We start from the raw sequence: 60948 nt of genomic DNA on the forward strand, positions 1-60948 counted from the left end.
TCGATAATTGACATTTATCTTCATCAGATTACGTTTGATATGTACAATCGCTGCATAAATTGCTGGAGAGTAAGAGATTGTAATTTGTTTTGACGGTCTATAATTATTCGCCGACAGCATAAACGATACTCATCATTTGAACAATAATTGGCGTTTAATTAAGGAATAGATTTTAATTTTGTTGAGGTTATGAGGGAATAATGGAGCACGTGTAAATTATGTAACCCCGGCGAAGGCATTTCATATTTTAAACAGATGACAACAACTTTTCGTCTTTTTGCCTCGAAATGACAACTTTTCGCCTGGAAGAGACGAAAAACGAGAATTGAGATATTTTGTTTTCATCTTTTCCGCACAAATCAATCTCCGTTTATATATACTGAAATAACTTAGACGATGGATGCTGTTTACAAATCTTGTCAGGACAACTCGTCCTAAACTACGTTCTAGATGCATGATATTAATAAAATAGTAATGTTGTGATTATGTGTAGATGTGAAAGTAGGCTTTGTATGTGACGAAGAAAATTGGTATCATGGTAACCAAGTTCCTTTAGATGTGGATTTTAAAAGTGCCAATAACTCGTTAGTCCATGGATTTATTTTGTTCAAATTTAAGTCAACTAATGTACCAAATGACGGTTACCATGAAAACATTCAGTGTAATTGAGGCTTCTGATCAGACAAACTTGAGATATTGTCCTATTTAGATAAAATAGTTGTACATGTATAAGGGTCTCATCATCCTCGATACTCAGGGAGTCCGATCACTTTTAAAAGATCTCTACCCTCCTGAACTATTTCATTCTAAAATTGTAGGCAACAGAACAGAACAGATAATTTAGTCATTTGATGTATATCAAAAGGGCCGTGTAACGGTACACTATGGTTGACAGTGTTGCTTTGAAAAAGGGCGTCACTCTCTCTGTAATCTTCAAAGAAATATTTTGTAGGCCTGTGATTTGTTCCCCTGAGCTGCCTTCAGTTTAACTATGAGATAGTCCAGGGGTGTAGAGATGGTAAGTGATCGGAACCCTTGGAGTATCGAAGATGGGTTCTCAATATACCGAATCACCTGTCTCTTAAAATGAGCTTAAAATGATCTTTTTGTTGAATGAGCGTATCAATAAACGACAACAAAAAGAAAGGAGCTCATTTTAAGAGACAGATGATTCGGTTATCATGGTTACAAACGAAACATCATGTTAAATTTATCGTTGGTGAGCATGTAATTAGTCCTATTTCTTTTTAAATTAACGTAGCAATCGGTTGCCATGGTCACCGATGAGGGGAGGCGAGGTATCAGTTATTGGATTACGGTTGCGGTTTCAACACGTGCAGATGACCACGATCTTGAAATTCAATTTTAAATCATAGCATTTTGACGATATTTTGTTTTAAATACAAATACGCTATAATCACTAGCCATGTCGATAGAATAACCTATGGAACATGACAAGAAGCAAGAGAATACAGCTACACGCTATGTGATAGAAATAATGATAGTTCTCAATTCTTTATTTTCCTTACCTGGACAGTGGTGAGCCTTCATTTCCATCCTATATTCCTTAATGTCCCTTTTCCTTATCGTTATTTCCATGGTAGGTGTCAAATAACGGCAGAGAAATTGACAAGTTTAAGGGAGAGATACATGTACAAGTATCCTAACACTCCTGGAAAGTTTTAAGGTCGACTTGAAGTTATTAAAAAATACTGTTTCTATTTTCTAAGAAAATGACTCTTGTTACTACAGCTGTAGTAGTTCCGTGACTGGTTACTGTTTTCCATCAAGAAGAAAAGAACGATCACTCATAGGAACTCTTTCTTAAAATTATATATATTAATATTTTATCAACGTTTGAGGTTATAGAAAACAGTAAGAAGTGTTTTATTACGTGCGATAAGACTTAGTTCCTGGAAACAGGATATTGCTTCTTAAAAGTTGATAAAAAGATAATTTATGTCAAGAGCACTTAATTCATTTTCTGAGATCTTATTTTTTCTTTTACGAATTAAAAGTGGAATATATGTACTAAAACATTTCTTGAATGAAAACCGATCTTTAATCAAATCTATTACAGGATTAAGATGTGTTAGTGTATACAGTGTATTTAAGGTAATATAGATTGTTAAACCAAGATGACACGATCCAAGAAAAATTGTTTCACATATCCAATACGTTGGTGTGACTTGATTAGTTTAACGTCCTATTAACAGCTAGGGTAATTTAAGGACGTGCCAGGTTCAGATAATGAAAACCGGGGTGACCCGAGAAAAGGCATCGACTAGCGATCAGTACCTGGCAACTGCCGAAATGGGATTCGAACTAAAGGTGGAAGGCTTGTGGTTATATGTCAGGACACCTTAACTACTGGCTCAAAAATCTAGGTAGTTATAATAATGAAATAAACGACGAAATAAAATCGACCCGCATTATTTATGTGAAAGTTATAACTATGCTACAGTATACGCTTATTCACGCTTAGTTGTCTTTATAGGGAATGTATTTGTATTGCCCGTCAACCACTGCCACCCCAAGTCGACGTTAATTCCTTATTATTGACTTCATGAATAACATATATACATACGTGTAATTATGTCTCATTCAAAGTGTCTAATGTGATGTTTGACGATATCTATACCTCCTGTACTCTCCTGCAATGTTTGACGATTTCTGTACCTCATTATCTCAGAGAAAGTATATCTATGAGTAAAACAAAACCATATCTTTACAATGGAGGGCATCTAAAAGTTTGAAATAATTCTTATCTTTAAAAACAAAGAAAGATCGCCTGTATTATTTGTTTTGTTAAATGTAAATTTTACATTTCGCGTTTCCCATACAACAATTATTTTCATATATTGTCATTTGTTCATTTGGACCATTTTAGTGGAAAGCATTTAAATAATTGTGTATTACTAGCTGCTAACACTTGGCAAGCTCAAAATGAAACACGACATGAAAGTGAATATACTAAAAGTAATTATATAGAGAAGGGAGGATCTACAATCATTGTCACCATTATACTTACACTGCACTACACAAAAACTATAATTACCAGGCCTGATTTTAATTACTTTCATTTCTGTCTTTAAAACGCTGAAATGCTTGGTTAAACGTATACAATCACATTATTCTCAAAGCTTTGTATATAATAATACAAAAGTACAAACATATCCCAGTGGAAAGAAAATGTGACATATTTTGTCGTTTTTAATGTTAATGCAAACCACTTTTTTCACGAGTTACAAGTATTTTTGCGAGAGAGTTCGATTGAAAGTGAATTCAATGTTTCGTAAATTATTGTATAAAATGTTCATATGAATGTACGATTTGTCACAAAGAACACTTAATCGCAAATATGTTCGAAAAAATGATGACGCGAAATATTGTATACGCGCAATAAAGTGTTTTACAGGTACAAAAATCAAGAACTCATACATGATGGGGTACAGATTGTATGTTCCATTATGAGGTCTAATCTACGTAATATTGCCATTGACGGCAGAGAGTTGTTAAAGATGCTACACAGCTGAAAATGGAATTTTTATCTCAATAAAAAAAACAGGAGCAGAAGCTTCTTATTTTGCTTCAAGATACAAATATTATTAATAATTAATTGCGTCCCGCAGAGATAGCCCTACGTCCTATATGGAATGAAGTACTGATTTTGTATTCACCAAAAGCAAATTAATTATTTAATATTATATTTTGTGTTAATTAAGACGTATTTATGCATACTTAAACACCAATTATTGTTCAAATGACGAGTATGGTCTATACTAAACCAGAGGTTCACAACAACGCTACATGTGCTGATCAACTCTTGTTTTGTCAAATTACCAAGGGACCGACAAAAACTCATAGATGGGATCTTATCACCATTCGGTATTGATACAAACAATAAAATAACTGCATCCTATTGTTGCACGGTTGTCCAAGAAAAACTAAATATTCGAAAAGATACCGTTAAGCCGGTCATTTTTGCGGGGATATTTTCGCGATTTCGTGAGTCATTGCTATGATCGCGAATATTTGATATCCTGAAATCCAAATTGCGAAAATACAAAATAGCGAAGAATCTAAAAAAAAACTTTTTTAGACCCGCATAAATAATTGACTAAACGGTAACTCACACTTGTGGCAAAATGAAGAGCAGCGTGGAATTTTGCTTGAAAGAAATTTATTTTTAAACACACTTTAATCACATTATAAGGACAGTCTGTATCGATCAATCGCTATGGATATCATATCACATGAACTTATCTTTATAACATGATACAAGTACGTTAATACAAGTGGCACCTAATTATATCAGGATGCCAGTTTTTTATATCAATCAGGATGAAATATAATAAAAGAAGGGTTCTGTTGTGGGGGACGGTCGGTGTGCAAGGTCACGTGGTCGGAAGGTCAAATATCAGATCGGTGCCAATCAATGCTTTTTTGCAAATGATCTCAGAAGGTTGAAAAGGCGTTTCCTATAAATCTGTAATAAATAAAAGACACTGTTATCAATAAAATCCTAATATCATCCTTCATTTTGTATTCTATTGAACGCACCGTGTTTTCAATTGCTTGATGAAAGTGAGTATTATATATTATTTATGCAAACTACTCTTGTCAATAAAAAAAAAGTTGATACGAACACCTTTGGCAATATGATTCTCAGAATAAGCAGAAAGACCTTTTGATGATTTTCCCGATTATTGATTGATTTGGACCCCTAAATATCTAAAATGGTCTATCAACACTATGGTGCGTCCAAAATATGTACCTGAACTGTAACATCATTTAATATGCAATTTCTATAGCAACACTTACATCATCGTCGGTCCGTTGAGCATCAAATGACTTTTTCTTGAACTACAATATCAAAATATGTACACTTAACAACTCAAATATACAGACTGAAGTAGCATGGAAATGTTAAAATTTTAATGTAAATTTTTACCATTATATCTTTTACAAAATTATTATATTTAATATTATGTCATGAACAATATTTTCTCTCATATCACATTGTTCGCTTAAACTATTGCGTTTTGCTGATTGTTTTGTGGAAAAAAAGAAACACAAACAAAATCACACACACATACATATATGTACTTACATATCCTTCTGTTGTTCCATCATATCCATCAGTCGCCCAGTCCTAAAATATGAACATAAATGCTTTGCAATATTTTCATTAAAAACTGATATGTACGCAGTTAATAGGTTTGAAATGCCTAACGGCATCAACAGAAAGACCCTTTATATATTTTATTTATTTCATTCTGAATGAAATGACACTTTTCATATACCATAAACGTCTTAGTGACGGCACTTTGTGTTGTTGTGTATAATGCTTTTGAAAGAAAACATTGTAGTAACCGTTTTATGAAGATCTATTAGCAATTTGATCGCTAGGTTTTCGTTTCGGCGAGCTTTCCACACTCCTCTAAATAAATAACATGAAGATTATGATTTTACCGATTTTTGATTTGGACCCATAAATATCTAAAATGGTCTATTGACACTCTGGTGTGTCCAAAAATATATATCTAAACTGTAACTTCATAAATAAATATGGAATTTCTATCCTTAAAAAAAGAAAAAATACTACAAAGAAATGCCAACAACACATACATCGGACCGTTCAGCATCAAATGGCTTTTTCTTGACGTACAAATGTACAATATCAAAATATGTACACTAAACAACTCAAATACAACAACAACAAAAAAGGGAAAATAAGCTTTAAAAACAATAAACTACAAATCGGTACAAAGAAGGCTACGTCTCAGCTCCCGAAAATGTCATTTTTGTTCACCGGTACATTCTTCAAAAATTGCGTTTAAAGTGCTTAATATATTGCGCGTTTTGATGGGTTTTTTCGAAAAAAAAGAGAAATAAGAATACTATCAAACAAACAAAAATATACTTACAGGCCAATCTGGTGTTCCATCATATCCATAGGTCGTCGTGTACTAAAGTATAAACAGTGAACGCTACGTAATATTTTCATTAAAACTGAAATGTCATTACGGCAGTTCATAGGTTTATTTATAAGTGAAATGCCAACCAATATACAATGTATCTGTGCGATATTATTAACAGCCAGAGCATGTAATTCCAGGTAAAAATCAATGCTGACGTTATAAAACTGATTTCTACAGTATCAAACAAATGATAACACTACTTTGTACATTGTTGCCACATTATGACATAATCATACATATACCTGATCTGAAACTGGAATTAGACTTCCATGTAAATGGTCAAAATATTTGATATGTTTTAATGAATCCCCCTTTGAAATTTGATGGAGTGTAACATCGAAATGAATAATCACTGTAAAATAAATGACATAGAAAATCTTAGGTAGAGGACTTTAGCGATTTTTTATTTTGACCACTAAAATATCTATGGCGAAAAAGAAAGGAAAATAACTACAATGTGATATTAACAATACTTACATCATCGTAGGTCCGTTTAGCTGCAAGTGACTTTTTCTTGCCCTACAATATCAACATATGTAAACTTAACTCAAATACAGAAAAGAAACAGGAAAATAAGCTTTCAAGATCATAATTTAGCAACCAGTAAAAGGAGGTTACGTCGCATCTCCCGAAACATGTCATATTTGTTCAATAGTACATTTTTTTTTAAAAATGAGTTCAAAACTTAAATGTAAATGTTTACCATGATATATAATACAAAATGATTATATTTAATATTTTGTCATGAACAATATCTTTTAGATATAGTCATTGTTTATATCCTGATATCAATGCCTGAGTTGCAGTGTGTCCCTAAATGACCTTAGTTTTCGATTGGCCGTAAAACTCAAACTAACAAACAAACAAAAATGTCATGAACAATATTTTCATGCATATCACATTGTTTGATTAAAATTTTGAGTTTTTGCTGATTTTGAATTTGTGGGGAAAAAAAAACAAACACACACGCACATATATATATATATCAATCAATGTTTATATGTATATGCGTTTTGATGTTATTTTTTCAAAAAAAAGAAAGAAATAATAACACTGATAATAAAACATCAAACAAACAAAATTATACTTACATATCCATCTGTTGTTCCATCATATCCACCAAAGGTCGTCGTGTACTAAAATATAAACAGTAAATGCTATATAATATTTTCATTAAAACTGAAATGTCATTACGGCAGTTGATAGGTTTATTTGTAAGTGAAATGCCAACCAATATACAATATATCTGTGAGATATTATTATCAGCCAGTGCATGTTATCCCAGGTTAAAAAATAAATGCTGATGTTATAAAAACGATTTCTACAGTATCAAACAAATGATAACACGACTTTGTACATTCTTGCCACATTATGACATAATCGTACATATACCTGATCTGAACATAGAATTAGACTTCCATGTAAATGGTCAAAATATTTGATATGTTTTAATGAATCCCCCTTTGAAATTTGATGGAGTGACACATCGAAATGAATAATCACTGTAAAATAAATTACGTAGAAAATCTTAGGTAGATGATATACCTTATCTGAACCTAAAAAAATTGGATTCCTATGCAAATGGACAAAGGGTTTAAAATTGTTTTATGATTCTTTTTTGTAATTTTGTTCTTCATAATTGACAAAAGTTGAATTTTTCATCTTTCATCTATTTCATTCTACCAGAATGTTTTTCCTATTACCTTTTTCGTATTACATAATATTATACATAGTATACATATCTAAACTGTTACTTATTCTTAAATAAATACGGAATTTAAATGGCTTATAAAAATGAAAAAAAATACAATGTTTTATTTACTACACTTACATCATCGTAGGTCCGTTTAGCGTCAAATGACTTTTTCTTGGCCTACAATATCAACATATGTACACTTTACAACTCAAATAAAAAAAGAGGGAAAAATAAAACAGGAAAATCAGCTTTAAAGATAATAAAACTACAAATCGGTAAAAGAAGACTACGTGTCAGCTCCCGAAAAATGTCATATTTGCTCACCGGTACATTCTTCAAAAATTGTGTTTAAAATGGTTAATATATTGCGCGTTTTGATTTTTTTTCTCAGAACAAAAAAAGATATAATAACACTGAAAATAAAACATCAAACAACCAAAATCATACTTACATATCCATCTGTTGTTCCATCATACTCATAGGGTGTCGTGTACTTAAATATAAACAGTAAACGCTATATAATATTTTCACTAAATCTAAACTGTCATTACGGCAGTTCATAGGCTCGTATGCAAGTGAATTGCCTATCAATATACAATTGATGTGTGTGATTACATCTAAACTGCAATTTCATTTAATATGCAATTTCTATGGCGAAAAAGGAAATAAAAACTACGATGTAATAATATTATTATAATTAACAACACTTACATCATCGTTGGTCCGTTTAGCGTCAAATGACTTTTTCTTGGCCTATAATATCAACATATGTACACTTTACAACTCAAATAAAAAAAGGAGGGAAAAATAAAACAAGGAAAATCAGCTTTAAAGATAATAAACTACAAATCGGTAAAAGAAGACTACGTGTCAGCTCCCAAAAAGTGTCATATTTGCTCACCGGTACATTCTTCAAAAATTATTGCGCGTTTTGATTTTTTTTTCTCAGAACCAAAAAAGAAATTAATAACACTGATAATAAAACATCAAACAAACAAAATCATACTTACATATCCATCTGTTGTTCCATCATACTCATAGGGTGTCGTGTACTAAAATATAAACAGTAAACGCTATATAATATTTTCATTAAAACTGAAATGTCATTACGGCAGTTGATAGGTTTATTTGTAAGTGAAATGCCAAACAATATACAATATATCTGTGAGATATTATTAACAGCCAGAGCATGTAATCCCAGGTAAAAATAAATGCTGACGTTATAAAAAAGATTTCTACAGTATCAAACAAATGATAACACTACTTTGTACATTGTTGCCACATTATGACATTATCTTTCGTACATCTGAACCAAGAATTGGATTACTATGTAAATGGGCAAAACATTTTAAATGGTTTTATGATCCATTTTTGTAATTTTGTTCTTCATAATTAACAGAAAGACGATTTTTTTTTATCTTTTATCTATTTCAATTCTAATAGAATGTTTTTCCTATTACCTTTTTCGTATTATGTAATATCATATATAGGATACATATTGTAACTAATTCTTAAATAAATATGGAATTTCTATGGCTAATAAAATATATATCAAAAGTGATATTTACAACACTTACATCATCGAAGGTCCGTTTAGCCGCCAATTGATGTTTTTCGACCTGCAATATCGATATATGTAAAATTAGCATAGCAAACACAAGAGAACCATGAAAATGAGCTCAAAGCATGGTAAATTACAAATAGGTTGAATGCTACGTCTCATCTTCCGAAACACGTTATTTTTGGTGACAGGTATATTCTTAATAATATGTTTTAAAAGAGTAAATAGTAAAATGGACATTTGCCACGATAATTATATAGAACAAATGCTTACATTTCCTTAGAGCATTAAATAGTATATTTTTAATATCATCTTATTACATGAATCGTTATTTTGTATATAACACAATTAATCAATTTCCATTATTATACGCGGTGGCTTTATTGCCCTAGAGTAGAGATTTACAAATATAACCGCTTAAGTGTTTACATATGTATAAATAAGTTAAATAAATTACAGATAACACTGTTCGGAATGATTTATACGTGGATGATATATATATATATATATATATATATAGAACAATTTCACTTAGTTCTTGATGATGGTGTCAACCACCAATTGATTTTGATTGGTAATTGTCCTACTGCAAATCTCGATAGTATAATTGCATAAGATACTAGAAGTTTCATGAAAATCACAAATTAATCTTTTTCAAAACACACAAATTTATATAAAATTCGAGTTCAGAAAAATAGGTGATGCCTTGAACCAATATCGATGTTTTGCAAGAAGTAATATAAACTTGGGAAAAGCAAAACGAGAGGAATTGACACTCTGAACGGACTTTTTCTTGTCCTACAGTATGAGAATATGGAAATATAAACCCACATACACGTCAGAAGCATGATTATTAGCATATAATGAAGTGACACATTGGCAGAATAAACATCACCGTTAGAAGATTACCATTGAGATATATTTAGAATACCAGATGTCAATTAGAAACTTAGTATTAATCCTGTCGGAAATTAATGTTAATACCATGTCATAAATACTGACCTTGATCTTAGGCGCTTTTCTTTCTACATGACCGCGTTCCTAAAAACAAAAAGAACAAAAAATATAACCTAACTTTTGTAGGTTGGTTAATTAATTTACCGTCCTATAAAAACAGCGGGGCTCATTCAATGGCTCCTCCTCTTCATGTATACAGTGCTATGGTATACTTAAATATGTCCTTGTTGTGACTGTTTGTAACGAGGAATTCATGCCCTTTTTATAGTGTTATCTCACTGAAGCATGCCACCAGGGACACAGAACATGCACGTCCACCTGATAACTCTCTATCGACAAACTAGAAAAATAACCAGTCGTCCCACTTCCATTAATCAGGGCGATATAAATATAAATCTATAAAGCTTAGAGTAAGAACAAAGGATCCAATAGAGAACTGACGCTCTGAACCAACATCGATGTTTTCCAAGAAGCATAATAAACCAAAACAAGATAGGAAATAACAGGTTCATAGCTCCGTTTAGCCGTGACGCATTTTTTCTTGTCCTACAGTATGGGCATATGGAAACATAAACACACATATACGTCAGAAGCATGATAATTAGCTTAAAATAAAGTAACAAATTGACAGAATTAACAACACTGTTGGTTATAAGATAATCACTGGAATATATATTACAAATATCTGAGGTCTATTAGAAACTCTGGAATATAAATCCTGTCGGCAATTAATGTAAATACATAAAAACTGACCTGTTGCACGCGTCTTTCGATGTGGTTGCGTGCCTCATGGTGCCGTTTATTGTCCTTCTAAAACATAAACAAAAAATAATACAGAATTTTTGTTGGTTGGTTGATTATGTTAACGTTCTATTTCAACAGCGGGGTTCATTCAATGATGCCCCCACCCTTCATGTATACAGTGCTTGTTGTGACTGTTTGTAATGAGGAACTCATGTCCTTTTTATCGTGCTACCTTATTGAAGCATGTCACCATGGACACAAAACCAGCACATCCGCCCGATCATACCATATTGAAAAAGAAACAACACAACCAGTCGTCCCACTTCATTTAAGGTTGGTGATAAAGATGGAAATTTGGAGTTAGAACAAAGGATAATTTAACCTGCGGACAACCAGAAAAGAATAAAACAAACCTATTATAAAATAGTGTATAGAAAAAAAAGAATTTAAAATACGCATATCCAGCATAATATCGGATACACACACAATTGTATAAATTAATAAAACATGAAGATAACTAAAATTGAAATTACATTTCAAACAATTCTCTGTGATATCGCGTATGTATTATTACATAGTGCAATGGTTCGAGACATTACCACAAAATGCGCTATATTGTAAAACAATAATTCAATCTAATGACACAAACTCATCAGTCTATAGCACAAATTAAAGCATTTTCTATCTAAGAACGAAATTCGAAACGGTATAAAAACAATGACATATGTTTGCATGCAACAACTTTTCCAAACTGCGTTGAGACATATCTTTTAACGCAAAATTAAACAAAAAATATTTTAACTTGTACATATTGAAATAGAATTTCAAATGACGTTAGAAAAATTCAGTTGGTTGAATCGAAAGGAAAAGAATGAAGAAAGTTTCGCAAATGGAAACAATTTAAACTGTGCGAGAATTTTGACATGTTATTTATTCTTCAGTTATCACTTGTAAACCATCAGGTTTGATGAATTAAATTGTGAAAATCATTCATATCGACAGACACATTTGTATGATGCCTCATAAGAATTAGATACAACACGGGATTTATACACTGTACAATTCTTGTTTTTATTCCTTATGTTTAGATGAAAACGCAGAAATCACTTTAAATTACTAATAAAAAATGTTAAATTAAATTGTAGATAACATCTTGGCTTTCTGATCTGAACGTATGTACTCATTTCACTGCACTGTAGATGTTATTTTAATGCGTTTTTGCAGTAATGCCAAAAATCATTTTCAGCTCTTATTTGTATTTGTAATACTAAAACATATTGATTGTAAGTATTGCTCAAAATGTTGGTAATTGTTCGTGGTGAATAACATATTAAAAACTCTTCTTGATTCATGAGTATGAAAATTACGGTACATATGACTTTAAAATCAAAATTAAATCTTAAAAAAACTATTGCAAGTGATTGGTCGCCAGTATAACATCATACCTAAATGTGGTAGTTTTGCAAATATATTATTTGTTTTTACTCTAAAAGCCCTTTTGCAGATATTAATTTCACAAGTGCGATTTCGCTTGTCCTTAACAGCTACCGACTTTTTAACTACTGTACTTACCAGACTACGGCCGGCGGCCACCGCAAGAAGACAAAACGCAACAATCAAAGTAAACTTCATTATCACCCAAGCGTCCCAGGCGAAGATACCTGTCTACGCCTTGTCTCTTCTTTATATACTCCACAAAATAGTCCATCTTTAATTGTTATGACGTATTTCAGTCAAATCACCTACATGTATTCGGGGTTTTTTTGTTCTTCTTTGTACTATTTATTGCGAATTGAAGTATTGTGCTTTGTATATTGAATAACATTGGTATTCACAATAGTTAACTACATAATGAATAAGGCTATATTCGCGAAACATTACTTATATCCGTAGAACAAAACCTATTATAGCCGTGAATACGCTCATATTCTCAAATAACATATTGGCTCTCGTTATGTTTAAAATGAATAGTAACAATATATATTCGTTTTTAAATTACTGTATAAATTTGTCATTGTCATAAAGGGCTGTTCTGGTTTTCACGTGCACTTCACACGCAACGCATCAGAGGAGGCCATGTACTAGATTAGATATAATAAAGCTTATCGTGACGCTACCCAAATTGGTAAACTTTTTGAAGATACTTACTAAAATTTCCTAACGTGTGCTTGAATCCAATTTTTTTCTTTTAATATTCCACAAAAAGATGCCTTCAGTTTTGATTTCATGGTTTATTTACTAGTCGGCAGTGCATATATTTATATATATAGAGTTTTGAAGCATGTCCAATCCATCCCCGTGTTTCAGCAGGTATGAGTACCCAAAATGGTACAACTTCTAAATTTGATTTAATTAATAAATGTCTAGAAATGATAAGAAATGTTTGAATTCATTTACGGAAAGATAAAATATTTCTTAGTTTATTTAAGTCACATATCTGTAAAAATTCCATTGAGTATTTGTTGTCTTTGTTTTAAAATATATGGTGTTTTTAGGATTGTCGCACGACGTCGTTTTCGGATTTTTTTTCACAATTTCATTAATTTCATGTAGAATATGATAAATGAAAAATGTCATAGTTATTATTTAGCACCTTAATTTTTGTTCAAGACAATTATTGTTAGTTTAGATTGTAAACTGAAAATTCTGCTTCATAGATATTTAAAGTGTATCAATTTGGGTAGAGTCACGTTAGTGGGTAAAATGTAATTTATCCTAGCAGTGAAATCGTTTAAAACTACATGTCAATCAGACGTTGTTAATAGTGTTACTTAGCTTACATTGCAATGTACTTTTAAGAACACTCTCTCAAAAATCGTTTTATGTCTATGGGAACTGTGGTATATTACTGGTGCGTTTTCTTGTAAACGAGGAACTTTTGCCCTTTTTATAGTGGTATTCCAAACACGCACTACAATCGGTCACTTTATACTTACAATGGTCTGGACTTTGAACGCGAAAAACAACATAGGTTAAAGTACAATCTATGGCGATCACTGACCTGTTGAAAATTATAGAAGTATTAAAGGACCTTTACCTTTCCGTAGCAATATTTTAAAGTTTCTTAAAAACATTGATAACAGAAGAAAATACATATCGATGGCCAAAGATAAGGTTACAACACCAAACATATGCAAGATTTCCTGCGTAATATATGATAACTGTGGAAAATCAATTCGCTGTTTAGTCGTCTGTCACAGTGATATCCCAATACCGCCCGGTATTTAGGATGACGACGGGAAACATAAGACGACCCGCGTTGTGAAAATTAACATTTTATTTTTTTAAGTAAATTTTTCAGAAGTGTGGGTGTTTTTCGGGACACAATTAAATATTTTTAATATTTTTTTTCTTGAATTGAAATAAGAAGCTCAACTTTTCAATTTTCAATTGTGGTAATGGTGTAAAGTAGGTAACTTTTGTATACGCCCTATTAACAGCCAGGGTCATGTAAAGGACGGCCTCCCATGTATTCGATGTGTAGCGTGTATGTAGAGCGAGATGCGTGCTTTGGGAGACTGCGGTATGTTCGTGTTGTGTCTTCATGTATAGTGGAACTCTTGCCCTTTTTATAGTGCTATATCACTGAATTTAGATTTCACCGTTGAAAAGAGATGCCAAACGATATACAACTTATTATCTATTCCAAAACTTACACTTTCAATTATAAAAAAGTACCAACATGCAATTGAAATATTATATATATCAAACTACAAACTAATCGTGTGGCCAAAAATACATGGATTACCGTCCGTACATTTGTAAACAATGTAAAGAGTTATGGGGCGTGTGTGGGAAAACAAAAACTAAAACAATATGGCGGATTCTCAAACTTCACGGGTAATGCACGCGTGTGCTACATACACGTATTAATTGTAGTCGTGGGAGGTAGAAATGGGTTGACTGGCAATCTCCGGAATCGGAATATCTGCATTGTAATAATGGAAACGGTTTTCTATAGTGTTTATTACAACAAACAGTAGAGCAATATATATATTTCATTTCACAAACCTTCTTTTGAAACGACACATACCTCAATTATACTATACTAATATATTTTGGCAATAACTCTTATATCTAGATACTATACATAAGTTTTCAACAAAAACTGCAATTAAAATGAAAGATCTTCACCAGTAAATTGAGCAGCAATTATATATATTTAAATCGCTTTATTTGTTGATAGGTTTCCTTGCTTACCTTTGTTTTAAGACAATGCTATGACTAATGAGGTACGTTGACCTAATTACTCCTAATTATCTGTCATCGAACTTACAGCTTCGACGGATAATTTAGGTGGTGTGTTTGTAGTTTTAAAAGTAATTAGTACGTGTAAGTATCTTCAGATCAAACTTTTTATAAAAGCCTTTGTTAAAATTTGGAAAGCTGACAATAAATTTTGTTCACCTTTCTAGTAAATCCTATGATATGGTTGTTTTCATGCATTGTCAATTTTGTTAGTATTATTTTGGACTGAAGAAGGCCCTATAGTGGCTGAATATACATGTATATTCCATAGAAATGGTTTTGATTTTACTTTGATTTTATTTTGGCCTTTTACTTTGAATTATTAATATACTAGCTTTTACCTCATTATGTCAAGTTTGTCACTGTCACATTAGATACATACGTAGTTTCTGGATTATTACCTCCAGGTATTGCGTATAATACAATTACAACATGTAGCTGATAATAATTCTTAAAGTATTCCCATGATAATATTATACTTTTCTTGGGCACTTTAAAGATGCTCCACCGCTGACAAATGGTTATTTTTCACAATCAAAAACAGGGGCAGACGATTTGTATTTTTCTTCAGTTACAACAATTTTCTTACTTTATACCATTATCACCATTGAAAAGTTTAGCTTCTTATTTTACTTTAAGTTAAAAATATGAAAAATAGTTAATTGCATCCCGAAAAAAATTCTGTGGCACTCTCTCCTATATGGAATGAAGTACAGATTGCGCATGCATCAAAGGTAAAATAAATTATTTGATGTTATCTTTTGTGCTAATTAGACATATATATACATGATTAAACACCAATAACTGTTCAAATGATGAGTATCATTTATGCACTGTCGGAGGTGGAGCATCTTTAAGTAAAACCTTTTCTGTCATTTTGAATTTATTAATGCTCTGTTAATAAACACTATGGTATGATTGCAACCTTTTTAAGAAAAGACTCAATAATAAAGTCATATGTTGCTGTTTTAATTTGTATTTGTCATACAATGTTGCTTTTTCTAAATCTATTTATAAATTTATTTGAAAATTAACGTTAAGTGACGGCGTTTTGCATAGTAACACCAAACCAGTTTTTATAACTTATCAATGTCAATCAATACCGGACTCAAACCACTGGAATAAGTAATTAAATATTTTGTTGATTTTGTGATGACTGAATCGTCTTCACGAAAGACAAATCATTTGTAAGAAGTTGTCGATGATACATGTGTATGTATCTATAAAGGAGGAAATGAAGTGTATTCGTGTAGTATTTTATCACTTAAATTTGTCTTCGTGTTTCAATCTCTATTTTGAAGATTTGTTAATTATGAATGATTATGGAATAATGAAAATTGAGCACATGTAAATTATGTAATCTCGTCAAAATTAACGTGCTCGATTATCATTATCTCCTCATAAACTTACTAAAATGAAAACACCATTCTTATATTAAGTTTTCTGCATAACCAAAGACTTTTCCGTTTGTAAGAAATTTCTTAATTTTTCATCGAATCCCTTACTTCTCTGCATATCGTATTTGGTAACCTCTACCCGACAGCTAGTTTAATCGGAATCAATCATCTGTTATCGAGGCTGAGGTGTTACGATGCAGTGATTCATGCTTAATTTATTGCACCCAATATTTGCGTCAGGCCAAGTCATCACCCGCCAAAGTGATTGTTCCATAATAATTCAATTTTGCTTGTTACGAGCATTTTCCTTGGCTTAAAAAGCCCATAAAGGAAAAATGGCGTCGCCGTTTGTAACGTCGCTTCTGATTCTGATTGAGAAAATGCCAGTACAAATTGTAAATATTTAAACATATCGTTAAATCAACGGTTTCGATTACATAGTTTTTTTTAATGTTTATAACTAATACTACTATAATTATTTACATATATATCTAACCAAATGATAATGAGTATTACTCAATATATTTTTCAAATATAAACTTTTGTCAATCCAAGCACAAATGTAATAATCAATTGAAATATATTTGAGAAATAGAAACGAATAGCGGTAATATCAGACCTTTTTTTATTCAGCAATTAGTGTTTGCAAAACAAATATATAGTCACGATAAAATGTTGAATGATAGTTGACACTTATCATATCAAACCCGGCTGTAGAAGTTATTAACGTACCTTCCATATATAATATGTCCACCTAAAAAGGTAAACTTTAAAAGTTTATTTCTGCTTGTTATACATCCTGCTCAGTCATAGTATTTTTCCCATAACCCCAAAAACAACATAAAGTTACAAACGTCCACAAACGGTTATGTCAAGCTATGGTTACATAAAACTAAATGTATAAGGATGACAAAGGTGATTTCTGTTACATATCTTGTTTGGTAAGGTCATTTTAAAAGGACAACTTTCCTTATAATGATGCTTTGTAAGTAAGGTGAGTGCGTGTGAGAAGTATACTGCAAAAGAAATCGATAAGGACACCTGCCCTGCCTCATTTAAATAACAACAGGTAAGTATGAAAATAATGACGTACCAATCGTTTATTTGTTTGTTTGCATTGTTGGCCGGTAATTATAGGAAATATTCGTATATTTTTACTAAGCTATTATATAATTATCATTATCTTTGACATTTTCGGTTGTAGCATATTATACTAAACAAAGCAAAATGCACAAACCTGATGCTTTGAAGTGGCATCGACACTTATTATCGTATGTAAAAGAAAGTGTAAGTAACAAATAATTTGGTGGTAACACGCTTGTTATCCGTGATATGTGAACGCTAAATTCATCCCTGAAGACACATTTGAAATCTTCTATTTCAAATTGTGGAACAGTTCATTGTACATTCTCAGGGATGTATGAGTGGATATGAAACTTTATATCACTGTATTGAGTATTCAACATTTCGAGGTACGTTATTAGGTCGTTTGACAATAGAGTTAATTTTGTTTCTCACTGCGACTGATTACTCTATTGTTCAGTTTGACAGACAAAACTCGTTTACTACTCAACGGCGTGACAACTAAAGCGACCGTTGCAGTAAACGTAAAAAGCTAAATGGATATTGGAGAAAGCTTCAAAGAAAAAAATAACACAAACAAATTCTTAAATAAAATATCAGTGATGACTTTTCTCTATACTGGGATGTTGTTTCTAACCTTGTCATCCACTCAATAATTATCATTGCAACGTTAACGGCGAAATTACACTCAATAATTTCTATATTCTTGTTCGCATGAAAACTACATAGAAATACTTTCATTGTTTCATTCCACCTCCTTTGATGACATGCATCAACAATGTAAGAAAATGTCATCGTTATTGATTTACTGCAAGTATGGACAATTTTTTGTAACTAGTTTATCTGAATGAAATATCCATACATGTTAGACAGAAATACTGCCTCTGCTACCAAACACTCGACATAAACTCGACATATTCCTTAGATTATATTAGTCTTGATGTGATAATGCTTATAAACTTTTCTAATGCGATTCAATTACATATTTCGATATACATTGTTTTTATCTAGCGCAGCTGTTAAAGGTATAATCCTTTCCTCTCAGCACCTTCAGTATGCTGAGCGCTAAGCAGAAACAGCCACTTTTATAGACTATGATGTATTTAGGCCAGGGGACAGAGAACCCAGAGCCTTTCTCACACGGCCAACAAGAAGCTTAATTAAGCTCAATCTCACTCCGGAAACACGATACGGACGGCACACGGTGGATGGCGAAAGGTAGAAGAAAACGAATGAAGCGTTTACGTCTTCCTGAACCTCTGGGTAAGATAATATTATAATCATGAGTATATACAATTGTTTGAACACAATTAAGACAGCGATCAGATTCGCCATAATCTGTCATTATATGCAACGTACATGTAAAATTTGATTCGTAAATGGTTCAAGGGAATTAACTCGTAGTCAGTGACAAGTAACTTATAAATGGTCTAACAATGATAGACAATTGTCAGTATCTGTTTTACCTTGTGGGAAACCCTAGCTGAAAGAAGTCAAAAACACAAAAATTTAATGCATATACTACCACACAGTTAGTAGCCATCATGTCTAAGGAATATTATTGACCTGTATTAATGACATTTCAAATAGTAGATACCAACTGAGAGAAAACAGAATATTTAACCCGCCTCTTTACAGAACAGAAACCTATTTTAACAATTCTTCACTATTTAAACTCAAGGAATTTAATACCGTATAATGGGTTTTTTGCGTGCTGCCAATTTTTACTTACTTTTTCGAATATTTTTTCGGAATGTAAAAATTAAAATCGTAAAATTTTAACGATTTTTCCGTTGGCTATTCTCTTGTTAGTGTACAAAATATCGAGAGTGAGTTGTATTTATCTCAGTTAAATACTTGTGATTTCACTATGTCGATATTTTAAACCTGTATCGAATTTACCCAAATCCTACTGGGAAACTACAAGAAAATATTCCGATAGAGATCATAAAAGAAATCAACCAAGCATCGGTTTTGTTTTGTTTATTATATTTACGTCCCATTAACAGCCAGGGTCATGTAAGGGCGTCCTCTCATGTATGCGGCCGTGTGTAGCGTGTATATTCGTGTTGTGTCTTCTTGCATAGTGGAACTCTTGCCCTTTTTATAGTGCTATATCACTGAAGCCGAAATCGGAACATATGCTACCAATAATGGAACGCCAAAAGCTGTCAAGGTACAAAGATAGATTTCCCGGATTGAACGACGTTACTGACGTTGAATTGAACCGTTAAAACTGAATTCTCCAAAGAATGCCGGAATTTGGATTTTTCGTATGGTAGTTATACGGAAATATAGTTACGGAGATACATTATCTAAAGTACCAACTCTTTCACAATGACTAACCCAGAACGAGGAAGCGAAAGTAACTATCATTTTTCTTGTTTGTTAAGTCTAAATGCCCATCGACAGGCAGGGTCATTTAGGGCCAAAATTAAATAAAAAACAATGATATAACTTTTTAAACACATTAAGATAAAACAGTGTTTCAATGGGCGTTTAAAGTGTTGTGAATTGTAAAATAGTTTTTCATTTACAAAAATATAACAATCATATGAAAAATATAAAGGCGATAAAAAGATAATGACACATGATACTAAGATTCATAGCTTGTGATTTAAGCCTTTTTCTTTTTTACATAAAAAATAACATCGAGTCTCACCATATGAAAAAGAGTCAGAGACGTCGAAGTATTTGTCTCTGATGACATTAAAAAACTCGCACAGTGCAATAACATGTGCTTTACTGTCTCTTAGCAGATGCGCATAGGTACGATATGTATAACCAGTTCGGAGCCGGGAAAGGACAACGTCCTCTCTGCGATCTATGGGACTAAACAAATGAGGTTTACGTTTAAGTTGCATTTAAAAAAAATATTGGTTAAGTCGTTAATAACAAGAATTCCACGGAAGTGAATGTGTCGCCTGCACAGCAGTAAAACATCACAAAAATAGTTGTTTACAGTTGAAAATATTGTTAATAATTTAGTGAGGTTATCACGTCCCGTAACTCTTCCAAATATTGACGGATTTTGACCAGTATCAAACCCATCTGAGATCTTATTGATATAAAGCAATATACATAATTTGGTTGAAATTGCATAATAAATACGAAAGTTATTGAACAGTAAGCAAAAAATTATCTGTTTTGATAATTTTGAAGTCCCGTAACTCTTGTAGATATTAACGGATTTTGACCAGTATCAAACCAATCCAAGATCTCATTGATATAGAGCAATAAATCAATTTTGGTTGAAATCGAACAATAAATACTAATGTTATCGAGCGGAAACTATGGATTTATCTGTTTTGACGGTTTTATAGTCCCGTAACTCTCGCCAATATTGACGGATTTTGACCAGCATCGAACTCATTTGAGATCTTAGTGATTTAAAGATGCTCCACCGCCGACAGAGCATAAATGATATTCTTCATTTGAACTATAATTAGTGTTTAATCGTGTATACAAATGCCTAATTAACACAAAAAATAATACAAAATAATTTATTTCGCCTTTGGTGCATGCGCAATCAGTACTTCATTCCATATAGAATATAGTGCCACGGAATTTTTTCGGGATGCAATTTTTATTTTTCATATTTTTAACATGAATCAAAATTAAAAGCTCAAACCTTTTTAACGGTGGTAATGGTATAAAGTAAGTAACTTTTGTTAATGAAGAAAAATACTAAATCGTCTCCTCCTGTTTTTCATAGTGAAAAAATACCATTTGTCAGCGGTGGAGCATCTTAAAAGCATTATACCAAGTTTGGTTGAAATTGGACAATAATCAAATAAAGAATAATTAGGTAAAAAAAAAGTGGCTGCGATACAGTACAGTATATCAGTTTTAGTCAATTATTACTGGGTTTTGTCACAGTAGCCAGTGAGGTTGTGCATTCAAATATAATTATTTAGTTTTCAAAATCAGCAAATACTGTTGCTATGTTGATGCTTTGACCGTCTTATTATCAGTGAGCGTTATTAAAGAACATGACAGAATAATCATGTGGAGGAAGGTCGGGGAAATAACACTGCCCAGCAGTCAGTAACTGGCCAAAGCCCAGCATAGGATTCGAACGCGCGACCCACAGGTAGAGGGATTGTGGCAATCTGAACACGCGGGCCCTGAGTAGAGAGAAATACGAAAACACTTTTAAATGTGGAAACGTTTATTATGCGCGTTAAAACTGATCATAATTCCTGATCGATTACAATCTTAGTTAGTATGATCTGGTTCACGGGCGTACAAGTTTTATTTTCAAATTTCATGATTTTATCAATAACCCATGATTTCTCTTTTTCAGGTGTTTAAAGTTATTAATCTTCTGAAACCTGGCATGTTCCCTTTTCATTCTTTGCAGTCTCTGCAGACGTGGTGAAGCTTCAATCGATTCCCCCCAGTCTGATGCCATTGATGAAACAGCTAGACAAAGACGACCAGTAATAATCTCGATCTGTGTCTGTAACAAACAACGATACTATGTTATAATTTGATAAGGATCATGATTTGTTATTCTGATGTTTTACAGTCTATGACGATTACATTACATCCCTTACTCAATAGAAAGGCTTTGGAAAGACCGGTGATCCTTAGTAAACTAATGCCACAGAATTTAATGAAAATGAATGTCCAGCTATGCTTACATTGCGTTTTAGATTGTAAGTAATGTTCAGGAAATCCGTTCGTAGGTATGAAGCTACTAACGGGTATAATTGTATGATTGTATGTATTAGAATGCACAGCTTTTAATTTGAAGCCGAATGGATGATAGTGTCTGAATATGTAAATCATCGACACTTATAATTCATATTTTATACCACAAAATGTTGGAAGATATGTGGTTCTCTTACCGCAGAGAGGGATATTCAAAGTTTTTGCCTGTGTGATTTTTTTTCTATCTCACCGTAGGGTAAACAAGCTTTGCACGTGCGCAAAATTGTGTGACGCAAGGACAACAGTATCATGACGTCGCGGTAATAGTATCGTCACGACAAAAATGAAATGCATCGACGGCGAATATTAATTGAGGTCATGTCATCCTCATTTGCAAATTAGAGACATAAAAGTGGGCACAGGACAAGAGAAAAAGAGACATTACCCTCTTAGGGGTGAGACAGAATATCTCAACCCTCGGGATAAAATTCTTAAGCTTTTCCGAAATAACATTTAAGATAAAAAAAAATAAAAAAATAAAAAACCATGGAAATGCAAAATGAAATAATTTTACCATTAATACTATACATGTACTTAAAATCTTCTGAACAATCAAATTAAAATAAATGTAAAATTTCATAACGCGGGTCGTCTTGTGTTTTCCGCCGTCGTCCTAATTACCGCGCGTTAGTTGACTATCACTGTTGCAGACGGCAAAACAGCCAAATGAATCTTGACTGTTAACAAGATAAAGCAGGAAATTTGGCATATGTGTGTTGTTTAAACAGCATTTTAGTCATATTTCGATATATGAAGATCAATCTTATATAAATTTCCTTCCCAGATATATCAAAACAATATAATCTAGAAACACCGTTCTACAGAGAACCAAAAAATATAAATACGCACATGGACATACAACCAACTTGAACCAAGTGGTGAATACAAGATAAATATAGATAATGAACATGCATATGATAATTACAACATACGAGAAAAGATTTATATGTCGTTATAGTATAAAGTAAGTAATATTAACAAAAGTCAGCTAAACAACGTAGATAACATATTATCAATGTCTTCGAATCAAAGTTCAATATACGAAATTTTTCAGTTTTTTGTTTTTTTGTTTTGTTTTTTTTGTAATCACAAACAAATACAATGATCGACCATTGTATTAAGGACCTAGAATAAAGATGAAAGACGTGTATTATGATATTATTCCGTGCAGATGAACGTATTATATGGAACGGTCAAATATCGTCTTTTTAACATACCTGCCATCTTAAAACTGTCGCTATTGCAAAACCGACAATTACCGAAGCGTTTCGTATATACACCATTTCTGGGCCCGGTTTGTGTTTATCGTGGGCCACATTATTTTTTTCCCTATTTTTTCTCGAAACTTCACAGATGATCTCAGTAACAACATTCCCTTGCTATAGTCAACATTTTAACAGAGAACGTGATAATTTTCTTGTAAATGTTTATGATTACAAAAAACTGAAAAATACGTATATTGGGCCTTTAAACATTCCGTACATATACACATCAACAAAATCATTCACTCTATTGAATTGAATACGTATGATATCCCAGGGTATGCATGTATCTTTAATAAGGACACTTAAAACTAAAAAAAAAATCGTTGATGGCATCAACAGCGATTGAAGGATTACCAACTATAATTAAATACAAGACAGTTTCATCGGCAAATGATTTAATTCATTGATATATAAGGAAGTAAAAGGGATCTAAGACGGAACCTTGATGTACACCAGCCTTATTATTGTTTAAAACTCTTTGATATATTTCAAATAGATAGTTCACACCAAAACGATTATTTCCCAGAGATAATTGTTAACAGTCGGGGTCAAGTAAGGACGGCATGGGAGTGCGTGTTTTGGGAGACTGCTGTATATTCATGTTGTTTCTCGTATAGTGGAACTCCTATCCACGCAGTCAGATAATACCGATAACGGGTGAACCAGTTGTCCCACTCTCTTAATGCTAAGCGCTAAGCAGTAGAAACTACCAGTTTTATATAACTATTGCGTGTCTCGGCAAGGATCTTCCTGACAGGAAATAATAAGATACTAAATTTAGTCGCCTTTTATAACCTAAAAGGGCCGGTATATCAAAGTACTGAAGATCGAGACATATGTTGTAAAAATGATATCAAATCCTTTAATAAACACCTTTGTATGACAATAATTAAAATGTGACGTTCAAGTATTCGTTTGTAAATCATAAGTTGTGTGCTCATATGATATTAGGTCATGCAGCTCCGTGGATGGTCAACCATGTGAGTTTAATGACCTCCGTGAAGTTGATTCCTAGTTCCCAGTTCCTTATTCCATTAGTTATTCGATTCCCTGATTACTTATTCGATTCCCTGATTACTTATTCGATTTCTAGCTAATAATTAACATTATAAATGGTTCAAAATGCATTACTATGCATCACAATGATCTATTCGACCTTTTAATTACTCATAAGTGCCCATTACTTATTCGATTCTCTGATTACTTATTCGATTCCCTGATAACTTATTCGATTTCTAGCTACTAATTAACATTAGAAATGGTTCAAAATGAAAAAGTGCTTATTAAAACATTTATGTGCATTCGATGTATTATATTATTCGAGACTTTTGAATTACAAACTATCGCCAAATCATTTTAATATTGTGTAATAATGTTGTACTGAAATACTATGATCAATTCATTTTACTTTTGATACTGTTATTCGTAATTCTTTGATTTATTGTTGTCGGCCTAACTCTGTAGTAATTATATCTATCTACCGTATAGTGTCAATTGAGTAGTGTTAAGGAGACCGGTCCAATCAGGTATAACACGTATTTTTATTCGACTCATCAGCGGTAATTTACTGTTTGGTCATTACAAAAAAAAATTTGTTCAACACCTCGAAAAATTCGACTCAATGAAGTTTGACTTATCAAAATTCTACTGTACTCATCAAGCATGCCATGTTCCTATTACGAAGATTTACACACTTCTAATTTAAATTTATATGTGCCATAAACAGACAAACATGTATGGCGACTTAGAAATGTTAGTTACAACACATACTATAGCTTACATGTATGCATTTGTTGTTGTTGTTGTTTTTCCCCTTATGCATGCTTAAATGGAAATCACGTGTAGACCACACCTTGGCTCTCTGAATTTATGTTCACATTTCAGTGTAGTGTAAATATAATGATCTTTGGCAGTACTTTTCAATACAGTAACATCGTACAGGCGTCTATATACCTTTTAAAATACAATTTCAATTATTGTGAAGTGAAATTTAATGTTGTATTTTCATCTGGTGATTGCATGTATTTTAAACCTGGTTTGAAATTCAACCACTGTGTGTTTATTGTATGCTATGCAGTCAAATAACATTTAGGAACACAAGAAAATGTGCTTAATGTGGAGGTTTGTCGCAAAATACTTATGTATCATTCTCCCAAAACACGCGCTTCATACACACTACACACCGCATACAAGGGAGGCAATTATTATATGGCCATGACCTTTTATAGGACGTATTTAATCAAACAAACAAACAAACCATCTATCGTGTGGCGTCGAGATGAGATGAAACGGGCCGGAATTTTTTAAAACGACTTACACACGAATCTACAACCACCCATAACTTACACCCTTTTTGTGAAACGGTACCCACAACATCATCATCATCATCTTTGTTTTCATTATCGAGTGAATTATTTTGTTTTCTCCCTCTCAAGTATTGCGTGTTGCACATACACGCAACACACGGCATACACGGGAGGCCGTCCTTACATGACCCTGGCTGTTAATAGGACGTTAATTAATCAAACAAACAAACAAAAATGCGTGTTGCAGATTCCGAAATGTCGTTTGTTTCATTACCCCATTACTGGTGTCCCCGTTGTCAATATAATATAACCATGTGGGATATCATGTTCTGTATCTCCGTCTCCAATCACATGTTTCAGTGGTATAGCACCATAAAGAGAACAATAAAATCACTATTACAAAGAGTCAGAACACGAATACACCACTTTCCCAACATGCGTAGGCATTCCACACGTGCAATGTACGAGAAGCCGTCCTTAAATGACCCTAACTGTAATTAGAATCAACCAACCATTATCAATGCATGATCGCTGTTTTTTGTTTGGAACGTTTATAATGTAACTTTAGTGACTTCTATCATAATAACCATACCTTTATAACCGAAATCAAATCCCCTGTGACTTTGTTGTTTTTAGTACTTCCTTGTTTCGCCATAGTCGAACGGGAATAAAAAATATTATGAGTACTTGTGCACTACCTTTGTATCGAAAAGGTAAAGAATTAATGAATTACTACCCTCCATCCAATATACTTGTCCGAGCTCAAAAACTGTTCAATGCATCTCCTTGAAACATTCTGTTTACATGTGTATCGGACAGGTGCCCTAGTTGTGCCTTTTGTTATTACAGACTGTTTCGAGATATTTTGTCACCATGGAAACTAAATGAAAAATACCAAGTTGCTGTTTCTTTTTGTCACCTGCTGTCATTTTTCCAGTTTTACAATACTCACATACATTTAAAGTTATACTATAATACCTCTTACTTGAGCCAGATATATGCATGTATGTGAGTTGTCATACCAATTACGTGACGCGGGGATAATGCCACGCTTTGCAGTTCTTTGTTTGATTTGCAATGAAACAATGGTTTTGAATACAAATTTCTTGACAAAGAGCAAAGTTCGGATTTGATATCTGAATATCGTCACGTCACAATATATGAAATGAAAATGATGTTAGACTTTACCATTGCCGTGTATTGGATACTTATCGCTGGTGCAAATTCCTATTTCTCATAATGATGATATTGAAATATCGTTGAGGTTGATTTTCTCTTTTCAGCCTTTTCTTATAAGCATACGATTGTCTTCTCTTATGTGATAGTGTCGTTTCATATATTTCCACATAGATTTGAATCATCGTTTTCAGCAAAGACAAAAAACAACTGAAATTCATGAAAAGCGATTTGTTCATTGCCGGTATTTGACTAGTTGAATACGATTTTTGTTCTCTTCAGGGAGTGGGACGACTGATTCGCCCGTTGTCAATAAATTGATTGGGTGTGGTTTGTTGTTCGCCGTCTTCGGCGGCATGTTTCATTGATATAACATACACAAGGGCAAGAGTTCAACTTTACAAAAAGACACAACATGCACCACCGTCTCACAAACGTTTTACACAAGGCCCGGGATGCCGTCCTTAATTATCCTGGTTGTTGATAGGACGTAAAGATAATCAACCAAACCTAACATGTTTCTTCTTAATCAGTAGTTAATTCACTATATAAAATATAAAAAAAAAAATCACTATTACAAGGGGTCACGCCACCAGCATACCGGGTTAAACACATTAAGACGCAATGATCTAGGTGATCTTAGCTAAATAAAAGTACAATAAGCTAAAATGTTTGTTTGATTAATTAACGTCCTATTAACAGCCAAGACTATGTAAGGACAGCCTCCCGTGTGATATGTTATGTGTATGAAGTGCGGGTGTGTGTTTTGGGAGACTGCGTTATATTCGCGTTGTGCCTTCTTGTATAGGTGAACTCTGACCCTCTTTATAGTGCTATATCACTAAAGCATACTGCCGATGACAAAAAGCAACACACCATTACCGGTCACATTATAATGACTACGTTATATTGTAGTTAGTTCAAGCTCAGCATACACATGATGGATCTATGGCCGTCTATTTCCGATGTCTTCTGAAGCCAAGGAGTCCGATTCCATGGACGAAAAGATTCTGGACAGAAAAAAAAATCTTAGCTATAAAATATACTACATACAGTTTTTTTCACTTTAACCATCCGTTCTAAATATATATATTAATGTCATATAGCTAGGTAAACTTGCGTAAAATTTAATATTTTGGTCATGTAATAGTTTTCCATAACTTGTGACAACATGACTGCTGAACTATAAGGACTTTGATAGTCATACAGTGATCAAATTTATCAGGCGTATGTTGAAGTTGATCACAAAACAATTAGAATGACGTCAGAACTGTTAAGAGCCCTATTGAATGACCGATGTTCAGTTGCTATGGACATTACTGGACTCGATGAACGTGTGGGGAATTTGAAGCATTAAGCAAACATATTTTGCAATATTGTTGTGACGACAATGCTATATTCAGCTTATATCAAATATTAGAGACTATGGCAGACAGCGTTAGTGTGATTTGTGTTGTAATATCTAATATGTTTTGTCACAGGTAAAAAAAATAAGATCTGCATGCCATTATGTTTGCTATGTCAATTGTGGCGCAGGGATTACAAGTAAGATACATCATAGTCTGTAAAAGTTGATGTTAGATGGATATGTTAGGAAGGAAAAAATAATTAAAAAGAAAAGAAAATAAAGCTGCCTTTTACGATCATGCAATGGAGAGGCAGGTATAATTCTTCTGAATTTACAACAACTATTATACTTTAACCGACGATAAGAACTTGTTTGAATCTTATTTTATAAAGATGCAAAAACGTGCGGTCGATACTTTTTTAAGTACTAGATACAAAGTCTATGGATACCGGCGATGCGTGAAATATAACCTTTATAAAGTCGTACGATAACTGTAAAAATACCTCAAAACAAATTTCAAACTCTCTTGAGATAATTAAGTATGTTCATTATAGAAACAGAATCCCATAATTTCCATTTATCAAGGACATCAGTACATTGCAACTGCACTACTGTGTGTAGTCTCCCAACACACGCACCTCGCACAACATACACGCAACGCACCGCATACATGGGAGGCCGTCCTTACATGACCATAGCTGTTAATAGGACGTTAATGAATCAAACAAGCAAACAAATAAAACACTACTGTGTAGGCATTCATTTATAGAAAATAAGACGTTGGTCACAAAAACCTTACAAAAGACATTTCTTAGAGGATAAAATGTCTTTTTTGTTTGGTTTTATACGATTGTATATTGATTTAATATTAAAACGCATATAGACTAATTTAGCATCTTTGTCTTCTGCCACTATTCCATGATCATGGAAATCTGCTTTAACTTCCTTTTTTTAAATATTTTATATCGTCTTTGGTAACAGTGTTCCTTTTTCGTTTCATAATGTTTTTATTTTATGCTTGGTGAGCTAAGTTTGGTTTGTTTTAATTATTTAAAACTTATCATCCTATTAATATCGTCCTTTCTCTGAATTGTTGGCTCTTCCGTCTTACCAAACTTATTACAAACTTATCTTCACGTCCTTCATATCATAACAGAATGATGAGAGTGAATCGAACTGTGCTACCTGATGCATTGTGTACTCTATCTCAATAATGTAGTCATTGAATCTACCATAGTTTCCAGTTATGGAAAACACAATTCGCATGTAGGGAAGCTAATCTCAAACAAATTTATCTGTTTAATTAACAAGACAAGAGGCCTATATTGCTCACATGGTTTATTTCATCAAAAGTTTTACAATTGGAAGTATATAGCGAAATTGCCCTCTTTAGGCCCATCCCTCAGCCGCACCAATTGTATGATTTTGAATCCCCCACCCCATAAGGATGCTACAAATGCAATAGGAGGGTGTTATCCAATGCTTAGTTCCATATCGTTTACATAGAAATAACAAAATACTCCCTTTTGGCCCCGCCCCGCCCCGCAGGCCTTCCCGGAGGTTTCAGCCCCACGTATGTACCATTTTTAATGCTATAAATAAAATATGAAAGCTACCCAAAGCTTAGTGTCAGAGAAGTCGTATATATGGAAATATCCAAATAGACCTATAATGATCGAAAGATAGAAAATAACCAAATACTTCCTTTTGGCCCCGCCCCGCAGGTCTTCTCGGGGGTTTCAGCCCCACTTATGTGCCATTTTTAATGCTACAAATAAAATATGAAAGCTACCCAAAGCTTAGTGTCAGAGAAGTCGAATATATGGAAATATCCAAATAGACCTCCTATAATGATCGAAAGATCGATCCTTCCAGTCAAATTTTGATAAACTCCAACCAGCGTTTATGAAGAAGTCAATTATTGATAGACGGACGCCGAACGTCGCGGTATCGCATAAGCTCAACTTGATCTTTTGGACTAGATAGGTGAACAAAAAAAGCAAAAACAAACATTAAAAAACACCGTTGCGTGTCTTTGATCTCTATGAACATCACCTTTCACCCGAACTAAATATTGAATCAGGCTTCCATAAATATTTACCTCTATGTACTTTGCACGTAACAGCTAGACTCCATAACTTGTTACAAGGCGCCACAGACAAGATGAAAATCATTGTAGCAGTGATAACGTTTATGGTATCGGGTAAGTTCGGTTCTTATTTTATATTCTTGCTTCTGGTTTTGTGTTTTCGCCCAAAATGATTGCCTAATATGTTATTTTATATCAAGTCAGAAATCAATGTCAGTTGTAATGAGAACGTTAAGTACAAACTGATAAATGGGCATCTATTTTATGATGGCCAGAATTCACAACTCCCACCAAACCTTCACATTGGATTTCGATAACTGAAGAAGATTGAAACGCAGAGAAAACATCCGTGTTTCCATTATCGGACATAGATCATTCTTTGCTGGGCGTTAAGAGCGCTCTATGAGTTTATTTGTGTGTATATCAGACAAGTGCCCTAGTTGTGCCTTTTGCTACTGCGAACCTTTCATTTTTGGATTTTATTTCTGCTACAATGGAAACTTAGTCAAAATACCAAATTACTGTTTCCTTTGGTGTCCGCACGCCAAAACTATTCAACGCAGCTCCTTGAAACTTTTTGTTTGTATAATACAAGTGCCGTAGTTTTGCTTTTTGCTATTGTAGACATTTCAAGTTCGGTATTTGTTCTGTTACAATAGGAACTGAGTCAAAAATACCAAATTACTGTTTCCTTTTGTTGTCTGCTGTTATTTTTTTCAGTTTTACATTTAAAGTTACACTTAAATAACTCTTACTTTGAGCTTGATATATACATGTATTTAGGTTTTCATACCGACTGCGGGTCGCGGGGGATAATGCAACGCTTTGTGGCCCCTTGTTTTGTGACTCTTGCAGACGGCTATTTTAATGCGCTAAATTTTGCTGTTTATGCCTAGGTTAAACCAAATTTCCCGTTATGTTTGAATTTCTTAAAGGCTGTTTATGTTTAGGTACAATGTAGGATGGACACAGATTATCTAAGAGTTTATACAACAAAACACTTTGTATTCAATCCTGTGGACGAAAGGCAATTATTTTCACTAGTATTTGTTCACTAAGTGTACACTATAATTTACCTCCTATTGCAAAATTATCAATTTTGGTAAGTGATTCCAGCCGACATTGGTAGGTAGTTTTTCTGCAAGGCGATACAGATAATTTTTTTTTAAATCTTGTGCTTGTATATTCCAAGTTAGAGTGTCATCAAAAGACAAACCTAAAGGCTTTTCTTTCTTGACATTTTGTAACAGACGATTCCAATTCGTCAGTAGCTCTGTCTTTCCATTCGTTTACTACCAATATGGTCTTTATTTATTACCAACATAGTATCATTACACAAGTTTTTAAAATTAATAAAGCCATTATGTAGACATGTTATAATGCTAGTTACGTTTTTGTCTGTTTTTTGCATAGAAGTATCATCTGTATAAATTAAAAGTTAACTTTGCTTAGAGCAGAGGGCGAGATTATTTACATATAGGAAAAAAAACATTAAGGGCCCAAGAATGGATCCTTGGGGAACTCCAGTTTTGATTTCAATGGGATTTTCTGACGTCGATATGTGTAGGGAGAGAAGAAGTGAATAGCATTTTCAGAACAGACATATAATTTTATTTTCTGAGGTTATAGATTGTGATTAATAATACCAAAAGCTTTACAGATATATAACTCCCTTTTGGTCCTTCTTATCAACCTCATCATACCATCGGTTTGTGATAGCAGTAAGGGTAGTTTGACAATTTTGCACATAAAGAAATCCTCAACGATGAATGCCAAGACAGATTCATTTTAGTTTTCAGCTTTTATATAACTTGCAAAGACCAGTTTAAAGATCGAAATAAGTTTTAGTTTTTTTCCTTGGGTCTTTCCGTGGGTAAGATGTTATTAAATGAGGCTACAAATCACCCGTCGCCCCTACTCGCCTGACTTATGTGGCTTAGCTTGAACGAATCGTGCAACTTTGGATTCAATCAACACATCTCATCGGTAGAATGGAAATCACTCTACATGCGAAAATTGTTAGTTTTTAATTTTACTCTCATCATCTGTCTCTATAATCACATGGAAAAAAATGTAAACAACTACATCGGCCATTTTATCGCTTCGAGCTCCCCCAATGCCGTCTAAGCGCCCCCTAAGTCAGAGGTACGCACCTCCTGCGCATCCCAATTCCGTTAACCTTCTCCACGGTGTATTAGTTTATAAGGTTTGCCTCGGACTTGCTTCAGACATGTACTTCGATCCCTAACGTCCCATTAGCAGCCAGGGTCATGTAAGGAGGGCCTCCCTGTGTGTAGTGTGTATGAAGTGCGTGATGAGTGTTTTGGGAGACTGCGGTATGTTCGTGTTGTGTCTTCTTGTATAGTGGAATTATCGCCCTTTTTACAGTGTTATGTCACTGAAACATGCTGCCGAAGACACAAAGCAACACACCCCATCCGGTCACATAATACTGACAACGGGTGAACCAGTCGACTTGATCCCTGTATACTGAGCGGATATAAAAACAATTTTATAATTTGAGTTCGTTTCTACGTTGATCAAAATTAAGGATTGTAAAACCTAAACAAAAATTCACAAGTAAATACGTGCCAAAATTTATCAATTTTGTAAGTCTCGGTCACGGAACAAAACTCTACCTTTTTGTTTTTGTAAAAACAAATGGGTGACTGCACCTAAGCACAAAACCTATACATATTGAGCAAGCGTAACGCACAGGAAGTTAATCCCAAGGCATCATTGTCAATGGATAATTAATTTATCATACTGTTAAAATAGGATAACGATGGATATCTACAGCTTGTGTATTAAATAATTCAACGTGATTCTTCAGTTCAAAAAATTAACAGCACCAATATAAGCATTTTTGTACTTGATGCTATATCATGATAATGATAAAACTAGACATGTCAAGTAAAAAAAATAGCCACTCAGGAATAACGCCGAATCGTAAATTTTGCATTACCCTTACATCTAAAAAGTACAAAACACATTTAAAAAGTACAAAACAACAGTTTTTTATATATCTCTGGCGGTAAGGCATAAAGTTCGACCTAGTCTTCCTCTCCCAAGTCTGATCTACCAGAGTTACTTTCTGGCGGTATGAAACAAAGCGGAGTAACTCGAAGTAGATCAGACTACCTCTTCCTCACATAATGGTTTCCCTGACACCATTTCAATTTTGAGACCGAGTTAGGGGTCGATCCGCAATCCATCATGGCCGTCACAGCCACCATGAGAAAAAAACCACATTTTAGAGTTCTTAGTTCAACCGGTGCTGCATTTCAATATTGGTCTGTTCTATACTCAGAACACTATTCAACCCTGTCCCACCTATGTTATACATTATATGTATCTCTAATAATAACGCTACATATTAATACATTATAAATGTCTGCCCGCCGGTCTTTCATCCGGTCTAACAGTTCATTTTGAGAATTCTTGACCTATCTAGCACATTCCACTGCTCCATTGTAAGTCATAAAACTAGCTTGACCATGTGCTCCGAGGTCGCAGGCTGGAATGAATACTCTCTCTTTACCTGAACTACCCGTATATCATACAAATCACGTTCAACGCACTTTTACTTGTCAATATTCATGAACTACTTTACACACGTAACAAACAGACATATTTCCTGATTTAATACGAACCGCAAAAAACATTGTCCAGTCTATTCAAAATTAAAGATAGATGTCACCATTTTGGAAAACATATTTAAATCGTTTCCTTTAACTGTTGTTAAGCCCTTGGTTTTCTTGTCCAACTGATACCAAATTATGTTTTTGTTTATATTTTACACGATGTGCACCTATGTTAACACGATAAACAGAAGTAGATAAAACTAATCATGACATTTTTACAACGAAACATACAATTGTAAGGGTTTATGGTGAAAATATCATTAGTATTTCTTACCCGAGTGATTGACTCAATATTGACAAATCATAACTATTTCGCAGCGAAAATATTGCTTTCCAATTAACGTTATGTGCCATAACAAGACGCAAATTTTGACGTTATTTTTTCTTCAGTAATCTATGGAAAACCATCAGATTTGACGAATTAAGCTGTGAAAATCATTCAAATGGACAGAGAAACATTTATGGTGCCTTTGATACACTGCGAAATTCTTGTATTTTATGGCTTTTATTCAGATGGAAGCATATATGCATAAATCACTTTTTAAATTGCTAATAACATTATAAAAATATATGAAATGAAATTTTAGACCGAATCTTGGTTTTATAATATGACCGCAAGTACTTATTTCACTTGACAGGAGATGTGAATATAATATTTTTGCCAGTTCTTCCAAAAATAATTTCCATCTCTCATTTGTGCTTGTAATATTAATACCGGTACATTGTAGCTATTGTTATTTCCAAAATTGTGTTATTTTTTGGTGGTGAATAAAATATTGATAGCTCCTCTTGATTCGTGAGTATAAAAATTACGGCATATACATGACTTTATTTTCTCATTTTCAATTGTTGGGGCATAAATGTGTTGCATTTGATTATCGTATGTTATTTTTTTTCGAACTATGTGCCTTTTGAGTGGAGCTATATCATTAAGCGAGGAAATCGCTGCTGATTAACATATTGTCTGCTATTGGTCTAGTTTATATCTTAAACAGAGACGTGAAAATGTAATGATTAGAGTATAAATAATCACCTCAATCGATGAAATAAATCTGTTATTCATCAAGAAACAGGGAATATGCTTTATTATTCTCTCAGAATGACTAAGACTCGTTTGTTTTTTTTTACTTTTGCAGCATGTTTTGCTCAGTCTGAGATCCTTGCCTCACTTCGTTTGCTTACTAATCCTAATGATGGAGTTCGTATTGGATCGTCCATTACATCTGAATTGAGACTTCTATTTCCGAACTCCCGTCACACCTTCGAGAACATTACAATTGAACTTCTGACCCCTGATGCGGCATTTGACCTGATGGCGTTGTTAAAAGCAGAGATGACGTTTGTCGGCATATCTTTGACAACAAATCCATCCGTACGGAGATTTGTACTGACAGACAAGGAAAAACGATCAGTAAGTTTTGACAGATTCGGAAGTGTATTTTTTTCATTTTCTATTTAATTCTTTTAAAAATAATATGGATATCAAATCACAAGAAACTATCTTTGATAAGTTGAACTTAACACTAAAAAATTATAAAATCGGTAATTGTAAATTCATTTGTAATGAAAACATTTAATCATGTTGATTACTTTATAAACAAAGCTATGACATCGGACGAGAATGTATTTATAAAAAAAAATCAATGCGGCCTGGACTCGCTTTGTAACTTTTCTGCTTTTTAAACAATAAAACAATAATTGTGATACTTTGTTCTTTTAAAATGCCTCGACATAGTCACCACTACTATTTCATATCGTTATTGCACGATATTAGTTTTCGCAGACCTAGACTTCAACAATATGTTTACCAACGGTATTGTCTGGGTACCAGGGGATCATTGCAACCTTAAGTTTGTCTGTAACTCACCGTTAACTCACCGTTGATGAAGCCATACCATTAGTTTGAGATTACTATTGACACATCATCTTATATCACTGGTTGTACCGGTATGTTTTCTCAGTTGGGTCCCGTTTGATACTAAAAAAAGTAAATATGGAATTTAGCCGTGTAGACAAATTTTAAAAGTTCATAACGTCATCAGACGTGACCGTGATGGAATTTTGTCAGATCCTCTCTGACACGTAGTGATAGTAAGGATCTGTATAATAATCAAATAGGGGGTTTGAAGAACTTTCAAAACATCAGTATTTTAAAAATGATACTTTTGTTTGAGATAATTTTCGGGCTCCGTCCGATAGTTCTGAGAAAAGAATGCGTAACTGGTAATATGAACACAATAATTTTACTAAAATACTGACATAGTACAGTTGAAGGTCTCTTTCATTCTTCTTTGTTCTTTGAATAAATTATACCCCCTGCAAAAAGTTAAGGGTAGTATACTGGAATCGGGTTGTCCGTCCGTCTGTCTGTAGACACATCTTTGTCCGGCAAACTCCTCCTAAATTACTTGACAGATTTGGATAAAATTTGGTACACAGAACCCTCACATAAAGGGGTAGTTGCGTAAACTATATATAAAGGGTTCTGCAAAGTCCCCTATTAATGGAGTTAGTGCTAAATTCGTGCAGCGAGAGTATTAGTCGTCCACTCTAGCGACAGTTCGAGTTTGAGTTGGGTTTACCAAACACCTGAACCTATATGCGCCATTCACACATGTAGGTGTTGTGAGTATGTTTTATATAGTAATCCATGCTTGTTTTGTCCAGGGAATAGTTATATACTACCGCCGAGGTGTACTGACTTTGGATCAAATAGACACATACATCAATGCAGCTGATTCTGCTAGAACTATAAATATATGGTTTGAGACAATGCTGGTGCCAAGCATTGGAACAACTCTGACAGATGGTGGAATTTATTCCATGAAAACGTCTATTTCCTACACCATTGGAAACGATGACAAATTTACAAATAGCACAGTTACATTTCCCGTCAGGAAATTCGGACTTCAGGTACACCTACTTGATTTATCAAAAAAGTTTTTGACATTATTTTAAGGTTTTAAAATACAACTAAGTAATTCGAAAATAAAGTTGAAGAAAAAAAATAAAATTGTAAAATCAAATTGAAAGCACAGATAAATTTTCTTCACCAGCTGGTATATATTACAATCTATTGATGAAATGCACCTCCAAATCCAATCTGATTAAAATACAGATCCTTATGACCACTCCGGTCATTAAACGTAGTGATAATAAGGATCTGTATTTTAATCAGATTGCCCCATACCTGATTTTGTCTAGGTATGTAATTTCATGATGATAGTAGGCAACTATAACTAGATGCTATTATTTTCTGCATTGATATATTTTTTTATCATGCTTACTACAGTTTGTTATCATTTACAAAATCAAAATTTTCAAAATATTGCATTAATCACACCATCGATGCTTTGTTTTTGTTTGTTTTGGTTTGAAGGGAGTACCTAAGACAACGATGATCATTTTTGACAATCCGTTGAGGAACAATTTTCCTATTGATGTTTTGCATAAATTCTGGATAAATGTCTATGTATCGTACCCATTCACCTCTTTATGGCTGGAGATTGAGTCGATGTTGGGACTGCAATTCGTGGATCTTCGCCTGACAGAAGCAGGATCTAACTACAGGAATTTTCTGGACTTTGTTCCCGACTCGTCTACAGCAGTTCCGTGTGTTGACAGTAACTCCGGAAGTCAAAGCTTACAGTATACTGTTGGTGATATTTACAACAAAGGTAGGGGGCAGAATATCTAAAAAAAATAACACTTACTAGACAGCTGTTTCCCTACCACCATTCCACAGCTATCGTCCTAACAAACAAAAGTTCTCAACTCATGCATATATACTATACATCAAACATCGTTCTTGCAATAATACAATAAAAACTAGAAAGGAAATTCCATATTTCTATATTTTGGTTGGGAAACTATGCATTGTGAGATAAAAATAGTAGCCTGAACCTGAGTAACGTCCCATAATGCACTGCACAAGTTACGTAAAATGGTGTTAATATAATGTTGAACCTATTAAACCGAACCAAATCTCTGCTCAGTGATTGGTCAAGTATTAAAGGATAAAGGTCACTCTACGTAAGGATATCTATGGTAACGTGATCGTAAAACCAGAATCAAAATACTGTTACTGAGAAGTTTTATAAGGAGTTGAATACTATATAGTCTTATCTACATTACGGGTATTATATTTTTGTTACACTATCAGGATCGTCCACAGGGTCGTCTGTCACTGACAATGATCTACTACGGTTTGGAGTCACAGTCATACTCCCATTCAATGCAGCTGTCATCGGAGTGCACAAAGTTCGGCTTAAGGTTTACATCAACTCTAGTTTTGTTGACAACTCCACTGTTTTAACACCAGCTCTAAATGTAAGTCGCTTCTGGCCAGTTTGATACATTTATTTCTACATTGTCTATTAATATTCTCTCGGTATTAATGATATTTTGCATATCTGTATATCATCGCTTAGGTATACTTTAACATGTATCAATAGACATCAACAAGTATATTTATTTGATGTCAACATTGTATATACTATACCACGTGAAGTTTGGATGGTCAATGTGACGTCGTGTGTGACGTTAGCTGTAGGTACAGGAGATGTAGCTAAGTTTTAAGCTCTACCTAACGCCAAAATAAACAGCTACTTGATCTGATGCAAACGCTTGTTATTCACGAAGATTTGTGGTTGGACAATAAGTTCATTTAGTAGTTATTTGTTCTATAGTATATTAGTTTAGTCATTCACACCCTAGTGATTACCCATGAGTAATAAATAGATGATGCTTGGGAAGACATGATGCAATTATATAAACAAACAAACCATGATGTGGCAATTATAGTTCGATTCTTTTCGTCTGTTTCAGCAAGTCCCCGCCATGGGACAGGTAATATGCATTGGTGGCAATGGTTTTCCTTCAACAAATATCAAACTCGACGGTATCATAGAACTTGGCTTCAATGCTACGTCATCACCGTCAACTGCAATAACAATGACTAGCCGATCAATATACATTGACGGCGATGGTTCGCAAAATGGAGGGCTTGAAATTGTCCAGGAGAAAGACGAGGGATGCAATATCAATGATGGCAATATGACATTCGTGCAATACACGTGTTTTGGAACAGAAGTGTTGCCTGTGAAAACAGTAGCTAGGGTTCAACCAGAAACCGCGATTCCCGGAGAACGCTACCGATTAGAAGTATCCATACGCTTCACGATGTTTTCTCAAGAAGTGATATATTTCTCTGATTACACTGTCCTGAACGACTACTTTAATACAGTAAGGCGACTCACTCGGCGTACTTATAATAATCATCTAAAGCTGTAACATTGCTGACGAACCGTACCATAAAAACAATTAGTATATTTCTTCAATTTTCAAAACTTTCGTACTTTACACTATTGTAAAGTTTCAGCTTTCATTTTACTGACGAAAGTATTAAAACAATTAATTGCTTCCCGTAGAAAGTCAATGATACTATGCCTATATGAAATGAAGTACTAATTACATATCCTTTAAAAGCAAACCAAGTTATTTTATAATATCTTTGTGTTATTTAGAGATGTATTTACAGGCGAAAACAGCAATTAATTTTCAAACGATGAGTTTCGTTTATGCTCTGTCGGCAACGGAACATCTTTAGATATTCATGTTTTGTATCCTTGAACTAGTTTGCATCCTCGATACTCCAGGGGTTCCGATCACTTACCGACCTCTACACCCCTAGACCATTCAGTTTGTTGATATACCCAAGTTGATCCATTCGTATAGTTGTTTAGGACAAAACGAAACTACAATATATCTTTACTGACAGCGAGTACTACAGTCATGTATTCACAGTTAACTGATCACCCTCTTCAATGCCATCCCATCCATAATATGTTTTGCCAAATTTTATAGTATGTAAATGTATTGTTCAATGCGATAGAATATGATATATGACATTTTTCTCTTGTATATTTTGGCATCCGATTAACATTATTATTGTAAAATTGGCATTTTACAAAATAAGGTCACTGCGACGTAGTCTTAGAGTATGTTATATTTTCCAATTTGCTTTATTTTCAACCTATCCATGTATGATATTTCATGGCAAATCATTCAAAAATAGCAGTTAGTTCCAGTATAACTGGACAAAAAAGGAAAATTCTCCTCTTGTATAACCCCCTCAACTCACAAGGGACTCCGATCTTACCTTAACCATATCATTATATCCTAACTCCTGGGTATCTGGTTAACAAAAGATAATGCTTATATCGGTCATGGCCGAAGAGGGCGTCAATTGACACTCCTCTTTTTGGACCTGGATTAGTAGGAGTAAAGTTGAATTATCAGAAATTAGAAGTGTGCCTCTTATTTATTTTAAATATAATATTAACATAATTAGCTATTGTTTGTACAAGTATAAATTTATCGATGATTCAGAACTTACACGACTACAATTGTGTCTTTTTTCTTTCAGGATCCGAATGACCAAAAATTGTTAAAAATAGATATTGGAAAAAATGGTAATTCACTTACATTGGAGAATGAAATTAATATTAAATTCTTACCTGGTTCTAAACATGATGGAAGTTCAATACAAGCTTATGGAACATTCACAGTCGAAATTCCTGCGATTACATCAACTCCACCATCGTTCATTTTCTGTAGAGAACGATCATTGGCGCAAACGAAAATGAGAGCACTAGGGGGTATAACCAGACGAACAGAACTGAAAAGGTGAGTCATGCTATCGAACAGAACTCGATTAAAAGAGTAGTATTGTATATTGATTCGCAGAAAAGTCGTCAGATACCTAAATGGCTTTCCTACCTCTGCCTTACATGTAAATATTTATGGAGTTGGTCGATTAATTATCTTGCCGAGACACAAACTTATCTTTGAAGAGAAAAGGTTTCTTCATCTGCTTGGTGCTGACCAAAGACGGAATTTGATGGCTCTTTGTCAGCAAAATGTGACAAAAGTGATGTGTGGAAGGCGTTTGCAGTATACATAAGTGCGATAGTTACACAAAAATGTAAAACAATGACAGCGGATGATAACGGAGAGGTATAGTAGAAATTGATTTGAGAACAGGGCGTACTTACATCATATGTGTCAGTTTCCGGTAAGGACCTATGTGAGCAGAATATTGATAAACGTTGAAATATTTTTTTTTTCACATTTCGTTACAGATATTCATTTGGTTGGTTTAATAGCACTATCTATACGGTGAAGAGTCTTACTTTCCTACCAAGGGATACTAGAAGTACGGACTTAGCCATTCGCGTATCCGTGCAGTATATTGGCGACGTCTCTGATTGGGGCGACAAAACGACATTTTTCCAAGTACGAATTTCCAACAGAAATGGAGACGCATACATAGGAGGAAACAATTTAATGCAGCAGTACAGGGTATGTGTTAGAAGGTACAAAGCCTTGAGAACAGAATAGTTCGCCCCATCCACTACCGAACATTTAGAACCGTGAACCAACCTTATTACAGCATTGATGAACTAGCAAAACAAGTTGTACTGTTTGCCTCCTTTTCTGTTCCAGACGAATTTAAAGATGCTCCACCGCCGACAAAGCATAAACAATACTCATTAACAATAATTAGTGTTTAATCGTGTATAAATATGTCTAATTAACACAAAAAATATTATGAAATAATTAATTTTGCTTTTGGTGCATGCAAAATCAATAATTCATTCCATATAGGACATAGTGCCACGGAACTTTTTCGGGGTGCAATTAATTATTTTTAATATTTTTGTCTTGAAGTAAAATAAGAAGCTCAAACTTTTCAATGGCGGTAATGATATAAAGTGAAACTGAAGAAAACTAATTCGTCTATTCCTGTTTTTGATAGCGAAAAAATGTCATTTGTCAGCGGTGGATAATAAATTCATAGAATTTCATATAACGGCGACTGGTCTCCCCGTTGTCAGTATAATGCCAGTGTTAAATGTGGACTTCGGTTTCTTTGGCGGCATAATTCAACATCAGAAAATAGGTTCCACCTTAATAAAGAAAACACAACACGGACATACAGTTGCCTCCCGAAACCATTCAAACAATGAATAGAGAGGCAGCTGTTTAGCTGTATCATAACTGAGTGAAATGTTGACATGTCATTCTTTCTTCAGTTATCTATTGAAAAAAAACCCTGGCCGAGACACAGCAACGTCTATAAAAGTGGCAGTTTCTGCACCTGCTTAGCACTCAGCATACAGGGAGTGGGACGACTCGTTTGCCCGTTGTCAGTATAATGTGACCGGGTGGGGTGTGTTGCTTGGGTTCTTCGGCGGCATGTTTCAGTGATATAGCACTATAAAAAGGGCAACAGTTCCACTATACAAGAAGACACAACATGAATATACGCAGTCTCCCAAAACATACACCCAGTACAACATACACGCAACACAGCATACATGGGAGGCCGTCCTTACATGACCATAGCTGTTAATAGGACGTTAATTAATCAAACAAACAAACTATTGAAAGCCATCAAGTTTAAAGATGTGAAATTAATTCAAACAATGCCTTATTAATATTAGTTACTACAGACATTTTGCACTGTAAAATGTTTTGTTTTTATGCGTTATGTATATTTATATGACAAACCTATCAGCAGAATTCATTTTATAATCATTAATAAAACAAATGTTAGACCACAACCTGGCTTCATGGTCTCACCGTTTGTACTCATTTCACTACAATCCTGGCTTCATGGTATGATCGTATGTACTCATTTTACTGCAATGAAGACGCAGTACTGCCAAAATTCATTTTTAGATCTAAAATAAAATTAAAACATATGCATTGTTAATACAGTACAATTTTCTAAATTTTCAAATATTGGTACCTTTTGGTGTTGAATAACATGAAAATCCGTTAGTATGAAAATTTCGGCACATAATATTTAAAATTTTAATGTCAAATAATACAATTGTTTTATATGTTAGTATAACGTTGATTTATGCTTGTTCATTATCGCTTTGCAGGTGAAACTTCCAGAGATATCTATTGTGAGGAGTATTGCAACGGCAAAACTCAAGGTGCCGCTCAATATCACATTTCATTATAGTATCGATGGCCGGGGCACAAAACAACTAAAAGTAAGAAACTGTTTATGTTATCTAAGCGGTCAGTCCATTGAACAAGTGGTACGAAAATCTGTTCTCTATCAACTATAATGGTTGACAACCAGTGGATATTAGATTGAGTTAACATGACGTAAATGGCCATTGTATCAATTTAGAAGCATGATCCGAAAGAAAAATAATATGATTTTAATATTAATTCGTATATGAAGGAAACAATCGGCAAATTCTTTGAATCCAAGAAAAGACACCTTTCTAATTTACAGTCAGTGTAACATTAATATAGTCTATAGCAATAACAATTTTTTATTAACTTTTGTTTTAAATTTAGGCTTGTATTATCGGTGTATTAAGTAAATATCGAGAACCACTGTGTTGATTTTAGTTTTCCAGTGTCGAGCCGTTTATCCCTGACAAGCCGCTACACCTACAGTTTTACCGTGTATCGTTAGATTTCTGTGGCAGTATTTATACCAAAAACGTCAAACTCAATACAACCGCAGCTACGAAAGGTAAGCAATAAGATTATTAAAAATAAATATATTAAAATCAAAATGTCATGATATTTTGTATTTATTTATTACACAGTTGTCTGCCCTTGGGGATAGGTATGACGTGATATGTTTGCGATCGCAACATACGTCATACTGTACCTTTTAGACAAAACGACGAAAGGTTTGCTCACAAAGTAATGCCGTCACCATGAATGCCTCCCAGCAAGGAAGATAACTCTGCAAAAACGGAATACAGCAGAATTCAGACTTTCAAATGTCGTTTTCATTAGTAAATAACATAATGATATTAGCTCTGGTCGCACATTTTGGTAACCTCATCTGCTGAAAGGACGTTCAACAAGACAAAACCACACCAGAGATTCTGCTATATAAATCATCCTTTTAAGTATTCTTTGAGTTCTTTAATGAGTATGTACTCGGTCCGATAGAGGTCAGTATTATTCTTGCGTGAACAAAATAAAAGCCATAACATTTATAACAATCACGTGCCCTTAACATTGCTTTTCTTCATTTTCAGTTGATGGTGTAGATGTACTTGGTGACGACAACTACAATACGTTAGGGATCCAGTTCATGAATGTGCTATATAATAAAAACTGCATGCTTTTGCCCGTCCCAGGGGATTCTCCCCCGGGGTTAATGGTTGCTCTTAATTACGACCTTCTTGGCGTCCAACCGGAATCTTTCTTGATGAATGTCAGCGGAATAGGCTTGTTTTGTGACGATATCCAGGAACGCCAAATTAAGGTAACATGAAATTATGTGCATAAACACCACTTGCTGTAAACGCACTTATTTTGGCGTTTAAAACTTTTTCGAAAGGACTTTAACTTCATATGCATGTGATGTATTCCACAGTTCAAACTAATTACATCATGACAAAACGTTAAAACTAAGTAAATCGGTAGAAATTGTTATGTTCTAGTGCCAAGATGTCGGAGATTATATGATAAATGATGTGAAAACGCCATTCATAACGGCATCATTTCGTACTTTTATGATGTAAACTTATTGTCAATATTTCGGCTATATTTTGTAGTATATCTCACGAAGATGCATGCTAGAGAAACGCTGTCAGATACACTGCACACGTAGAATGACATTGAACCAATGATGTGAACGTTATCGGATAACTACTTTGTTTTTACGTTACCACAAAATAACACTTCTTATCTTCAAATAATGTCGTTAGTTATACATTGTTTTTCTTCTTCAGGTTTACACAACTAGTCACCTGAATAATTCGATGTGTAGCGATGACGTCAGATTTTGTCGTCGTCTTGACGTCATCAATGTCATCAACAGCTGGGTCACATGTTTATTCCATTGTAATTGTGTGGATGCTGTTCATTGCAGTGTTTTGCAGTTCATGTTTGTAAGTTCTATGCATACAGACTGGAGTCTCTGTGAAATTTCGGCTACAAACACTTAATGCCAATAACATTCACACTGTATTTTCCCTAGTGAATCGGTTTTCTGTTTAATGTCAAGTTATAGATATAAACTAATTGGAAATCCCCTGGAATAGCATCATGACGTCCGTTTTACTTCACTTACATAGATCTTCAAATGTTTTTTTAGACACTTTTCAAAAAAGGCTACCTACCATACTTTTTTGTAAACAAAAAGAAAACTACGAATAATTTATTCACATGATTAATTGTGAAGGATGAAGAACAAACCCTCTTGATTTTATTCTTGCAAAATGCTTTTTATTAACTTAAAATATCAAAATATCTGTTCTCATTTTGATGTGTAGATTATCTCGACATTGTACACGGCACAGAATATCCAATCATAACCAATTTACCATCTGTTTATTGAAATAGATTGTTTTCAACAATTTATTAAAAGTTAATTATTCTCGTTTTATTTTACTTAATGTCATATTACATAAAATTATGTAATAAAACAAGTATTTGAAAGTATAATATGATGTGGTTCCTCGGTCAATATCATTTTTACAGTTCAACATCATAATCACCGACACAAAATTCCATATCATTCCGCAATCTAAACTGTTTTTGTTACCTTAGATAGAAAAAAAGATATGATCAAGCTGAAACACCTGTCAGTAAGAGTAAAAAATAAAGCTCAATGTATTCAATAAACATATTTAAAATCAATATATTTATATATATACAATGCAGGAACTATATGCGCAAATTTGTAATCACATTATACCATAAAGAGTTCTTTGTCATAATATGAGGTCAAAATATACATTACATATACAATGTAATTAATTAAAGTATTCACAATATCTATACCTAATTTAGATTAAAAAAATACACACAAAAATATATATTGAGATATGACGAGTAACATGTACAACATTATTACGGATTTACTTGATGTGTCGTTTATATATCCAATGTTTATGGCTGGTAACAATATACCCAATGTTTATGGCTGGTAACAATATATCCAATGTTTATGGCTGGTAACAATATATCCAATGTTTATGGCTGGTAACATCTGTTGTACTGCTAAATTGAACATTTAGGTCCTCTTCTCGAATTTCAGGTACAATTCCAATGGATTGTTCCCCAACTTTGAAACTTGCACGGGGACCTGAAATTAGGGATACCTTTCTCATCAAATTGTTACATCATCTACTTAAAATTATAATAATGAATTATTATGGTAGCAAAAATACAGCTTAGACCAACACGGTCACAACATTTTAGCGTTTGAGTGATTATTCGAATGTGAAATCAAAATCTGATCCTCCGTAAGAATAAGCGGTTTTTCCCCTTAATCAAATCTATGCGTTGCAAAATGCTGATGAAAAATCTGTGTTTGCATCAGAAATTTGATGTGTTTAAAAGGTTTAGAAAGAAGTCTAAAACCAAATATGATCAACCGCAAAAATGAACCTCTAAAATAACAAAAAACAAACATACAAATACATTTACCTTTGTTTTCGGGCTTTTCACTGGGCGGTACTTCTGTAAGATTCTTACAATCGAGATATGCAGTTCGAGAAGAGCAAGTCTCATACCAACACAGTTACGAGGCCCTGCTCCGAACGGCATGAAGACAAATGGGTCCCTATTAGCTTTCGCCTCAGCCGTAAATCTGGGAAAGAAAAAAAAATAAAAGTAGAGTTAAGACATTTTCAGCTCTCGACCGAAGACTTCATCTGGAAAACGTCCTCTGATGGGTGTTGATCGTGCTTAGGGTATAGAAAAGAAGTATTTGAAATATGAAAAATAACCTATATTGAACCTATGCCATAACGAAATGTTGGTTTTTCGAGAGGTGTCTTAGATAGTAGTCTAAACAAGGTTTTCTCCGTGGAAGAAAGTCATAATTAGGTCACCTTGTTCACAATCCTTGCGTAAGCTTATATAGGAAGTTTTGACATTAAAAGCTAGACGGCCGATTCAACCGTTGTCATGTGACCGGATGTATGATGTGCAGTATTTACAGTATGTTGAATTAACACAACATGGTACGTGTACTTAATCCATATTACCAGGAAACATGTTTTGGAGGCACCCGTCTCTAAAATACACAGACATGCAATTTTTGAAACTAAGACTATACGTTACTTTAACTATTCAATAATTGATTAACTTGTCATTCGAGTTACGTGATAATTTTGGCATTGACGCACATCTCATACATTTAATAAACAAGAACATAAAAATCTCAGCGAAGAATGACTATTACAATAAATGTAAGCGGGATTCATCTATAAATATAACATACAAGTATATTGGCTTTTCAAATACAGTGACTTGACCACACGTTATCCACAGAAAGAAACAATTATATCTTAAGGACTTCTTTATTCGAAGGCGGCATTATTTTATTAACCAAAAAACCCATATCATCTCACCTTTCCGGGTCAAACTTTTCCGGTTCTGGCCAGTACTCTGGGTCCATGTGAATGGCTCCCACAGGTATATTGATAATCATCCCTTTAGGGATTTTGATATTTCCTACGGTGACGTCATCGGTTGCTTGGCGATCAATCCTACATATGAGATGGATGCCATAAATGTAAAATTAATCATCATATTTTTCAGTCATCTTTTCTTCCATTTTAATATCCCATTGCAACAAATTCAATGATTAATACTATTCGATATGTGTTTACTACAAAACCAAATTTTCAAAAAATATATAGATCATATATTTGAACAACACATTTCCGCGGAATAATGATATGACGGGGGAAATGTACCGACGAATTCAGGAGACGTTCGTAAATTGATTATTTCATATTAATTTAGGTATCTTTTTTGGATAAAGTGGGATTGATATGAACAGTGTAATCAGTGAAATTGTACCTGGGTGCTGCAGGGAACAGCCGCATAGTCTCATTGATGCACATTTCCAGGTAAGACAGACTAGTGACGTTCTCATAGTTAGGAGTTGCCTGGAATTCAAAGAACGAATGTATCGTACATTATTCTCAGGAGAAAGTGAATCTTGGGCATATACAATATAAATGTGAATCAGTTTACCTTTAGTGTTGGTGTGTGCTAGAGATCAACGTAAAACGTACATGAATATTCTAATATCTAGAATTTTGCTGCAATATGATTGTAACAAAATTTACGATAACGCACGCCGAGAATGATTTTAAATGTGGTAGGAAAAGGGCCGATTTTATGACTAGGTTTAAAGCCACATATATCACTTTATCATTGGTATCACTTTGATCTCGTGCTTCCTGCGTGGTATACATTATCTCATATTCTCGTCAAGGCATTGATAGAGGTTAATACATTAACGGTAGTAACTAGTGCATTGGATCAGGCCTAGGGCTCCATAGCAGAGCATGTGTATCTGTATACAAACCTTACACAATTTGGTAAGCTTAATTTTGATATGTGTTGAAATCAAACAAAAACATACCGTTAAGATGTGTGTACGAAAATTTAAAGAAAAATGTACTTGCAGTTCATTAAAATTTGAACGTATATCTATGCAACATAAGTTCTCGGTCGATCAGTATGTATGAGCGACATTTTATGAAGTATATGGTAATGGATTTTTTAACATGATAAGGTTATCTTGTTTAAAAAAATTATCAAAATATCCAATCAACAATGTAATGCCAAGATCTTCAAAAAATGATACACAAACATACTTTGGCTATTTATAAAGTAATTATTATCATTTTGTTTTTGAGGTCTAAAAGTATGCATGCATTATTTCGAAATATTTAAATACTTTCCATATAATCATATTTTTCAGATAATTCCATATACAGTAAATGATAAACGAAAGTGGACCAGACATGTTGGTTACACTTGTGTGTCTATACCTACCCCACCAATCTTGTCATCTATTTCCTGTAGGAGTTTTTCACACACTTCCGGGTAAATGGCCAAGTGGTACATAACAAAACTAATGGTGTTGGAGGTCGTGTCGTATCCGGCAACAAAAAACAGCGTGGCCTGGCCAGTTATCTCATCTTGCGTCAATGCTAAAACATGAAAAAACGATTAATATCATACATTCTGTATTTTGTTGGCACGTGCTTGTTTAAATGAAATACTTGTTAACATCAAAGTCTGTTAACAGGTTATAGTTTTAATGCTAGACGAGTGATATCAAAACAACGATAACATTACAGCTTTTACCTTAACACAAATAGGACAATGACATACACAGTATATCGTACATAATACCAGTGTGAAATTTGAAAATAAGAGTTCAAAGGTTATTGTTAATTAAATATAGGATCATTTGCCCGACAACTTACAGTTTCAGTATCACATTTCTGGGTAAGTTAATTCATAACTTACATGCATCTATAGTATAGTAAGATATTGGTTGTTTCGTATTTGGCCTTGAAATGGCGCCAGCTACTACATAATGCATAATTTTGGTCATTCAGAGCAAATGAACATGATTAACCTACGCTTAAAATCTTAAGGCGAAAGAACTGTTAAAATGGTGTATTTTAAATACGTTATTGCACGCAATATCTATCGAAATTATTGGTTTTGATTTTATTTTATCAACACCTTGGCAAGGTCAAAAGCGTATTTTATTTCTTGAAAACCCAATTATATAGCTTTGAAAGAAATGTTGGGACTCGTCTATCTAAAAGACTAAATTATGTAAGGTGTAAAAACAATATCAAAGTTGACACAAGATGAATAGGCGTTTATGATACAGTTTTATCTCCGTATATATATTTACTTACTCTTCCGTGTCCAAGTAGACACAGCATCACCCGATTCCTGTTCTTCCTCCGCTGTCTTCGTGTCATCTCCTCTGTCATGATGAGCTAGTATCCCCAGAAAATCATTATATTTCTGTCCAAAAAATTATATTAGTATACATGTATTATCATCAAGTCATGAACATCTTATAAAAAAACATCAGTTTTGTATACATATACATAATAAGATGTATCTCTTCTGTACATATACTCTACATTCTCACGTACACGATATTTATCTAAAGATGATATTATAAGATATATTTCAATGTCTTAAACATATTTGCGAATACATCAATTCGTTATCAATGTTTCTTACTGTACTGACAATCGTCATATATAAAGGACACAATTACTTGCAAAATATTAGAATTCTAATTCAAGCTATCTCTGCAACATTATGAATGCATATCCATAGAGCATGTTCTGAATAATCCAATGCTTTATATTGTTTATTGTCCTTCTAATGAAAAAGTATTACTTTATATTTTTATATTTTTTTTTAATCTTTACTTTTCTTTTGATATCTCTTTCAGTCATGGAAGTCCTTGTTAAATGAAATGCATGCATAGGCGTTACCACAATACATAATTGCAAAATTACATAACAATATACAAGAAGACACAATACAACTATACTGCAGTCTCCCAAAACACGCACCGCGTACTTCATACACACTATAGCTACACCCCGCATACATGGGAGGCCGTCCTTACATGACCCTGGCTATTAATAGGACGTTCATTGATAAAAAGGATAAACAAATGTATATACATTGGCACACATATTGGAGGTCAATGGGGATATGAACTGTTTTTCATAATTTGTGTGCTATAAACAGTGTGCAACACTAGTTCAGAATATTTCGATATCTTAGGGCTATATATTTCTAGTGTTGATGACAAGTCTGATTAACCGTTGTCTAATGTTTTTACAAACTAATATCATCATCATCATCATCAGATAAAACATTCACTAGAGAAAAAATATTTTGTTTTAAAATGAAACATACTATTTAAAAAACAAATTTACTGTTATTGGAAGTACAATCATATTTGGTTTGGATTCGTTTGTTACATTGACAGCCGCTTATTAGCAGCCTAAATTTTAATTCGGCCTCCCATCTATGCAATGTGTTACGGCATGAAAATGTATTATGTTTTTGGTAATGGTGCAGGTGTAATCGTGTTGTGTCACCGTGTAATAGTGTATAAGTTTCATCTTACACTATGTATTTATTTGCCATCTAAACGTGGTTCATTTTAGAGTATTCTCCAATTTAAAGAACACTTAATGTTGTGGGTATTTATCTATATAATGGTATAACAAAGCGATTTATCAGTGACCCTTGTCATTTACATACCCCAGGCGACTCTCGTCTTTCCTTTAAAGCTTTGTCAGTGACACGGCCGAAGAATGTTAACGCCGGTTTTATTTTTGTCAGCGAGATTCCAAGAAAGTTGCACAAGTGCAGAATCCACGAACAGAATGGCATAAAGACTGAAAAAGTACGACATTAAGGGTTATTTTCATATATTTACAGTCAGTGGTGAATTGATAGTATATTTGATTTCAACCAAAAGCTACTAACTTTATTTCTAAATGCATTAAGTCTGTCACGCGCGATTTGGTTTCACTAGGATGAATATATGCTGGTCGGTTAGTATTTTCAGTTGTGATCGTACGATCAAGGAACATGTATCAAAATAGGTTTGTACGGCCACTTTGTTAATATTATTCCCGCATCTCTTTGATAGATACATTATGAGATATGGAAACTCTCTAAGACTGACGAAGTGACTGGCTTTGATTGTAGATATTAAATTACATCAGTACTGATGCATTATGGGAATGAAATACATTGGTTCGAAAAGCCATCTTTGAATGTTGTTTGTCTATAGTTACTTCCGTGCGTATGATAGATATGCAATGTACAGTTTTGCACATTCTGATGATGTCATCATCGCATGTTTACCTATTGTGTCAGCAACGCCGTGTTTTTCGCTACATCGTTACATCCTTTCCTATATATATGCAACATGTTTTTATTTGTTTTGTTGCATGTTATTGGATAAGTTTAAGCCGTACAGTACTTGTATTACGACAAGCCATTGTATCCAGCTCATAAGCCCTGTTCTCTGTTATCTATGGCGATTGCCGAGACAGCTTTACACTACCTAAGTTTTGTGTTTCATACTGATGAAAGTGAATCCTACAGTCGTAGTATTCATGTTTAGTAGATATATGTAGAGTTTATTGATGTGACTGAAACAACGATAAAGCTAATCTTAGAGCCGGTAAGTTTACAGTACAATAAACCTAGCCTGTTTGTACATGTTCCTCATCCGATTCGATTGAAAAACTTGCGGGTACAATTTGTTGGGATTTCATCCCGTGATATTCGTGGTTTTACTGAAATCTACAAAATCAAAACACTAGCGAAGTATTTCTAATTTTACTGTTGTTATGCGACATGTTCATCTCCTGGCAATTGGGTACCCTATCCAAACTGGTTCCGGTCGTAAACGATTATACTACAGTGAATTCCCCCTTAAACCTATCAATAAATACTGTAGACCTAGCCATTTATTCGATCGCTTTTTCACGTTTTATACGTGTATTAGAAATTTACTTACAAACTATAACTATGAAAACAGCGACTGAGCTAGAATCGGTAAACATGCGAGCATGTTTCGTGAAAGGATCGTCAGGATTGTTCTGGCTATCCACATCAAGACCAAACGCTGTACTGGCGATCACGTCCATCGTGTAGCCTCCGATGAACCTGGAGGGTAAAAATATTAACTCAGTACAGGACCATTAGGCTAACCATAAAGTTTGATATACCGTATTTGCCGTAATTAGCGCCCAGGGAGCTTAAATAATTGTAACAAAGTGAGGGGCGCTTATCAATGAACCAAAATGTAAGTTGTGGAAGAAAAAAGTCAGCCATTTTTTTCAATTTTTCTGTACTCATGGTACTTTAATCTGTTGTAATAAACATGTCTATGCCTTTTATCCTCTCAGGTGCATTATTATGTCCATGTTATATGATATGCAATGCTTGAGGCATCGTATGTTGTAAAACATTGTTAAAGCCATGGGATGGGAATGTTTATACAATTTCAGCTCTTCTCCCGAAAAGAGGAGGGACGCTAATTACGGCGAATACGGTAATTAATGTAATGTTTACTTTTTTATTATTAAGTATTCATTTATTTCCATTTTCCTTGGGGTGTGTTTACACTTACATTAATTGTACTTTAATCTCGATGATCGTTGGTTAGTTGTAATTTAACGACCGTCATTCTCATAAACAATATGAATGAAGGTTTTATAATTCGATTTTACTCGTGCATAGTGATGCAGACACCCCAACCATGATGGATGCCTATTGTACAAGAGAACTGATTGATTTTTTTTTCATTTATTTATTGTTCTTACTTCTTTATGTCGATATCTTCGTCGTCTTTTATCTTTGTATCTATATGTTGCATCAATTTGTCGGCGGCATCGTTTATAAGTGGTGTCATCTGCAGAAATGAAAATAATAAGTGATAATTGTAATGGATGACCATTACAGAAATCCACAAAAGCCACAGTCGTATTTCAATTTCCAAATATTTCATTGACAAAGAGATGTTAGTGTCAGTTGGATTAGACATCAGGCGTAGCCTATCTTGGTCTTCTGCCGATATTGGTGGTACAAACAAATAATTATATAAAACATATATACATGGTGAGGTTAATGAAAATAAGGGGCGGTAACTCCTAGATGAGAAATTTATGATTATATTTCACAGTTGTATCATTACATTCAGTATCCTTGAAAACCCATATATACCAACTTTTTTTTTTTTTAAATATATCAGGTCGCGATTCTTTCATGCCCAGCTCAGAGGGCGCTATTGTCTCATAGAATTGTCGAGATATTATTGGTTACATTAATTAAGTATTATTCTAATAACTAATATGACTACTTACCTGTCGTAATTTTTTGCCACTGAATGTTGGGGAGACTGTACTCCGTACAAATCGCCAATGGTCATCTCGTATCTGTGTTAACATGGACGATGTGATTGGATCGGCGCTCGTCTTAAATGTGTCCTGTTGATAAAAATAAATAAATAAAACTATCATGTTATTCTTAGACATGCAGATACAGTGTGTGCCGACTCAATGTCTGATCCCATTGGACTGTGGACATATGTCCGCGTGTTGTTTTTATTTAATGTTTAATACTAATCTGTTTGAACTTATTCATCTCAGGACTAAAACAATATTTGATAACATTTCAGATTTTCAGAAGTTGAATGTGATTTTGCGTTGAATTTCAAAAATGTACAATGTCATACAATTGCTTCCAACATTTTATTATACAAACATAACTATTTCCTTTTATCTCACCCTTCTGTTGACGAAATGTTTGAAATCCTTCACGAGTATATCCTTCAGCAGTTTTGGGTCAGCAATGTACAGAGCCGGTATATAGGTCTCGTACATTCTGGAACACATTGGTACATATACTTCTCTGTGTTATTACAAATGACATATTTTTCTGCGTTATTACGAATGGCATATACTTATCTGCTTAATTACGAATTCTTTTACATGCAATATACTTCATATCCTAACCAATGCTGTGCTTTAATAACAAAACCGTCACTAGCGTAAACAATGGTGTTGTATTTACAGCAGGTTTCAAAGAATGCATTGTAAATTTAAGGATGGATGGTAGTATGTTAGGAACCGTATATCGATTTATTTTTAGTTTAATGTCCCAAAGTCATTGTCATTTAAGGACGTGTCAGGTTCACGTGTTGGTGGAGGAAAGCCGGGCCAAGATACTCGGAAAAAACTACCGACCAGCGGTCAATACCTGACAACTGTCCCACATAGGATTTGAACTAGCAACCCAGATGTAGAAGGCTTGTGGTAACATGTCGGGTATCTTAACCACTCGGTAACCGCGGTACCGAAGCTATATCGCAAAGTGTATCTGGTCTGAAAATATTCTTGATGTGCTGAAAATACTATTGAAAGAGTTACAATTTTGACTTACCCGAATACTTTGCCATATTTGCGGTACATATTCAGTTCGGTTTTTACAATACCCTGAAATATAAAACAGTGAAGCAAAGACAATGCTTAGGAAGAAAAAGTGTTTCCTTTTAACTGGGTTAGGTAGACGTATATATTATTGGATATAAGAAGTGCTAAACAAACCTTACTACCTATTACCGTAAAAACAGTAATCATAAACTGCAATTTAACATAATTTCGCGTAATTCACGTCCAAAAACAAAATCGCGCGAAAAACAATCAGGTACAGGTACAATAGACCATCGTTTTAACTGTTTATCGTGAAATCAAACCGACATGAAAAAGTTGTTTGGCAGTAATTATCTCAATACTAGTAGTACGACGTCCGCACCTGCATTATCGAATCATTGTGCTGTTATGGGTTTTTTCTCGAAAATTTGTGTATACCTACATCATCTATGAACATCTTCATGTTTCCGAAGATTGGATGCGGCTTTGGGCCGTCTATTCCCATCTTTCTGAACGTGTCATGGTTCCAGGACATATACCTATAATTGATTACAGGATATTGTCATGTAATTATGTCAATATGAAACACCAGGCAACCTTTAAAATAATACCACGATATTCCTATAGTTAGGAAGGGGAATTTATTATATTAATTTTATATAGACGTGGAAGATAATTAACAAAAGTTGACAAATAAATAAACCGACAATAACGCATGCATTACTAAATACATGTACTGATTTTTTTTAATATTAGCCTATTTCACTTTCATCAAGTCTCCGCAAATATCCTCACTCACTCGAACATATCAGCAAGTTATAATTATTAAATAATAAAACCATGGAAGCATGGTTAAAAACTTATTTCACCACCACATGTATTTCGAAAGCTGATCTTCACAAGCTTCTTGACCTTTACCCTGAGCAACGTTAGAAAACAGTATCAAAGCAAAGTTAACGTTGTATCAACAGAGTCATTTAAGGACGGCCTTCCGTGTGTACAATGGGATGTGGTGTGTAGATGCCTGTATATCCTGGGGAGCTGTGGTATATTCAGGTTGTTTCTTCTTAAGAGAGAAATTCTTACTCTTTTTATAAAGTTATCTTACTCAAGCATTTCCCATCCCGCCATATTATCCTAACAAATTACAAGCCAGTCGTCCCATTCCCTTTATTCTGTATAACCTAGAGCCAACTGAAGACCAAACGCGATGCTGTGTCAAGGAAGACGTTAGGAAGACGAAAGTCGGTTAGGAAGAAGATGAAGAAATGATAATATCCTATTTAGTCACTTACTTTATGCGAACATGCAATAGGGCCAGTAGATACAATTCTAGCGCCATGAACCCAAACAAGATAGGATGTTTATTGCAAAAAAAAAAAAAAAAAAAAAAAAAATCTGGATACTTTTGGTTGTTCCAGAACAAAAACACAGAATGTTTTAGTATTGATTCATACCGGATATGACTTGATGCTTGATAAATAACAGTTGTATTTTTTCATCGAGTGGGATAGAAACTTTGCGAAGATTTACATTATTTATTACATTACTCATGTCTCTGTTTTATGTCTAACCTGATATTAGTACATGCATTTCAATCCGCAGTGATTGTTCCGCTTACTAATATAGTTCCACATGTAAGACATAAATGTTGAGGAATCATAACATCCAAGATAATATAATGGAAAACATTCATTCTCCAATAATCAAAATTGAAAAATGACTAGAAAAAATGCACTTATTACATTTTTGGTTTGATATTCAAAATAAATGTTTTTCCCGCCAAAACGACATTTTCACTGTTAATGCTTCATTCTGATCAATGTTCTGATATAAATACTACCTGCATTAGAGGCTGACAGTGCCTAGTGTCACCCCGAGGATATCACTGTCACCCGTTGCTAGGGGGTTGCTACGAACGTGTCCATTGTTTCCTATTGTTCTTATGTTACCTGCCGTGTGATAGTGTAAAATACCAAATATCTCTCGACCAATCAAAATGCAGGATTTTCACTTGAGGTATAATAATTAAAAATATCACATGATATTTTCACTGTAGTGAAAAATACCATATATTTTCACTATAAAAACTTATATTTCATCCTAAAAATGTTATAAATTGTTTAGTTTGAATCGGTAATCGCTTCGTGAAACGATTTTTTTTAAAACCTGGTATCATATAAAATGCCCTTGGTAAAAAATGAATATATTAAGCGTTCATATTAAGATTAATTCTCGTGAATATGTCATGTTGTTTGCTAAGAATGAGCAAGGCAAGTGAAAGTAAATGTTTACTTGTGGACTTTAATAAAAGTGTTCCCGATTAAGAACTTCGGTACGTTATTTACACATCAAATATGATATTTATCCGTGTGTCTGTAGACGTTAAGAAATGAGGTTGATTTGTCACTCACACATTTTATCTGAACACCAATCTCAACAGCCATGGCGTTGAACATAAGGGGAATAGAATTTGAGGGTACATTTACCCATCAAATATGAAGTGTATGCTGGCAGTAACATGCAGCTATAATAAATACCAGGTCAGATATATATAGGTAACAACTTACATGACATAGGCCACGACGAGTCCAGCCAGGAACAACAAACAAAGTAGCCAGGTAGGGATGTCCACCAAACCTAGGACATCCATGTTTGCTGCAGTTTAGTCACTAATTCTGGAAAAAATAGATCCAATATTAGAATCAGTTATTGCTTTTGAATGTATATACTTCATTAATATTATTAAAGGTTATGGGAGCATGTCGCCGAAGACATAAAAAACACCCGTTCATATTATGCTGATAGTCAACGGGTAAACCAGTCCTTCCACTCACTTAATGCTGAGCGCTAAGCAGGAGCAGAAACTACCACTTTTACAAGCTATGGTGTGCCAGGGGACAGAACCCATAGCCTCCCTAACAGAACCCATAACAATAACACTGTAGAATTAGAAAATCTTTGATTATTTGACGCACTATCCTCAGCAGAAACCAATATGAATGGCTTGAACGATATTAAGCTTTCCATTGAATGCGTTATGTGAAAGTCCTGGTATACACTTCACATCAGCTATTGAAAGTATTCGTGTGGGTTTCCCACCAAGATTGGCTAAAGATTTGTTACATTCGTATTTACATCGATATACACGTAACAGGAACTAATATTGTTAAGAGTATTCACGTATATCTATTCATTTTTGTGTACACCTACACTCAATGTTCGTTTTACTGCATATAACATGTAGCTTGACTCCTTCAGTGGTGTATGAGACGCTCGCCAACCGTACGAAATTGAACTTACCTTATATATTATATGGAGGTAAAGGTAATAGGTAATCTTGTATATTTGGAATATCGGCAATTTTTTTCTAAACGTTTATATTTACACAGGTAGATGTAGCTGTTCAAACAAAGCTGACACATATTTACATTGCATTACGTCTGAGGTCAACGAAGCTAATTATTGATGTTTCCTTACATCATGCATCAGTACTATTTATATCACGTATACGTGTACAATGGCTGGTTGGTCGGTTTTACTGAGTGATGTACATGTATATAAATATATGCAATACGGTCAAGGCTGTCTATCTGAAAGAGGTTATCGTTTGATAAAGATACATTCATTATAAGTTACTAGGTTTTATTGGAAATGGCGGCCAATCTTGTTATCTAATAAAGTACAATTTAGTTAAGTTGACAATGTGGTTATTAAAGTAGAATGAGTTCGTTATTTAGAAAGTGAAACGCATAATAAGAGCACCTGAAACCACTCTTTCGTAACTTATTTACAAGATAGAAATTCATTATGAAATGCAAATTCACGTTTCCACTTCGTTTCATAGTGAGAATAAGAATTTTGAATGTGAATCAGAAATATCCTCTTATATTTCATGAATAAATAACCATCAGTTTCCTTTCTCCACTCTTGTCACTTAATCGCAAATACTATAGACAAATGTCATCGGCTTTCAATAGAGTAATGTAATCATAAAGTTGAAGTACATTATACTTCGTACCAGTATATTATCTACAATGTATATCCTCGTCTATGTCAGTTATTTTGAGGGCCTGTAGGCAGGGCGTTAAAATTATGTCTGATGCCCCTATTGCGACTAAATTTAGGATCCTATCTTTTTTTTATCTTCTCCCTTGACATCGCCTTACTTTTGACCTTCAGTTGAGTGCTCGCCCCTGCGAAACACCATAGCTGAACAAATGGTAGTTCCTGCTCATACTCAACGCTAAGCTGACAGGGAGTGGGACGACTGGTTTGCCTGTTGTCAGTATAATGTGACCGGATGGCCATGGGTGTGCTTGTTTGGTGTTTTCAGCGGCATACGGAAGTGGGATTAAACCAGAAGACAGCAAGAGTATACCGCAGCCTCCCAAAAACATACAAACATCCACACACCGCAACACAATGCACACGTATCTATTGAATACAACGATAGTATCGTTAGAAGACATGGTTACTGTTTGGTTAAATCGGTATAACGTCCTATTAACATCTAGTGTTAAGCTAATATCATTTTAAACTAGTAAAAGTAAGCACTACCTAGGTACAGGTGAATAGAACCAAGTTGATCAAAAGCATAGGTATTAAAAAATGACATATACTGTCAGACGAGTTAAATACCTACGATCAAAGGAAAGTATGCATCACAATTAACCATTGATGTAAGTGTTAACTCGTAATTTGCTATATGTATTTAGCTAAATTTAACATAATATGACATTAATTGTACACTGTACGTTTCAGAAAAAGTCAAGAATGTTCTACTCATATTTGTCACCAAATACCAATGCCATTATATTGACTAGTATTTAAAGCAGGTATACAAATATGCCTATATTATTAAGCTTTGACTTTATAAAACATACACATCCTTTCGTATTATGGTTACGTGTTATAGTGGGGCTCAGCCTGTAGCAAAAGCACATCTTATCTAAACACAGGTATCAAGCTCGTATTTTTTTAATGACAAGTTCTAGTACATAATATATGAGCTCATTTATTATGTACTTGAACATGTACTTTAAAAAACCCGAGCCATGTACCTGTGGCTCAACTCAATACCAGAAGTGATACGGTGTCAAAGGAACCCTTAGTCCAAGCAATGGGGGATAGGACTATCGAAAACAATATGCACTAAAAATGTAAAAATAATCAAGATGATGACATAGCAAACGTTACCTTATTGCATTAAGATTCGTATCCGCTATTAATAAAAAGAAAATAATCTTATAATAGATTTTGCAAAGGAATTATATAATGACGACGTTTACATTTACTGAAAGGTAAACGTCGCCTTTACTGAAAGGTCAATCATCACCAATACAGAATTCATATAGAGCAAATACATGTACATGTACGTTTTACTCCCATGGCCAGCACAGTGTATAGTGATAGAGAAATAGGTCACGGAGTGTATTAACACTACATTTACATATAGTTTGTACGTAGTATAACTTGATGGCAGCTTTAAAGCAGGTTATCAAGATACTAAAGCATTATAGTAATACATACCACCGGCTTGGTGATGTCTCAAAATGTGTACTGTGCAAGTTAAAGCTGCAGGTTTCTTTGTTGATATGTCTCTGTAAAATGTAATCAGTTTGCTTTATGTAGCTCGTGTCACGTGACAAATACGTGTAGCTATTTTAGGAAGTCGCTGTAATCGATTTTTGTGTTGTCAGCGTATCCTGCGTATTAGCAAGGGGCGTTAGAAAATCCCGGAACGATGTAATAATGTCAATTTATTGCAATAGGTGTATGGAATGTTCTATTGTTGAATCACTTGTTTGTTTTGTTTATTTATGCATTGACGTCAATTGTTTTTAATTTCATTGAGGTATGTAAAACATTTTTTTGCAAACTGTGTGAATCCGCGTTCTCACAAAAGTTTGCAAACAAAATTT

General features: G+C 33.9%; 3 protein-coding genes across 6 annotated transcripts; 1 reads left to right on the forward strand and 2 right to left on the reverse strand.

Annotated features, from left to right (window-relative positions):
• Positions 1-4166: 4166 nt before the first annotated feature.
• Positions 4167-12653, reverse strand: LOC138314300 (uncharacterized). Of its 4 annotated transcripts, none has more exons than XM_069254566.1 (14): positions 12515-12650; positions 10952-11008; positions 10244-10282; positions 9258-9299; positions 8691-8732; positions 8392-8433; positions 8132-8173; positions 7816-7857; positions 7076-7120; positions 6462-6503; positions 5931-5972; positions 5114-5155; positions 4825-4866; positions 4167-4489 (listed from the first exon to the last, which is right to left on the reverse strand). In XM_069254566.1, the coding sequence occupies exons 1-14, from the start codon at positions 12572-12574 to the stop codon at positions 4436-4438; spliced, it is 633 nt and encodes a 210-aa protein (XP_069110667.1). In that variant the 5' UTR covers positions 12575-12650; the 3' UTR covers positions 4167-4435. The 4 variants fall into 4 exon arrangements, with proteins under 4 accessions (XP_069110667.1, XP_069110668.1, XP_069110671.1 ...); XM_069254567.1 differs by having other exon boundaries at positions 10952-11005; positions 12515-12598; XM_069254570.1 differs by lacking the exons at positions 7816-7857; positions 8132-8173 and having other exon boundaries at positions 12515-12653.
• A 30197-nt stretch (positions 12654-42850) lies between these two features.
• On the forward strand, positions 42851-45872 carry LOC138316408 (uncharacterized). Its single transcript, XM_069258104.1, has 5 exons — positions 42851-42904; positions 43169-43282; positions 43653-43779; positions 44300-44529; positions 44999-45872. Exons 1-5 carry the CDS (start codon positions 42851-42853, stop codon positions 45212-45214), a joined length of 741 nt encoding a protein of 246 aa, XP_069114205.1. The 3' UTR covers positions 45215-45872.
• Positions 45473-60688, reverse strand: LOC138314302 (cytochrome P450 3A11-like). Its single transcript, XM_069254572.1, has 15 exons — positions 60557-60688; positions 57595-57702; positions 55467-55563; positions 55035-55087; positions 54380-54476; positions 53957-54079; positions 53417-53505; positions 52609-52757; positions 51336-51472; positions 49955-50066; positions 49071-49228; positions 48084-48172; positions 47630-47767; positions 46701-46863; positions 45473-46356 (listed from the first exon to the last, which is right to left on the reverse strand). Exons 2-15 carry the CDS (start codon positions 57675-57677, stop codon positions 46285-46287), a joined length of 1560 nt encoding a protein of 519 aa, XP_069110673.1. The 5' UTR covers positions 57678-57702; positions 60557-60688; the 3' UTR covers positions 45473-46284.
• Between the last annotated feature and the right edge of the window lie 260 nt (positions 60689-60948).

This window comes from Argopecten irradians, chromosome 2 (genome assembly GCF_041381155.1).
Source record: "Argopecten irradians isolate NY chromosome 2, Ai_NY, whole genome shotgun sequence".
Classification (NCBI taxonomy): domain Eukaryota; kingdom Metazoa; phylum Mollusca; class Bivalvia; order Pectinida; family Pectinidae; genus Argopecten; species Argopecten irradians.

Bases quoted from the DNA above. Each gene is read 5' to 3' on its own strand.
- LOC138316408 (XM_069258104.1), top strand. From the start codon at position 42,851: ATGGTCTCACCGTTTGTACTCATTTCACTACAATCCTGGCTTCATGGT. The intron at 42,905-43,168 runs GTATGTACTCAT...ATCGCTTTGCAG, and splicing joins CCTGGCTTCATGGTATGATC to GTGAAACTTCCAGAGATATC. The intron at 43,283-43,652 runs GTAAGAAACTGT...TGTTGATTTTAG, and splicing joins GGGGCACAAAACAACTAAAA to TTTTCCAGTGTCGAGCCGTT.
- LOC138314302 (XM_069254572.1), bottom strand. From the start codon at position 57,677: ATGGATGTCCTAGGTTTGGTGGACATCCCTACCTGGCTACTTTGTTTG. The intron at 55,088-55,466 runs GTAGGTATACAC...TTTATATTTCAG, and splicing joins TGAAGATGTTCATAGATGAT to GGTATTGTAAAAACCGAACT. The intron at 53,506-53,956 runs GTAAGTAGTCAT...TCATTTCTGCAG, and splicing joins GTGGCAAAAAATTACGACAG to ATGACACCACTTATAAACGA.
- LOC138314300 (XM_069254566.1), bottom strand. From the start codon at position 12,574: ATGAAGTTTACTTTGATTGTTGCGTTTTGTCTTCTTGCGGTGGCCGCC. The intron at 8,434-8,690 runs GTAAGTATGATT...TTGATATTATAG, and splicing joins ATGGAACAACAGATGGATAT to GCCAAGAAAAAGTCATTTGA. The intron at 5,973-6,461 runs GTAAGTATTGTT...TTTATACTTTAG, and splicing joins CTAAACGGACCTACGATGAT to TACACGACGACCTATGGATA.